The sequence below is a fragment of the Embiotoca jacksoni genome, unplaced genomic scaffold, assembly GCF_022577435.1.
Source record: "Embiotoca jacksoni isolate LCO1_2020_lvr unplaced genomic scaffold, fEmbJac1.0.p SCAF_23, whole genome shotgun sequence".
NCBI lineage: Eukaryota > Metazoa > Chordata > Actinopteri > Embiotocidae > Embiotoca > Embiotoca jacksoni.
The window spans coordinates 3,441,847-3,502,794 of record NW_027185374.1 but is presented as its reverse complement, the minus strand read 5'-3'; the positions used below and the strand labels follow the sequence as shown (position 1 = coordinate 3,502,794).

General features: G+C 39.4%; 1 protein-coding gene across 4 annotated transcripts; it reads right to left on the bottom strand.

Annotated features, from left to right (window-relative positions):
- Positions 1-8,946: 8,946 nt before the first annotated feature.
- On the bottom strand, positions 8,947-36,322 carry LOC138203431 (potassium channel subfamily K member 2-like). 4 transcript variants are annotated; one of them, XR_011178715.1, is made up of 8 exons: positions 35,926-36,322; positions 32,749-33,062; positions 25,822-25,939; positions 21,133-21,293; positions 17,889-18,084; positions 16,934-17,076; positions 12,928-13,678; positions 8,947-12,821 (listed from the first exon to the last, which is right to left on the bottom strand). XR_011178715.1 is itself a non-coding variant. In XM_069158277.1 (8 exons), coding segments are annotated over exons 1-7 (1,278 nt in total). In that variant the 5' UTR covers positions 35,927-36,322; the 3' UTR covers positions 8,947-13,104; positions 13,320-13,333. The 4 variants fall into 4 exon arrangements, 2 of the variants coding, with proteins under 2 accessions (XP_069014378.1, XP_069014377.1); XR_011178714.1 differs by having other exon boundaries at positions 8,947-13,104; positions 13,199-13,678; XM_069158277.1 differs by having other exon boundaries at positions 8,947-13,104; positions 13,320-13,678.
- Between the last annotated feature and the right edge of the window lie 24,626 nt (positions 36,323-60,948).

Here is a 60,948-nt window from a genome sequence, read left to right as displayed (position 1 = left end):
CCATTTGGGTCTGAACTTTCTCTCATTGTTGGATTGCTTGGTATAGCCGAAATCCAGGCATCGGACCTCAACCAGTCAGAAAATTCAATCAGAGTAAACCTTTGGTGGTATTGATGTCGTGAAAACCGCTCCTGTTTCTCCTTTCTCACCAAGAGACCACAGCATACCTACCAAGGACTGAACTCTTATGGAGAAGTCATCCAAGGCTTTGTTATCCTTAATGGTGGAGAGACGTTCCATCTCTTCTATCTCCCATAGGGCATATTGGTATGGACGGCCATACCTGTCATCGAGAGATTCAAAGGCATGTGTGTAAGTTGTCTTAGATTCTGCATGGGCCAAAATAAGCCGATGAGCCACTGGGACCTTGATGTGTTTCAGCAGGATAGCGTACTCGTAGTGCTCAGGTTGGCTGGGGTGTAGAAGAGTACTAAGTGCAAGACGGAGTTCCACATACTGAGCCCTATCCTCCCAGCTTACATCAACTTCTTTTGGTCATAGTTCACCTCTCCTTTGGACGATTGTGACTCTTCCAACTCTTGCTGGTTGAGAGATTATGCCTGTTTCATCTGCATAATGCACACAAAAGAAGAGGGCAAATGGGAGCTGTAAAACTGAGCCAAAACATTAGCGTTTTAAGCTAAAACAACTGGCTAAAATTATAATGTTAAAATACTGGAAGTGCAGTCAGTCAGTAATTCTCTCTGTGTTCACTTCGACAAGCAACTCATTTCAAATTATAAATGCTCTTTTGGTCCATTGTTCACATAAACAATATTGACATGGAAATGTCACTCCTCTTGCAAGTTGCCATAGAGGAAAGACAAAAAAACAAAAATAGACCTTGAAAGCTAAAAATGTGACACTGGATATAGCAGCTCTTCTTCCTCAGTACTCACTTCTCTCCTGTGTTTCACTCTAACTCGTTCCTGTTTACAGAATGAGGACTCGTCAATTCGTGCATGAGATTTCCTTCGAGATTTCCTTCTGTGTTTTTTTTTTCATCAGGGGCCTCTCTCCTGAGTGTTTGAACTGATGTAGCAGATAGAATCGATGACTGTTATTTATTTGACTTTTTCTTCACCTGTTGCTGCAGGCCTGAAATATACTGACTTTGCTGTGATATACAATTTTGGTAGTCCAGCCGATTCCCAATTGAGTATCAGTTGTTACATACATCCTAATCAGTGGTCTCAGTGGTGAAACACTTGGAACTAAATCTGCATTGCTGGCAATAATTTACTTCACTGCACGTAGCTGCTTGTGTATGCACAATATATGGTACATGCAGATACATGCAGAAGCATATTTTGTATGCAGGATCTTAATCCTCAACATGCATTCATTTCCTGACAGCTATCATTGTAGTTGCATAACATCTTAATTGAGGAAGTCCAGAATTGATTTCAGTCTTGAATTTAGTCAAAGATTTTGCTTGTATCTTTTGATCAAATGGCTAATTAAAGCTCTTCAGACATTGATCACAACAACTGGGTTGCCCCTCCTTGTGTTTTTTCTTGACTACCTTCTCTACTTCGCATGTTCTTATCTCTGAGGAAAGGACGGCTCATTCACAACAAGGAGACGAGTGATGGCCATAATTTTCCAGACTAAATTCTGTCATGATTTGAGTTGTGTAACAGATTACATCACAGCTTTCTTCACATCCCTCCTCCCTTTGCCTCCCATCTCACACTGCATGAAATTTGACTTGAAAATTAATCCATCCTGGCAACAGCTGAAACGTCTGCATCCACTTTGTCGTCCTATTGTATCTATAATGCTATTGTTTTGTGTGCTGCTGTTAACAATTATTTCCCATTTCCCCACAAGTTTTACAAGCACACCAAACAAAGTTAGTCAAAGTTCAGTCGTGCATGAATTCTCCATGTAAATGGTTTGGAAGCTGCTTCCTAATTTGGCGTCAGTGATGGGTTTCTCTTGTGCATGAATGTACTGAGGTCCCTTTGGAACAGCTGCACTTACAGGTATCTACAGTGTTTAATTTCCGTTCTTCAGCACACACAAACCGGGTTGTAAATACAGATCCTGAGAAGATGTCACTGCCTTTCTGCCTAAATCTAACCAAACCCTTATTATAGCTCTGTAAACATCATAAACGGTTATTTTTTTAATTAATTTTTTTTTTTAAAATGAGTGGCATATTTCTCCCAATACTTGTCAGTGTAGGGACTAACAAATCCTGTGATTTGTTATTTTAAACAAATGGTCCAGTGGGAGCAATTAACAGGGTGGGATTTATCAATAATCAGCACAGTTTATGCTCTTGATATTTCAGAACCATGACTCTATCTTGCACAAACCTCAGTCAGATAAAGAATCAGTAAGTCGGGCAGAATAGAACAACATATTCAACTAAACGACCGCTCTGCCTCGGTACTCTCTCTGCTACAGGGGATGGAGAGGGAGGATGCATTTTGATCATTTTGGTAACGAGCGATGGCATGCCCCCTCATCCTCCTCCCTAATTGCCAACTGCTAATTACGTATATGGTCATTTAGGTTGAACGGCTAAAAATATGCGTACTACCATCCAGAGCTCACTGATGAATTCACTCTCTCTCATGCGTTCGATCAGTGCACTAACAGAAACATTTAGGGGTAGTTATGTGCTTTAAATAAAATGTACGCTTTAAACAGCTGTTTCTGTTTCACTTCCAGTCTCTGGCAAACCATGTGTCTGCTCCAATAACACACTTCTATACTTAAAATACCTCTGCAAATATGCTTAATTTTTTTTTAGATCAGAAACTAGTGAGTGTTGCATGCAGTGGTAAGCTTCACTAAACATAAAGACGAGAAAAGGGGAAATTGGTAACAGCCCAGCTTTGTCTAAAGTTCAAATACATACCTACCAGTATATCTACAGCTACATTGCATTTCATATGTCTGTGTCATAACCATGTTGTGCAAAACAGCAGCCAGAAAAATGTATACAGGTCTCATCATTGCTGTAAAAAATGCCACAAAAATCAGAAGTCAATGAGAAGTCATTAATTTCTCATTAATCAAATGCCCATCCATTGTCTTTTATTTGGTTTGAGCATGAGGGGAGTTGGAACCTTTCCCACATACAGTACATTATAACCTTCCATGTATTTGGGGTTTGGCTAAAAAGCTCCACTGAGCATCACCTAAGGTCCGTCCTTCCTGTAACTATCCAGATATATAAATCCTCTCCTTCTCTAAAGTTGTGTAGTTTTTACAACTTGTACAACCCACTGACACTGCTGTTAACTTGTATTGAGATTATTGTAAAATGACTTACCTAATTTGTACGGTTTAACTACTATTCTTTATTATTACATTTTAGGCTTTGTTTTTATTAATATGCCCGGTGTTCATTTGTCGAGCTCATTTACATAGAGCAATTTTCCTACAAATATCAATCAAGTTTTTCTGATTGTGAAATTGAAACCAAACAGCTGTAAATACAGAAGAGGCACAATTCTTGGCGACTGAGAAAGTGTTATGCTGCTGTTGCAACAATGTCCAGAATTAAAGTCAGTTTTATCAAAGGGAGTCGGACTATTCATGATTCATGAACTATAACCTTCCCTTCCAAATCTAATAAATTTCACGTTATTTTTTCTCCTCATTGTCAGCGCTGAGGAATGATGTGGTTATAATCCATTAGCGGGAAACTTTCAGGCCAGTGGCAGAAATAGAAGCACGGAGAGATTAAAGGGCGATTCTCAGACAGAGCTTGCAGATGCAACCGAGCAATAATACGACAGAGGATGTCTGATGTGGAAGGCGAAAGGCACTTTAAAAATATGAACAGTGACAATTGCTGTGACTCTACATCGACCTCCACATTAGCCTTAACATGTCTCTGCTTCTGAGACAGACTGAACTACGCTTTAAGAAAAACTAAAGAACAACTTTTAACATCAAGTTGAAATCATTTTGTATTTCTGGCCATCTAAAAAATATTCACTTTCTATTTTTAGCTTTGTTTTTTCCCCACCAAATCTTGAAGGCTACTCTGTTTTTAGACCTGCCAAACATTAGTGATGAGGCTTTATCAGAGCTGTCTACTGAAAAGAAAATGGTTATCTCCTGCAGCTGGAACTGACACTGATAAGAGGCATAAGGGAACCAAAATGTTAAAGTTGTGGTCGTTAAATCTGAAACAAAAGAACTGAGAACTGTTGAAACCGAGAAGAACTTCAAAGCTAGGTGATAATTATCTGTGGGTTTGCTGTTACTGCTGGCAACTTTAGCTCTATGCCCTCCCAATGCATCTGTAATATAAAAACATATGCAGGGCAAAAGTATTGCATCCTTATGATCAACATTTCCAGCTTCTCTGTTTCCTTGGGACAATTGTTTTGGATCCCACCTGCCTCATGATCTATTGAGAATAATTAAATTGTTATCCAACATCTAAATATTTTCTACACACTAAACTATTTTAGGACATAATTAAGACAATCAAATTGGGACCCATGGTAAGAAATTGCCTACATTTCTCAGAAAGTTCTGTCTCAACATGTTCACACAAACTTAAAGGGCACAGAAGCATCTTGACATCTGTGCCGTGCTGTCCAGTCACAGATGTTTCTAACGGAGTAGAAATGTCTCCTGACCTGAGCTTTAATGCTTTTGGCAAAGACTTCCTGCTCCACAGCCCCTCAGGGGTTTTGAGGTGATTTTGAAGTGATGATATACTACAAATATTCAAAACAATTGACTTTTTTTTCGACACACAAGACAGATACAGATGTTTAAAATGATGCGTCTTAAATGTCTGTCTTTTAATTTTGCCTTGCAACACAATTTTTTTATGTATCTAAAAGCATCTCAGCATTTTAAAAAAGCCATGTCACTGGGTTGCTGTCATTACTATTTATCAAGGACACCTCCTCTTACTGTATCTATTCATGCTCCACAGGGAGCGCTGAAGCAGTAAAGGTCAGGATGTCATTTATCTTCCCAGCATGAGAGGATATCCGATCTGCAACAGCCTGGACACAACAGGAAAATGCTGTGCGATTTGAGTGAAAGGTCAAAGTTTAAATAATGCCCCCATAATGCTTAAAGAGCTGCTCTTTGTTGTCAGGTTTACTTTTCCAATTGATTTTATTTTCAAATTCTAAATCTAAATGAAAGATGATGGGATTTTATTATCTTTTATTCTTAGTAAGTTACATAAACTATATCCCCAGTATTTGACTTTCGATTTAATTTAAAGGCCTTATTTTCTGAACCCGCACAGAGCAACAGGTTCCTCTAAACTAAAGGAGGTTATTTGTATGTTCTTGAAAAGGCTTCTTCTTGCTTTCTGATAGTTTAATGGGAAGATGGATATCGAGGAAATGGTTCACCGACTTCTGTCAAAAGAAGTTAAATCTGCTTACCAGCATCTCTTAAAGCTCACTAATTAACAACTTGTTAGTTTACTCTGTTCAAAAGCTGGTATCAAATCACACTGTGACAAGATACAGAAGATTGTGTTAATTAGAAGCAAGAGTGCAGAAGGTCACTGCATCCAGCTGTCCGCTCAGATCTATTTACAGCACGCAATCCCCCCAAAACAGTGTTTATATATATATGTGCACATATTAAACAAACAACAATACATGTTAATTTGTGATCTTTAGATGCGTTGGGTATTTTTTTTTCGGATGGTGAATGTCGGTCTCTTGTCCATCCAGCTCACTATGGTCCAAGCTGAAAAATCTGGAAATCTATTGGATGGATTTGCACGAAATGTTTTAGAGATATTTGTGGTCCCCAGAATCAATCCTACTTGACTTTGGTGATCTCCTGACTTTTCCCTTATGAGGCTGACATTTTGTTTTTTATTAACATGTCTTGACAGCTATCGGATAGATTGCCCGTAATTAAGGACAGAGATCCATGGTGTATTCTCTATGTGCATGTGGCAAACATGCAGCATATCTTAATAATGAAATTTCTCTCTGAAGTTAGAATTTTAACTTGAAATTTCTTTTGGAAGTGAAGTGGTAACCCACCATGAGACGGGTGATACCTGACTGTCAGCAAGTAAACATTCGCAGGAGGGAGGACCTAAATGAACCAGAGACATTAAAGAAAAAGGGGGATGTTTCGCCCCCGGTCAGCAAAAACTGAATGGAGAACAAACAACGAGAGGGCAAAAATGAAAAAAATAGGAACTGAGGGAAGAAAAATAGGAATAAAACCAGTAAAATGCAGGTAACCATGCACACACAAGGACGAACGAGGACAATCTAGCAAAGGAACAGGGAAACCAGGGGAGGGTATGTGCAGGGTTAACTGATAGCGTAAACGGGGGCAGGTAATTAACTGGAATCAGGTGTGGATGATCAAGAAAGCATGAGGACAGGAAGTGAAATGGCAGTACAGATGAGGACTTCAAAATACAAGACAATATGCAAAGACAAAGTGAAATGCAGAATCGTGACGGAGTGATCAAAATGTTGTCTAATCCCTAAATGTTATCTAGACAAGGCAGGTACGGTGCATTGGACACGTTAAGCTTTGACTGACAGTCAGACAAACTGTCTTTTCATAAAAGGAGGGTCCTTTTAGCTGAGGTTGTCAATACAATAGTAGCCAGACACATGGGTGCCACAGTGGGTGTCTTTGGAAGCAATTCTTCAGCAAGCAATACTCTCTATTTTACTTTGTGTGCTTTCATGGTCACAGCTGCTCAGCTCAGAACCCGTTGACAGGTGCAAAGAAATTAAATCTAGAAAAAGAGAAAAACATTGAGGTCAATTATAAAACTGTAAAATTGGACAGTCTGCAAAGGAGCTGTCACATAACATCATTCCTCACACTTACACATTGAGTTCCAGCTCGCTCTGTGTGTGTGTGAGGTAACGTCCTGCTGCTCTCACCATGTACCTCTCCAATCTGAGCCGGTCGTAGTTGGTGGCTGAGTCACCGTTTGTCTCTGATGTCACTGCAGAGAGAATCACTAATGATCCAACCACGGCGGCTCCGTGGGCGCCTTCCTGCACAATAAGAAACACTTCCTCTTTGCTGTTAAGTAGAAAACAAGCAACCTTTGGAGGGGTTTTTAAGTGACTGCAAAGATTTACAGCAACGGTTATAGAAAGTGTAGTCTACTCCCTGCTTTATGATCAGACAACACAATTCTACTCAAAGAAGATTTCTGTATATATCCCTGTACTTGCAACAAAAAACTAAAGTCTGTAGCTTACATTTGTTCAAACTACCAATCCTCAGCCAAGAAAAGGGCTCAAATCTGTTTACTGCATCTGTATGAAGTCAGGCTGAAGTCAACATTCAGATCTGTGAATAATACTCACGCCTGCTTGAAGGGAACAAAGTCGAGAGATGTATCGTCTTGGTGTAATGCAGCATCTGAGGTTGAGCTTATTGTCCTGCCTGTCTGTTGACAGGGTGAATCTGTTCTCATCCCTGGGCGGACAAGGATCCTCGGGTTTAGGCACCAAAATGTTTTACAGTAATTTTCTGAAGATCAGGCACCAAATCTACTTTTACGTACTTCTTTGTAAGTAACATTATCCATGTTACGCAAGTTACTTCACGTATGTCACTTACATTAAATATGTTGCATTTCTTAAAAGAAATCCGTGTTTATTTTTGCTTTTTCATGGACTCAAAACTTCCGTCTCTTAAGTGAAAGTCCTGTGTTTTCCATCCAACCACCTCCAACTTCTTGCTACCCGGGTGGTTTTTGATGCCCTGGGAGTGAGAAGAAGCTGACAGGACAGAGGCTTGAAGGTGACACAATGTCACTCTCTATCTTTAGAGTCATTAAGTAATCTGTCAGTTTGCATTAAGGAAAACTGTCATAGCATCTGATCTGACCGTTCTATCTTCATGTTGCAGATTGCTTTATATATTTCTGTTTAGTACACAAGAGAGCCAAAGACGGACGACAGAAAAGTCGTCTTGATGCACAAACAGAAAAACGGAAATCTTCAATACAAATTTCTGTAATACCAATTAAGTGAAGGTGCCAGAATAGTGACTCACGAGTGGTAGCCTTTTCAGTCCATGCTGTGCTTGTGAGCTATGAAGAACATTTTGTAACTTGTGACTCAGATCAGTTTGACAGCCCTAAATGTTATCAGGCGGTGTCTGTCATTGCGTTCATGGGACTACAGCAGTACTGTGTACCTTGTTTTTGAGCTACACAGAACCACAGTTTGTTTGTCGAGAACAAATGCAGAAGACTTTGTGAAAATTATGGTTATTATGAGTGAATTTGATGAGAGAAACATTCAAAACATTATGTATGAATGCAGTATGAACAGTACAAAAGTCATTAAGAATCTTGCTGTTAAAGCTTTTTTCTATGTATTCTATTTGGATTTGTTTTTGGTTTTTTTTCTAGGATTTCTTTCTTGTTTGGGACAAAGCTAGTGATAATCTACATTTTTCTCATTGTCAACAAACCCCATGAAGACCCAAACCAACAAGGAATTAATCAGACAAACAAATATTGCATGCCTGGCTAAATCGTGATAGACTGTCGATTCTTCTTCTTTGCCACAGCGCTAAAACTAATCCGTTTGCCACATCGTTGAACTGGGTGACCTGTTCCTTCATTACCATGAACATGGACGTTGTTCATTTGTACAGTTTCTTGGGCGTTGTCTGCAAGTAATGCAACATTCACTGTTTGTGTAACCCAGTTGATCGGTGGAATTACTGAGCCTTTTTAAAGTAAAATCTTTTTTCTTTTTTTTTCTTTTTTTATAGCTTTACATCTTCAGTAGGAGTTCACTGAATTCCACAAGCAGCCCGGGGAAGTCTTTTCATGAGAATTGTTGATAGTAAAAAAAAAAAAGTATGATAAAGAAGTATAAATAAAGAATATAATAAAGTCGTACGCCATCATTATCATTGATTTCAATAAGTACAGTTTTGTTCAAGAACAAATGAAAACTCACCTTCAGTGTTGTTGTTTTTTTCCATATAAAATATTTTATTCTAAACTTTCAGAAAAGTGGGTCATGATTTGAAGTGACATACCAACATTAACATTGTATCATACTGGAAACATATGCTATACTTTTATTAAAACCAAAGCAAGGCCGGGGATAATAGACACATCTGATCTAAAAACACTGGAAGTAACATTTTAAGTAGCATGCAACACTTGCTTAAGTCATGAAATGTGCCTGTGGGGACATGACCTCTCATGTATTTATCTTGTCTCTCCATAATCATTCATACGATTTTCATGCATTCATTTTAGGCAAATGACCAAATCTAAACCAAAGTTGTGGTTTGAGAAATAATCATTGATGCCACAGATATATTTTCTGAAACCATGTGATAACACTATTATCTACTTATGATCATTATGATTATATCAGTACATAATCATGTTGTATGGCATGTTTTAAATTTTTTTTTTTAATTTATTTAATCGGTGAGCTTTAAAAAGCTTGTTGATTTCCCAGCATATCCTCTGAGCTGTTTCAACTCCTCCTTTGCACATATTAATCACAACGTTAAAAATTGAATGGGCTTACATTCATAATGAGGCTCATCTCTGCTGTCATAAATTGGTAGATACATTCAACATGCTTGAAGTGAGATTTCGAAGTGAGCCACAGAGTTAATTAAAAACTGTCATCTTGGGAAAAGAAGAAGATGTGAAAATGCTGGTGTGGGTGGAAATGTGACGACTTTCCTCAAACCCTAATGCACAAATGCAGTCACACATTCATTAATGCACATACCCACATAAACTGTCATGTTCATGCACACTGATCCTCGCTCGTGGCCTTACGTGGCCTGACATTTTGCGCGACACTTCATTGACAACATTCCTTGACTTTCTGCAGCACTGACAGGCAATCGCACGGCTGACTGGAAAAAAGGAATATGTTCACTTTCAGTGAGCTTCGTTTTCAGAAGCTACACGAAGGCTGGGAAGGCTTTCCTCAGGCAACTCAGCATTAATGTACTGGTACTCTTTCTCTTAGCGTATTGCAAGTCAATACAACATACAGTTAAGTGTTTGGATGCTATTGATTGCTTTTTTTTAGAAACACAAAAAGACTGGTATTTTTCTAAGCTTCCTGGCCTTTTTATCTGATTTGCTTCACAATATCTTGGTGAGTTGTATTTGATGTGATCACACATGACAGCTCATGACCTTACTGTACACTCTGCAAGAATCAGTGCACTTACTCAGGACAAACTTTCCCCCCCCAAAAAAGCGATTCGGTTCAGAAAAAGAGAGCCAACCTGTAACTTACTGTCATGGAATGTGTTGCACCAATTAATCCGAAATCTTCTTTCAAGGTTGAGGTGTAGTCCTGCTTGCTAATGTCACATTTGAGCAGGACCATTAAAACATAAGAAATATCTGAGCTTGTCGAGGCTTGAGGGAACTGGCTATAATCCCTACGAAACAAAAATTACATCTTTGGAAATTAGTAAATCGCTCAGCCTCGAGTCTTTTAGTAAGTATTACTTTTCATTTTATTCATAAATATATGCATGGAGCGTTGTGTTTCAGAAGTATTTATGCAGTTCTGAATGTGTGTGAAAACATTCGTTATTTGGTCATTTACCCTAACAGCACTGGCATAATGTTTTGAATCTGAGGTATGTTGTCATTTTTGTGATTTAAAATCGCCCCTGTACGTATCAGTAAACAAAGTGTCAAGTCAGATGTGTTGACTGTATCGCATTACTCATTTTTGTCTTTTAAATGGCTAATGAATCAATAAGCTGACATTAGTTTGAAATCATTTAGTTGGCTTTGCAGCAGTAACACCTGGCAGTTACTGTGTGTAAATATTCAGTGACAACTAATCTTTATTTAAGACAAAGTTTGTTTACTGCAAGCTGTTTTAAAGGAGCAGTGCGTAGGATTTAGTGACATCTACTGGCGAAGTTGCAGAATGCAACCAGCTAAAAATTCCTCGCCACACCCTCCTGTTCTGAGTTTGTGAGAAAATCTACTACGGCCGCAAAACTTGTGAAAAACTGGAAAGGCCCTCCAGAAACAGTATTTGGTTTGTCTGTTCTTGGCTACTGTAGAAAGATGGCAGGCTTGTGGAAGAGGACCTGCTCCCTATGTAGCTATGGGGGGCTCATTCTACGGTAATGGAAACAACAATGATCAATTTCTGGTGATTACAAACTGATGAAAACATAATTATTAATATTATATTCCATTTCTGCCAGTAGAGCCCCCCTGAGTCCTGCACACGAGTCCTTTAATTTATTGATTGACCAAACTCCACTTATTAAGCACTTAAGTTATGAATAAGCCCAATTTACAAAAATCTGATGCAAATTGCTCCTGCTCTATAATAAAAGAATGACTGTTGTTGCCCTGAAATGCACTGTAACACACAAAAACAAATGGATCCCAAACTTTAAAAATACTATAAACACAATACTAAACTAATAAATTATGCAGATATTTGGCATAGCACATAACATACAGTCTTGTAAGATGCACTGTATTGTAAATGTGTTTTGTGATGCTACAAACTGTAAATGGCACGATCAAATGTATTGAAAATATTACAACATATTTTGCTAGATAAATGCACAGAATAAAACCATAAAAGATGGACAATCATAATCATTCAACTTAGAGACAGCAAAACTTAAATATCCCTGCGTAATGGCACCAGATAATTAAAAAAGGTTTACTTAAAATGGAAAACTAACATTTATATTTTCTATTATGGATGAAAGTCGGATATAAAATGCGTCTGATGGCATTCCAATTATTTTGTTGTAATCAACACAAACCGGACCCAGAAGCCTTCACTTAAATCAGTTCTTCTATTTCTGTGTGATGCCACTCACACACCTCTAAGGTCATGATAATTCAGTTACTGCAGGGCTGTACAGTAGGTACTGTAAAGGTTTCTGATGGCATACATTCAGTATTGGCAAGACAGAACAGACCCAATCTTTCTGAGTTGAGGAAATGTTCCTCGACTCGCTCGATCGGGAAAAGCAGGAAGGGAGAGAGATGCCTCACAGCTCCAGAGATTTCATTGCTACAGTACCACACATGCCAGGGGCTTATTAGTGAGAAAAAAAAGACTCACCAATCGCTGTTTCAGCTTCATGGAAAACACCACAGTTGGTTCAATTTCAGGATGGGATTTAGAAATAACACAAAAGACTCCTGATCCTTTGATCAGACTGAAGATCCTTCTTCTTCTGTCAGAAAAGGAGGGTCTTTACTTTTTGTATGGGGGAGAGCAGGGTTTGATCAGCAAGCCTGGCACTGTGTGGTTAATGCAACTACTTCAGCACAATGAGATGGGCAATAAATACTTAAATCCTTAGAGAGAGAGGTGACATTTTCCCAGTTGTCATCTTAATCGATTATCTTATCTCAAGAAAAAGTCTCTACACTCACTTGCAAGATTCCTCTTAAAATGCATGAATTGAAAATGTCGTTGTTTTCCGAGGTCCAGCCTAAACATCTGTTTTCACTGCTGTGCTCCAATATACCAAGTATTAGAGGGTGGATTAAGCATTGCTCAACCTTTCATGCATCATCATCCTCACATGTTCAGTGTGGTTGTCAGTAAGGCACAAGTCGGTTATTCCTTAGGACGAAAAACTGAATGTCAGTCATGAAGGAGCTGAAATGTCAATATTCATCTCTTTAGTGAGGGCAGACTGACCGGCAAATACAAGGCATAAAAATTCATACTGTAAGAAGTGTAAACTAAAAGAGAAAGCGACATTCCTTTGTGTTGGTGCAGGACTGCTGCCTCGTCAAGAACCAGCATTCATTGTTGACAAGCGTTTATAGCAGGGAGGATCCTCTTCATCTGATGCAGATTTCAGGGCCTCTGGAAATTCAACAATCACAGATGTGTCTATTGCTTCCCAAATCAAATGAGTTTATTTGTCTGTGTGCTTACGCGGCATATGAGAAGATGTCCAGTGTGTTGTTACCTCAGTTTGGGCTTTCATTTCCTTCCTGCTCATGAGAGAAGTTTAAGCTCAGGCCTCTAATGCAATCAAATATTCCAGTGCTTTTCACTTTTGACTTGGCTCAATCACAGCACAGCTGTCGATCACGTTGGCAGGGACATAATGAAAGTCGGACTCCTTTCATAGAATGATTGCACCCTGTGGGAGAGAGAGAGTTAAACACACACATGAAGGTACACAGCTTGAAGATTGATCTGTCTTTAAGTGATTGGACGATCGGGACACAATCTACCTAATGAATGCGTCCGGGTACCGCATCAAAGATTCTCAGTCAATAAGCACGAAACCATGTTTTCATTTGTAATCTCAGTCCACGAGCAGATCTCTTTTACTCCGTTCCAGAAATATCTTACTTTCATGCTGCGCCTCATTTGAAATTTTCGACGATGGCGATTTCCCGCCGGTCGGCGTAGTCCGGGCTGAGCCCGTTGAGATAGAGGCTGCCGTTCCTGGCCAGGGCCCCCGGGACGGGGCTGATGGAGAGAGTCAGGTTGGAGTAAGACTCTCTGTCCTCACACAGGTTGGCTGACAGCGTCCTCTTGCCAGGGGTCATTTCCTGGTTCATACCCAGCTCAGATGACAGCTTGCGCTTGATGGACGCAGCACGCTGAAACTTGTCGTAGATGTCAACGCTGAGCCGCCTGCGGGTCTCTTTGAACTCGGCTGACACGTTTGCTGTCCACTCGGCTGCGTGTGCACGAAACTCCCCAACCTGCAGAAACCGAATGAAGATTGATGTCCCACAGGTTACCAAACAACCTGTTCCTACAATTTCACCTGCTGCTAGAAAAGTTTGTCTTCGGTGAATGCATATCAGTTGGAAGTAGAGGTGCGGGAAGTGGTTAAAATGGCCTAAAAAAATTTGGAATCTTCAAGGGGCTTTGATTTGTCTAATGACTTTTGATTTTGCATTTTTTATTAAAAGATTTTATCAAGATTTCATGACTGATATGAACCTTTTTTTTTATTGTCATAATAGTTAAGATGCTTTGCATACATCCAAATCTTACTTTCTAGTTTCAGAAAATATATACATGTATACATCCCAAAATTAATTGATATTTGAAATTAAAAACTCAGATTAGGCTCCTTAATTGCTGAGTCTAATCATAACATAATAATGTGAATAAAAGCAGAAACATATTGAACTTCAGAAGTAGATTTGTGCTGATGTCTTCTGAGCTCTGCACAACTATAAGGCAGCGATTGCCATTGAAAGATGTTACACATTTCAAAAGGTGCAGACATATCCTAACTCAACCAATAGTTCTCTGTGGAGATTTTGTTGTCTAAAACATTTGAGTACAGGACCCTCAAACAACAAATAAGAAATGATCTGTGTAACGACGCTGAGTTTGTCTTGTGTGTGTGTGAAGCGTCTCAACAAATACATCCTGTAGTCCATACGGGTTTTATAGGATTTAATAATGAACACAAAAAATGACAAATACTGGAAAGCAAACTCAACTGTCAACACAAAATATCTGAGCCCAAAAACTCGCCCTTTGTGTCACCGTGTCTCTGTGCTGCTGTGCAGTGAACAGGTAAAGGAAATGTGAAATCACACCAGTATGCGAATAAACCCAGAGTGACTGCAGGTTGCACACCTGTCCAACCGACAAACAAACGACACAAACTAATGCTGCCTCCAAATGGAACTCGTGGTTACAAAATGGTAAGTCGTGTGCACCATATGCTTGGCGTTCAAGTGGTTAAGTCGCAATAGCAGTGCTGCTAGGCACCGGCAAAGTGGATGGCGTCTAGAAGCCATGTAGGCTACAAGTTAACAGGGGGTAACGTAATGCAGGAAACAGAGGAAAGAGAGGAGGCCGTTGGAAAGATCAACATTTTCCTTAGACGTAGGCTAGTTATACCGAGTTATGACCACAAACTCTACATGACTAAAATTACAATACATTAGTTTAACATCCAACAAAAAAAAGTACTTTAATGGCCTCTGCCATTACTGTAGGCGTCAGCAAACACGTCACAACTTTTGAACTCGGGGCTTTTAGAAAATTTAGAGTTCCGAGGTCATGAATATCACGAGCATTCATACGGACTCTCCTCATGTACACGGTAAAGACAGTACAACCCCATTTGATCGCAGCATAAACATACACATTTTGGCTCCCACAATCTGTTTGTGGTTGAGCGCTGTGTGATCCAATCACACAGGCTTCAGGAGACCGTACACTGTATCTGATAAGCACAGTGCGTTTGTTTATGCTTCTTGAAAGCTGACAGTGGGGTAGAGAAGTGAGCACATTAAACCTCTTTCTCCAGGCTCTTTATTTATTTATAGGCTCTGAAGTGCACTTGTTTAAAGCATTTGAAACAAAATGTCTGTTGCATGTTTCTCTGTGTGTGCACATTAGAGCACTTTTACTTTCTCTGCCTGCTTATTCTCATCCTTCCCCTCCTCCCACTGAAACATTGTCTTTCTCTGTAATGTAATTCTCTGCAGAGCTCACAGCCTCCACAGCTGTACTCCTAATTATACCGGTGGAAGGATTCCCACTGCAGACGGTCATATAGCACCTTCTCCATGTTACATAGAATTAAGGAATAAGAAAAGCATGCGATTGGTTTATGCAGGAGAGTTCTGTACGTGGATGTGTGGCTCTCTCCAGCCTTTTCACACGTAAATAATGAACCTGCCAGGGCAGCAAAGTATCTTATTACTCAGCACCAGCCACTGCAAACACACCTAATATTTAATCCAAGTCTTGTATGACATGGTATTTACTTCACAGAGCGAGGGCAGGGTGGAGATTCATCACACCGGATTTTATGCCTTGAAAACTCAAATGGAAAATAGAGGTGTTACTCTGTGTCCATGAGGCAAGGTGGATGTGATGCCACCTGTTAACATACTGCAAATGTTTCACCAACTATAAGTATGGTTGGACATAAATCAGCAGCTCAAAGAGGTCTAATGCCCGTAGACTTTCATTACTATTAATGATGTTTGTTTTTTTAACCATGAAAGAAACGGACACATATTATCCAGTAATTAAATTAAGGGGATTTTTAAGGGGATATTTTCCTATAAACGGGCGTAATGCTGACTGCACTGCTACTAGAAAAAGTGGGAGTCATTAGTGTTGTATGATTCATCGCATCAAGACTATGAAGACGGGGAAAAGACACAGGATTCTTTGAGACAAAGAAATGGCAAAAAGCCACGAGACTCCAGTCATGCAGGATCTACAAAAGTTATAGTTCCAGGCTAATTTGATTAATTAAAATAACAATTTCCATTTTTAGATATTGACTGAATAGTGTGACTGTATTGCTAATTCATCTTTTCACTGTCTTGTTGAGGGCTAAATCTGGTTTTACCATTTTTAATCAAAGTATTCTAACTCTTATAATTCTCACTTGGTGGATACTCTACAAATTGATAAGAGCCAAACAGCAAATGTTTGCCCTGAGGATCTATAAAAGAGTGATTTGGAGGCAGAGATGCATGGAATTTTAACCAGACATCCCCTTAACATTTGTGTGAAAAACAAATATGCCAATAAGCTTCTCTGGACAATATTTATTAATATTGCAATTGAGGCAGTGTCAATCACAATCTTGGTTCAATGTGTAAAACTTTAAGAGGTGGTTAAGACTGTCATTATCTTCTTATTGACTAACAGTGACAAATTTTGGGACTTGAGGGACTGACAGTGGTTCTTACTTGAGACATAGTTCAAACACAGCTCTTTTCTTGTCAAGAATATTTGACAATAATGATTTCAGACAGACATTTCTTTCTCTTGGGGGAAAAACAGGGGTTTATCTGGACAGCTGCGTCTTTCTATTTATCAATAAAACAAACACTGACAATGACCTCCAGCAACTGAACATAAAGCTACAATCAGGCGATCGTTGACACTCAAAATCCTTCAAAATCACCTTTCTGTGAAAAACTTTCAAGATTAAACTCCTGAAGAAAGATTTTTGCACCACCTACCTCCTCTTTGGTTTTCTTGGAGATGACCCGGAACCAGTCTCCAATCATACTGAGCACTGCAGCAAAGTACGCCAAGCCCACCAGGATCCAGAACCACACCACGGGTTTGTAGTAGTCGAGGTACTCAAGATTTTCTGACCCACCTGCCGAACAAAGGACACAACAAGGGGGCTTAAAAGTCTGTTAAATCCTCTTGGGATACTCAGCAACCTCTGAGAGGAGGAGCAGAAGAAAGATGGAAGGACTTTAGTGAAAGTTTAGGGTATGAAGGCCTGATGCAGTGAGTTAAATAAAACTGGTCTGTAACTTTAATGGGAAAGTGACACTAATAACAATAAAGTTGCACAAATTGAACATCTAGAAAACAATATTAAGGGACTGATGTGTTTTCCCTGTAAATCCATATATGTGATGATATGAGTACATTTAAATGTCGCATGAGCTCCCATTATAATCTGTACCTTTCGATGAGTTCTTAAAATATCAGCTGGGATGAAGCAGACAGCCCGCTCACTGTGCAGTTAGATAACCACTCATTACAGCAGCAGTTTAAGTAACAGGAGTTCAGGCTGATTAGTTTACTGTAACTACCGGGGTTGGCACAGGTGGCGAAATCTAATCTATAATCATTAGGCCTGCAATGGGAAGTTTAATCTAGCAGTCAAGTGTTTGTGATTTTTCCCATTTGACGGTCTCTTGTTATCTGCCAAGCAGGTCAAATCAACCCAATACCACCTGACACACACACACACACACACACACACACACACACACACACACACACACACACACAACATATGCCCAGTGTCTCCCTTTCTTCCCCCCTCTTGCTTTTTTTTTTTCTCCCTCGTGAACACTTACTGTAAGAAGCACTGTCAGAATACATTGATTCTGAAGTGCCGTAGGACAAAAATAATGAAAGACAGCCTATAAATACAAAAGAACATCAAGTGACCTTTTTCTCCGGCAACAAAGTCTCCAAAGCCGATGGTGGTGAGGGTGATGACGACAAAGTAGATGGACTCTAGCGTGCTCCAGCCTTCGATGTGCTTGAAGATGACGGCTGGCAGGGCCACGAAGATGAGGCACCCGAACAGGATGAAGAGCAGCGTGGAGATGACGCGGATCTTTGTCTGGCTGACTTTCCACTTCTGAAATGTTTAGAACAAGAATACATAATGTTCACAGGGAAAAAAAAAATCCTTTAAATTATATGTGTGGGAAGAACAGGGAAAGAAATTAAACACTCAGAGCAGAGCAGAAACAATGACCGCAAACAATGAGGCTGTATTAAATGGAGTTGATGGTTTTGTGTTACCATTCATTTTGATTTGTGGTGTTCATCTCTTTCACCCAAACAATCAAGAGCCAATAAGTGTTTACTTGTTACAACATACTGCAGTTTATTAATTGTGCCACATCAGCATTAACAAGCTGCCTTCTTCTGACTGTCTGATTTCTCCACAGGCTTTTATGAACATAGTGATGAGTCACTTCCTTCGACCTCCTTCTAGGAATACATTTAATGTTTTCTAACATCTCAAACGTCAAGGCACAAAGTTCCTGTGACATAGCTTTCACTGTCAGATGGTACGCCCACCACGGTCAGGATGAGATGGCACATGACTTGAAATGCCTCGCACGTGCTGTAATATGTTGACTTACTAAATATTTCACGTTCAGTCACTTCTCATATATCCTAATGGATTCATTATAATTATAGCTTACGCCATCAGTTGTAATTATGTGTCTCAATTTGACTATAGACCCGAGTCCCTTTTTTCCGTCAAAGCTACAGTGCACTACAGTATATTCTGCATGCTGCTGTATTCTCTGCTGCCCTTCCACTTGAGGTGACTGCTTCCAGCTGGTTCCCTGTGCATCATGCCCTTTTCCTTTCCAGTTATGTAAGCCCACAGCACCGTGGCTCTGAGGAGAAGTACAAAGCGCAGACAGACCTCAGATGTCTTATCTCCTCCACAAGTTAAAGATATCTACAATCAACCTGACAGACTGAGAACGTAACATTATTGTATTCCAAGGGGACAAATGAAGCTGCGCAGCATGTCAAATGCACAGCAGTGACTTCAGCAGGTGGTATAGTCCATCTATTTCCAATTGTTAGATTGAGCTTCTAACTTCTGTCTTCCTCCCAGACGCACTGGCAGAGACAGCAATGAATCAAAATCATAATTAACCTGCTGCTGCTGAGATTCTGGACTTTGAAAAGTAGCTGCTGTAAGTGCTTTTGTTGTGAAACCAGAGCCTCTTATACTGAAATCAGAGACTTTTCTTCAGGAGGAAAGACATTTACACAAGTAAACCCAATACAAACAACTTTGCAAACGTGCATTAAATAATAACAGCAAGTAGCCATGTGCTGTCAATTACAGATACACTTCTTAATGGATTTCTTCTCTACACCATCCATGGTTGACTTTGTGGGGGGCAGAACCACCCGACAACCAAGTTTTATATCACCAATTTCGCTATGAACGAAAGCGGGGGAATGGGAAAGCGCTTCAGGAAAGTCTGCAGATATGCCAACTCATAGCAAGGGTGCAGAAAGGGGTCACAAGTCCACATGAGAGCCCTCAAGGACTTGAAAGTTTGACAGTGCGACAGCCCTAAGCCCCAAGCTAACTGGGAAACTTTGTGAATGTGGAGATTGGGGCAATGAATTAATCAACCAACACAGAGGCAGGTGTGAAGCAAATGGAGAACTTGACTTTTGCGTTCACCTGCTTGGACTCTGCATTTCCTACATATAATAAAATCCAGGTAGGGTACAAAGCTGACTCCATAAAACTCCATAAAAAACAAGATCTGCCCAACTAAGACTCGTGACAAAAGATTTTGATGAAAACGTAATGATCCACCAACTAGTGTCAGACTGGGAGACGATATGTTGCTACGTGGGTTTATTGCCGAGTGCCTGCAGGTGGGGCAGATTAGAGAACTGGGAACAGGTGAGGTGGGCGTGGAGACTTCACACAGGGAATAAACAATCCAAATAACTGAAAGGGCAGAAAGACCAAAACCATGACATCAATCACAAAAGAGTGCAGTGAAGAGCATGCGTCTCTCTGATCCCTTCTAGCACCAACCCTTGAATAGTGAGTGGTTAGGGGAAGCATATTCAGTTAGTAGTAATCTGCAACCTACACAACATACTGTTTCTTTTAACTAAGCCACAAAATACTTATGGTGCAGGGGTGGAAGCTCATTGGCAGTCCTTGTTCCCGACACATAAAATCCTTTCTCATTTTCACTGAGCAGCTCTCTCAGGTTTAAGTGTGGGCCTTTTGAGTTTCCAGGCAACTTCTAATGACTAACCATCAACCAGACTGTCCTTAATAGTCCATTTATATTCTCCATGTCCTACATGTTAGTGAGGATGTCTATATTGTATGGACAGAGGACAATGTGGGACCTGCAACGTGGTAAATAGGCCTTCCATAATTATATGCCCACCATCTGTGTGCACCGCTGGTTTATTCCACTATCATTAAACATAATGGTAACAGTTCGGTGAGTTCAGTAAAAAAGCCAATAAAAAAAAACAAAAAAACAAAAACTATTTTTGTTGCCGACTTTTGAAATATTTCTCAAACAACCGACATAGTTCAGCTTTTAATATTGAAACAAACTGCATTTTAGATCTCCAGCCAGGAGTCTGTTGACATGGCAACCACACAACAGCATCCGCACACAGTTAAGTACTGGCTGCTGAAGTCTGAGGCGTACTTAGCATTGTAACTACAGAAATATAATTTTACAGCTGTGTCTATACGACCCAGATAATTAAATTGTTCAGTTCAAACAGCTTATTGCACACAGGGAAACGTGTAGGGGGATGTAAATGATTCAGAGAGTGACGCCCATTCCTCTCTGCTTGTATGGTTGTTTTGGCTCGTGGTTCAGGAGCCAGCGGGCAGAGGAGGGAAAGACAACAAGAAACAGCATACACCCGAATAAATCAGGTGTCGTCTCACAGGCATCCTTGTGTTGTTGTTTGCATCCATCGCACACTACACTGCTCAACACACTGATTTCAATACTGACCTTCCAGATTCATGTTTATTCTGATGTAATTCCATAATACATTCAGCTTAAATTAAACTTTTTTTCATGTACGAGTCCCCTTTCTGTCACTGGCAGAGACAAAAACAAGCTCGCGCAAAACAAAAGGAACTCACCACAATCATCTTCTCGACTTTGGCAATGCCTTTCCCAAAAATGGTCCCCAGCTGGTCCCCAACACCAGCCAGTAAAAATCCAAACAGGGGAATCCCCAGCAGAGCGTAGATTATACAAAAGATCCGCCCTCCTTCTGTGTGCGGAGAGATGTTCCCAAAACCTGTTAGAAAGGAGACACGGACACAAAAAAATGAGCATGTTGTCACTTTGGTGGGTGTCATTTTCTTTTATAGCTGTCAAGAGTTGGCACAATTTTATGGGTAAAAATGATAATGTTGTGTTCTATTTTTTAATGAGAGGTGTTGCATTTCCGCTAATTTTACTTTGTCTTTTCCCTGGGAAGGTAAACCTTTTCTTAACTCTATTCACATATGGTCTTTTTGCTGGAAAAAGTATGTGACTAAAAAACAAATGTAAAGTGAATGAAGTGCCATTGTCAAATACTGCCTGGGAAGGCAATCAAATATCTCCACTGTGTCACTTTGTTATGGGCTCCTTAAAACTACATTTAATAGACGAGAAAACTTTATGACAAACCTCGACTGCTATAATCTGACACAGAAGAAAAGCTCAGACGTGTAGAGGTTCTGACTCAGACTAGAGTTTATTATTCAAATCCACCGTTCTCAAGCAACTCTGACATAAATCAAAACTGAAAAGACATACAGCGAGCTGTACACAGGCCTTCATATGAATGCGGACACTCATACATGAACAGAAATCTGAGCCTATGACAGGTTCACTGCCTTTTACCTCATCTTCAAACCCATCATCATGTGCAGCTAGAGAGTCAGATGGTGCTTAATAGAAGTCCACATCCTTTTAAACAAAAACCTCAGAGACCTGCACCTTACATAAACCTGACTCCACACATTCAACAACACACAGTATTAGTTTAATTATTCAACATCTTATAAGGTGTCTGCATAATGAACCACATCCACTTTTCTATATTAATGCAGTCATCTCTCTCAGGAGAGAAGCTGCAGGGTGCCTTCTAATGGCTTACCAGTCTCACATTGGAATAGGGTGACACCGAATGTGAGGAAAAAAATTGCCAATCAAGCCTGGTATTTTCATGATTAGTTCAATCGGAGACAGGAGGCCAGATTAGTTTTTGAGCACCTGTGGGTGACCCTGCAGAACGAACGACAAACAGGAGCTTTTTGATTTAAAGTTGTACTTTATTCATACTCTTTCTGAATTAAGCAGATAAAGTCTTATTCATATTCTCAGTTCATCTTTAAATTCTTTCTCAGCGACCGACATATAAAGCAAGCTAAGCTTAGGAAGGCTTGGTCGAAAGACTTTTTCCATATTCTGGTCTTATTAGATACCTTTCTCCTACAAGACCTTTATTAAAAGGTTAAAGTCCAGTGTTGTTACTTTCCTCGTCCTTTAGTTAGTTAGAGTACAACATTGCTTGCATGGATAAGACTAAAGATTTCGGTGGTAAAAAAAAAAAAGGAGCTGCATTGTGCTTTTGTGGATTCAGAGAAAGCGTGTGACAGGATGCTGAGAGAGGAGATGTGGTATGAAGATGTTATGAGGAGCAGAGGAGTCTGTAAAGAGCGGTGCAGGATGTGTGTGAGGGCAGTGTGGCAGTGGTGAAGTACCACACTCTGAGCCCTCTCTCGTTTTGCAGTAGTGAGGGACAGGTTGACGGACGAGGTCAGGCAGGAGTCTCTTTGGACCAAGACAAACACGGTGATATATAGTGAGAGTAGGGGGCATGTTGAGTACTACGGAGCAGAGGTGGAGAAGTCTAAGGAGTTGAAATAATTGGGGTCAGCTGTTCAAAGTGAGGACAGGTGAAGATGAGAGGTGCACTACAGAGTGAAGAGTGTCTGAGGGGGGAGGGGGGGTTACACAAGCAGCTGTGTTGTGTGGTTTGAGACGGGAGGTGGAACTGGACGTGGCAGATTTGAGGATGCCAAGAATTTTGTTGGACAGGATCAGGAATGAGTATATTGGCTCAGATTAGATGGTCGGGAGACAAAGCGAAAGAGGTGAGAATGAAATAGTTTGGACATATGGGGGAGAGATGCTGGGCATAGCAGGAGAAAATGCTCATGAAGTGATGCTTGGGGTGAGCTTCAGTTAAAGACACGCAGTGTTGGTTTTGTTTTCTTGTTTCATATGCAATCAAACGCTGTCACGGTGGGTCTTAGGTGGGATTACAGTGAGCTGACAAGGAAAACACTATCATGCTGTTGTCACCGTGGTAGATCACAGACAGAAATCCTGATAATTAGACACATACGGATGCTGCTGGATGAATTACACATTCAGATTCAAGAATAAAGATACAAAAAAAATATGTCATGGTATTTAACATCACACAGAATGTGAAAGAGTTAATAGAAAATCAAAACACCTGCACATCCTATAACATCTGTTGCGTTGCGGCATACCTCTCAGATGTAAGGGTTTCCAAAGTTAATACTTTGAAGAGTATAGTTGAAAGCAAGGGTGGTGTGTGTGTGTGTGTGTGTGTGTGTGTGTGTGTGTGTGTGTGTGTGTGTTTGAGAGAGACAGGGGAGATGGCTGGAGGGGGGTATGTTTTGCTTCAATAATGCCCATCCAATTAAAGATCTCCCCATGGACAAATCAATCTGTGGAGGGTGTGTGTAAATTGTGTCTGACATGCCTAAAGAAATGTTTTACATTCTGGACTTTGTTGTGTTTCTTAATAGGCTGCTTACTGAATGGTTTTCTCAAAAGCATATCTAAAATATGATTTGAGTTCATTGCTGCACGAAGGTCACAGAACATTTTGTACCAATCGGAAAAAAATATAATGATTACTAACCGACGGCACAGCAATTATATGCCGTTTCCACGGACAAGCATCAAAGATGAAAGCACACAAAACGCCACCAGAGAGAGAGATTTCTGCAGCAAAGGTAAAGCTCGAGCACACTGCTATGTACCAAAAAGATCTCATTTTATTTCAGACTTTTTCTTGATTTTGCTGCACCTTCATCTTGCAGTTTTTTTTTTTTTTAATGTACTCTAAATTACAGCCATTAAGCTTTATTTTTCTGAGAAAAGACCTCGGTATCCCCAAGTCACGTCTCAGCAAACCGACCATTTATCAAGAGAGAGCGCTACTCGTGAAAAACAGACGAGACGTACTCGATCTTACCCACGAGTAACTGATACAAAAGCGAATATATCGTACAACCAGATGGCAAAATCTACTTATTACCAAGCAATGCCACTGCAACATACCATTTTGACGCTAGGAAATGAGCTTCGAAACAATACTGGAGACATGAAATTAAGGCCAACAGACGGCCAAATAGAGAAGCTGATAATGAATGGCGTAACTATACACAATGCATTCAGTGTAGTTCACTGGGGGTCTGGGAGCTGTCAGGGACCCATAAACAGACTTCAAAGTAACCACTCAACAACAATATAGGAATTTTAAGTCAAAGCCTATTTTATGTATCTTTAACCGTCTTAATTTAAACGTTCCTAAACTACCTTTCAGCGAGAAGCTCCTCAGCAAATGGACAAGAAGTTAGCAGCATAGGATAAACGTGTGTTTGCAGCGAGGCCAAATTATGATTATGTTACGCTGCAGGCTGATGCGTTAAGGTCTGCTTGGACAAGCCAGATAAGACTAGATGCTTGTGTTAACGTATGTTGTTGCCAATTTTTTGCAATTTTTGTTGAGCAGATGTAAAAGCAGAAGCCTGACGCACTGCACCAAAATCTAGAAATCTGGATATGGTGCAGGAGAAGGGTTTGAGTTAGCAAGTACAATTTGATGCCAAAATTTTCATCAAGATCACGCTCTGCCTACACATGATGGCCAATAATCTGAAAAACACCACACACCCACAGAAGTGGTTTGTTACAACTTCAGGATGATGCTGCGTGTTGGAGTTACAGGCTACAGCTTTCCGATATAGAGAAACATGCTATTTTTCATATTTCAGCAGCACACTTGATTTCTGTTCTTGTGTATGATCAGGAGATTACGTGTATTGCTGAGAACAGTAACTAACCCTGACGACACTTCAAAACTTGCAAAAAGGCATAAAATGATTTAGTCACAACAATTCCACTGAAGACAGAGATTAGATGACTGTACTGATACTCAATGCTGGAGCATCAAAGTATGAAACCAGTTGTCTATTCAGCAGTGGTTTTGTCTCAACTGTCCTGAGTCACAACTACACCTGTGGGTACTTGAACCTTGGTGTATTGCTTGCAGATCTAATTATTTCTCAATTCATCGGCCTCATTTCTGCCAAATGAATGGGTGAAAACAAATTTTTGTTTGGTTGATGATAAATGTAACTGCCTCTGTTAAGTGCAAACAAAAGAGCAGATTTGTGGTACAATTCAATATGACCGGTTCATTTTCGCTCTTTTGTGCAATCCTGCTGCAAAGAGGCACAATCTGGAAATGAAGCTGATGCTGGTTTTGATTTAACAGAAGTAATTTTATAACGCAAAGCAATTTCATGCAAATTTCACTGTGCCCATTCCAGCTTTGTGCATACTGAACAATAGCAAATGGACTGAGCCTGCTAAATGGAAATGTTATAACATTCAAACAAAGAATGTTTCTACATTTTAAAAGGAAAAAAAAAAAAAGTCTTTCAAAGCACTACATGCATTTAGTGACAGTCAGAGGCTTTTACAATCGAGAACGAAACTAGTCCTCTCACCGATGGTGGTGATAACGGTCCCCGCAAAGAAGAAGGAGGAACTGAGGTCCCAGAGGCTCGTCTGATTGGATGAATTTCCTGATGGGTTCACACCAGCTCGAACTGCAGAAACCACTTGCTGGAATGGAAAGAAGACATATTTTGCACATCATGTAGTGTCTCTCACTGGGAGTGTGTCACAGGGTGGGCTGAGAAACATAAAAATATGTGGTGTGCATCCCCTTTCTTGGGGAATAGATGACAGCAAGGGTAAACATCCAACCAAAACCAATTAGAAGCAGTGAGGAAAGATGAGGAGCATCTGTCACCTTAATGAAATGCACAAGAGTGACATTTTGAATACCTGTGCTCCTCACAAAAGTGTGATTTTTAGTCACAAACCGCAAAACTTAAAGATCTTCATTAAAGCCCTTAAATAATTCCAAGAAGTTTTTAGTCATTGAGCATGGCCACCTATACACAATATGCATCAAAATACACAGTGGTTTCTACGATTGAATTTCAAGTTTTTTCTAATTGTGTTTACGTGAAATATGCTCACACTCTATTAAGCGTTTTAACACAGTGGGCGTTCCTCACTGCCTTCATAATGCTTACTGGGTAAACAAGCTCAGACAGAGGTGTCACAACCTTTCTTAAAGCTTGATTTTTCATTTCAAAGCTCAGACAAGTTTCTGAACTTTTACCAGAAGAAGGAAAACAATTAACTCTGGCTTATGTCATGATTGTCAGATGCTTAGGTTCAAGCCCAATATACTGTTTGTTGAAGTACAAGAGTTTTGAGTATGTGTTTTGCCTTTCCAAAACCAAAAACACAAGAGCAAAAAGAGTTTTGAAAAAAAAAAAAAAAAAAAAAAAAAATGTCTGCCAGTCCTCATTCTCCAAATCTTGCTTTTTCAAAATGACTTGCGTTTTGCAGGCAACGCAGCTTTTATCCTTCTTTTAGCATGAAATCACCTACATATATCTGAAGTATTGAAGAATACAGACATATAAAAAGTCAGCTGGAGTTTTCAAACAACACTAACAGCTAATGCCAACAACATTTATTCCAGTGGGAAAAACTGGTGGTTGCTGGCCAAAAAAAAAAGCTCTCTTGCATCTACCCCTTCTGCAACATTAATTAAAGACAGATATTTTCCAAATGAACCGATAACCTGATTTTACCATCTTGGCTCTGGCCAATATTGTGCCACGATACTGAAGTGAGGCGAAGGGTTTCTTGGCTCAAGTGGTGTCTCAAGAGCTCAACAGAATCATTACTGAGACAAATGAAAGTGAAAAGCTTTGAGACATCAGGGGAGCAGCAGACACTGCTACAGAGCTGATGCTCATAAATTGCAGAGAAATACTTTAGTGGACTAAAGTGTTATTCCCCAGATATAAGTGGTATTTTCTTTCCAATTCAAGGCTCATTTACAAGATCTAATTCTGGTGTGTTACACCTAAATAATGCAAGACTTGTATCAGTTGGGATTAACAGCTTTTGATGATCTCCATCTTTTGTATTTAAAATCAATGTAACTCCCAGAACAGAGCAGTAATACTCCAGTAATGACGTTCATATGACAGTTTAGGGTCACAGTAATGTCAGGCTATTGTATGCTGTGATTCATCATCATCAAACTGAATGAGCTTTCATTAGCCCACAACTGTTGAGTGTGATAAGGCAGTAAAGATCGAGTATGCGAAAGCTGATGAATGAATGATAAACTGGAAACTAAGGGACAGGCACTAATGTAACAACATGAGAACATGAAACGAGAAGTCAGAAGGTGGACAGTTAAGGGCTAATTGTGTTTAACATCGGTGTATGGTAATCTGAAAATGAAAAGGAGCTTGGTGCTAATAAATTGCAGACACAAAAACAGCTGAAAGCATTGGTTCACTCAAATAACAAAAAAAAAAAATCATATTTCTAAAACACCTTGGCCAGATAGTCCTGGGAAATATGGATGATTTCGCAATCGCAATTTGCCAATATTTAGTGCCAGTGAAGGAAGAGGTATGCCAAGTCTGTCGTTCACTTACATCCTTCAATAAGTGGACATTTTTAGAAATGTTGGGTTTGGATTTAAAAACATAATATTGGACATATGTTTAAGAACCAGAATTTTGTTATGATTAACATTTTTGTGTGATGATAGGGTTGAACTTGTGACATATTGAGACAGACTACAATAATGCTTTATTATTATTATTATTACAAGATAATCAAGTTTTTAACCTTGTTGACATGTCCATCTGGCGTTTTTATATGCTGAAAAACGTGGCATATTTGACAGTAATCACTTATTTATGAGTGAGTGCCTCATCAACATCATTTAGCAAGTTGCCCATTCAGACAGGCTTAGCTCAGCCACTTTGTTTCCCAGCCAAGTGGGCTTATTAATTCACTTCTTTGGCACTCAGTTATATGCAAACATAAGATAAGATGGGATGATGTGAAGACCACACTGGCTGTCACCGAGCTGAGCCAGCCAGTCAGTCAGTCAGTAGAGATTGAATCTTCTCAGCTCTTTGCCATCGCTCCCTTTTTTAATTACTCCCCTTGAGAGTGCAGCTCTCCTCAATCCTCTGCTGACTGGCTTTTGATCAGTGGGAGCGTGATAGGTGTATATGTGTGTTTGTATGCATAATTAAGTGAAAGTGAGTGGGGGACACCTGCGTTGAAGCCGTGCATCAATAAATTATCAGAAGAGAAATAGTTGCCTGAAAGGCTGCTTAACTCATTAAGCTACTCAGTGATGGATGATGTGCAGAGCTGTTTGGTTGGACCGTGGTCAAATAAAACCACCAAAGGGCAAGATTTATGTTTGGTCGACACATACGTGAGAAACAGCCTCACAATTAGCCTTAGATTTAGGTGAAACATTAAAAATTTTAAAAGCCTCCCAGATCCTAATTGCCCAGATTTCCTAAGCTTAAATTCTTGAGTCAATAACTAATTACGTTTATTTTCTTGTCTTTGGTTTGGTACCTCCTGTTCTAGAAAATGTCGATATTTCTAATTGGGTAAGAGAAACATGTTACCTCGGCAGATCAGCATCATTAGGCTTCACCCCTCAGGGACCAAAAAGATCTATAAATATACAAACATTCATGGAAATCCTTCCCAATACTGAGCGACAGGCTGTCAGTCTGACCCTGAGTGGTAGGTTGCTAAAAGGTTTTCCATTAAAAATGCGAATTCTTCTATATATATATATATGGGGGGAAGCAGCAATGAAAATATCAGACTGTCTGTTCAGTGAAGGAGCTTCATTGAATAGTTAAACACTTTTATGTTTTAGGTAACATAAATAAAAGGTTAAATGGAGTGAAAAGAGGGAGTTTTATATTGAGGAATCTGCTGATCTCACATTTCACTGTCAAGAGATAAATAACAGTCGTTCTGGAAAACTGATGAACTCAGGAGAGAAAGCATCATCATCCACTTTAAACATTAGCTCAGCATCTTGAAGACAAATAACTGCCATCTGTTACAAGCCCCTCTTAATATACAAAATAATCTAATTTCCATTTAGTGGGTGGGCGCTGAGTATTATTCAATTACAAATCTATGTCGGCAGGTCAGTTTTAATATTGTCAGAGCCTAGTTGACTGTAAATTGATCTAATTGCCAACCCAGTAGACAACTAGTGAACAAGATTTTAATATGACAACAGCTAGAATCAAATCAAACTTTCTCAGAGACTCGTCCTCTTTCAGCGACCTGCTTCATATTCACCTCAAACATGAGTGAATATCAAATTCATTAATATTTGACTTGCGGCCTTACACACAACTAAATATTACACTGTTGCTTGCACAAGCCCCGCTGCATCTCTAATATCAAAGCCATGATTTATAGATAATACTTTATATCTAGTCAATTCCTTCAGCCTGGCTGATCTGAAAAAAACCCTATTTGGAAATATCCAATTTAGCAAAATGCTTACATTTCTATTCTAAATAAATGGGAACAGGCATTAACTATACTTTAAGATCTTGTACAATATGCAACACGAGAAAAAATAAGTCACATTCTCATTATGCTGTGAATGTTTTAAATTTAAAACTCGAAGGAAAATGTTGTTAAAATGAGAACGCTTGTTTCCACATCAAAAACTACACTTATAGCTGAAGCTGTGCAATGAGGAATAATGCAACATTTTCTTCTTTGTCAGAGTTGGCAAAATCATTCAGTTTAGCTTACCACTGAAAATAAACTATATTTCTAATCAACAGCTATTAAATTGTGTATTTTTAGTCTCATGGCTTTTCATTATTTATATGTCCACACTCATGTGGACACAACTGTATTCTTAAACTTGAGGTTTTCTTGTTTTGAATAGAAAAATATAACGAGACCTGTCTCCCTTTTGTTATAACAATAAAATGATTCTTATGTTTTATGGAAATAATTAAACATCTCTCTTGTTTTTCATGACTTAATCTGAAAAACAATAGCAGTTCTACACTTACAGGAAGGAAGTTGTACAAGTTGTGACTACTTGTTTACTAAAACAAAAAAGACATCTAACTTTTGCTGTTGATTAACAAAAGGAGAAGAAAGTGATGTAAATTTTATGTTATTGCATGAAACTAGACTACTTGCTAGTTCACTAGTCATGTAGAGCATACAAACAATTATTCTCACCATACATTTCATGCACATATCATGTATAATTAAAATGTTTGAAGTCACACTGTGAAAAAATGCATTTATTTAACCCTTTTTTTAAAATTTCATTTCTTACATTAGGCTACTCGTACTTAACAGAGAGATTGAATACTTGAGTAATTTTTTTGTGGCTCCACTTTTTAACTCAGGAAAATTGCAGCAAGGAGTCAAAATTAGAAGAGGTAAACAAATCAGGTATCCCCTGAGATTTAAAGACTGTTCAGCTCTGGCACATTAGATAAGTAATCTTCACTCACAAGTGAAATATGCCACCTAGATTCCCCAAGAGGAAATGCTTTTCATCAACCCTGACAAGTTTTGTTGGTGGTGGGATCAACTAAGCCATAAAGGAAGAGTCAGGAAGTCAGGGGCTCTCTATTATTAGAAGCATGCTCACTCTATACTGATATTTATAGTGCAATTTTATTATTAAAAACAGTTTTGTAATTGAAAATTAATGAGAGTCATTTCATTTATAGTAGTCCGATTTAATTTTTTTCATTTTGAGATTTTCAGGCTTTATTCGTAATAACCTTTCTGATTTTGTTACCAGCATGCAGATTACCAACAAAGCAAAGCCCAAGGGATTAGGGGGGCCCTAAACTAGAAACTTTGCATGAAATGACGGTTATTCATATTTATTGTTGGAAAGTTAGTGCAGTCAAAATTAGAGATATTGTGGTTGTGTTGTGGACCAAACTGAACACCAGCAAGCTTGGCCACAGTGATAGGTCCACATGTGGCCTGGCGTTAGCTACTTTATCTATATCTAGCCAACTGGGCAAGCATTGTAAGTACAATCATTAGACATTAACTTATTGGTGACAGCCTCCTCTGAGGGGTCTTTTTAGTGTAACTCCTTAACAGCAAACTCAGTGATAGTCTGAGACCATACAAATTCAAAAACCAGGGAGAGCAGCTGGGGAATCAACTGTCAATCAACGGCCCTACCAACACCTTCTTAACACAACAATACATTTCAAAATAACACCCTGTGCATTTATTAGAACGTCCATATTTACCATAATGAGACCATAATGACTCATTGGAAAAAAAAAATAAAAAAAGAAGAAGAATGGCGCAGTATTTATAGAGAGAATGAGAATCAGCATCTAGCACCCGTTGATGGCTTCGCACTACTTATGCTTTGGCCTCAAAGTAAAGCCGTGGCTGTTGCCACTTGGTAAAATGGTAGAATAATACATGGAAGCAATTTCTGATGTGACACCACTATTACCTGGACAGCATCATTTGCCCTCTACAATGACTACAAACAATTGTTGAAAAAAAAAAAAAATCAAGTGGCAACCAACAGTGACATCATTCATTGGTTTATGAATGGCCGTTATGAGACCTCAAGTTCAAATTTTGTCTGTTACCATCTTGGTAGTTTGGAGCCTGAAGTGCCCACATTTGGATGAGGTGGAGGGGAGCTGATTTGAAACCCGGCGACACTATGTCCTGCCCACTGATAGCCGTAACCTGACAGCACCACAGGCGTGTCAATTAAACAGACCCCCCCCCCCCCCCCCCCCCAAAAAAAAAAAAAAACCAAAAAAAAAACAACTGCTTTTTGAGGCCTATTTTCTAACTATAATGGAATTACTTTCAGATGGACTGCCAGAAAAATAATAATAACAAGCTACTTTAGCTAGAAAAACTGAAATAACTCGAATTTCTCATGGTTCTCGGTGGTATTGCAGCTTAAGGCACTTTTGCATCTGCTTAATTTTTCAGACCAGGAAGCCAAGTCCACTTTGGATGTAATGCTCTGGCTAAGGTTTAGTTAGGGCAAAGCACAAAACCACGTTGCTCGGGTTTGAAGAAAAATCATGATTGGAGTTCAAATCAATACTCTGTAAAGGTTAGAGACCCAGAATCTTCATATCTTAGCTCATAGCACCAATAGCTGCCATCCATTGTTGAGTAATGCTTTATATTAAAGCCGGCAATGTGTTTTTTAATCCAGGAGGGTGTAAAATGTAAAACCACAGTAGGGGAAATGTGGAAATTTATTGAAAGTGTTATTTCAATACATTTCCACATTTCCCCTACTGTGGTTCCCAGTGGCCGCAGAATGAACATCTGTAAACAAACTAGTTGGGTTAAACCTCAGTGCTCGCAGTCATTGTTTCCACAATGGGTAAACAACATGTCTGCCAAATACCATTTTTAACCTCAATATGTTGTTCTCTCCTTTAATACGTGTGTGCTGTGTTTAAGAAAAAAAAAAAATTCTACGATGCGGAAGCTCCACCTACCTTGACCAGATCCTCCAGCTCAGAGGAGTTCACACAGGCATGCATGGTCAAGAACTCCAGTTTTTCAGCAAGAATGGCCAGTTTCTGGGAGCTTTCATGCGGCTGCTCTAGTGCTTTGAACACTGTCGCCCCAATGATGAGGTAGAGCACCACCAGGAAGAAAATGGCTGATACGGTTTTCCACCTCATGACGGTCATCCGGGTGTCACACTCGTCCTCTGGAGTGTTCAGCACCACTGGTTTTGCCGAAAATGACAGGCGAGGCTTGGAGTTGTGGGCGGCAGACTTTGGGTCAAGAAGGTCAGGTGCGGCCACTGCAGGGATGGAAATGGGTAATGAGGATCAATCACTTTCAAATGGTTACTCATTAGTTGCATAACTAATGTTTTCCTCTGCCTGTCTGTTGCCAGTCAATATATAAATCTATCAATCTATCTGTGCTATTGATGTTACTACCACAGACATAGGCCACAATATGTACCATGTAGGGTTCATACAATTTAAGATTGCGACAAACAATTTATGTTCGTTGTTGTTTTTTCTCATGGAAACAAATGTCTTAAAATGTGTTGTTTGTCAACCCAACAGTCTAAAACTTACATATTCAGTTTAGAATCATATAAAACAAAGACTAGCAGCAAATCCTCCTGTTGCAGAAGCTGGACCCAGTGAATGTTAATTGTTTAATTAATCAAAGTAGTTCCCAATTATCTTTCTGTCACTTAACTAATTGTTTAATCTACCATTTGTTTCCGCTCTATGTAGGAGAATAATTTAAGATAACCATATCAAGAAAGTTGAGCAAGCAACTTTCCATTAAACTTTATCATTAGTGGCCATTCAATTTCATTCTTCAGTCTTCTGCCATTAAGTTGTTGATATTAAACTCATATAAAGTGTTTCAGGACAGCCCTAACCCAAAATACTATTACAGAATATTCTTTATAAAAGCTTTTTATTATTTCCCCATCTTTTAAATATAAATGAATGAAAATGGTTTTCAGCCTTGTACTTCCGACACTTTGAAAATGTAGTTTTTAACCAACTGCTAACAGACCTTTCCGAGTACTGAATTCACTTTTTCAAAACTCTTCAGAACCTTAGCCGCAGTAATTTGCTACACTCTGCTACGTCTAGAAATAGAAAAAAAAAAAATGCATAAACATCTAAATGAGACATAAAGCAATGAGAAACTGTTTTCATGAATGACTTCTCTCAAATACTTGTGTGAGGGACGGAGAGGGTCAAGTGTGCGAGCATAAGGAAGATTGTGTGGGATGATGAGAGGCATTTCATCACATCCCTTCCAGTCACAAAGTGGTTTACATGCCATCCCAGGATAGCGTCACCTTTCCTTCCACCTTCCTCTCCATTCCTTAAGACCATAGAGGAGTTTGTTTCCTCATAGAGGTGAGATGTTTTAGACCAGCATAACCAGCTGCAAGATCTCAATGTCCCTCTTTGACACAATACTTGTTGGATGTCTGCAGAACATGGACAATGACAGATCAGGCATGATAAAGAAAAGTTGGTCTCTGGTGTATTGAGGACGGGACATACGGTGTGGTATTCATGAGAACTGGACTAATGCAAAGCACGGGGTTGTCTTGCACTTATTTACTTCATACAAACTAGTACAAACATTAATCCTCCACAGCAGCCTCCCAAGGCACAGTTAGTTCCCCAATGCATAGGACTTCTGTGAGGAAGAACACAAGACCAGGTACAGCCTGAAATTTGTTGTCATGATCTCTGGCAAAAAGATAAGCTTCTGGTCTAGATCTACCCATCTTCCAGTCATGGGGCAATGTTCAACATGATGGTTTCCCTTCTGGGATTAGAAGGTTTTGGAAGTTATCCTGATGGTAAGAAGGCAGTGACGGTGGAGAAGCCAGGTGTTTGAGGATGGAGGTCATTGGCAACAGATCTCCTTTTCTACAGGATACATACTAGCGGCTGGTGAACCTGATTGTGTATCCAGATATAGAGACCTTGGAAAAGTCTGGTTTTGCAGCTTGTGCCTTGCAGTCTGACCTTCTCCAATCCACTGGTTTAAGTTCTTGCAAGAGGAAAGCACATTGGCTCAGATGATAAAACTAATTCTACCTCCTTCCATCTCCCACAGATCTTTCCAAGTCAGTTTGTGGTTTTCCAGATTTTCCCATGTTGTCCATTGGCCCTGCTTGGCCTGTGAGGCTGCTTTTGCACTTGTAATGTCTCCACTTGCCATTGTTTTTGTGGTAGAGAATCTATATTTTATGCCAAGGTTTTGACTAATCTAAATCTCTATTGGATCTCTCAATTTCTTTCTTTATCTTTCCATAAGAAACCAGTGGAGCAGTCCCCCTCCAATGAATTGCAATAATTTTGCAAAAACGTTAGGTCTATATCTGGACTGTGCGTGTTTCTAAAACCTCGTCTGAGCTGACTCTAATAAGGCGACTCTGAATGAAGGTTCCTTTGAGTTGAGTCAAAGTAGAAAATAAATGTTAAGTTTGAACATTCAGTATGATGGAAACATAAATAAAGGATCATAGCCTAATTAATATAACACCGAAACAAAATTCGTATGTGTACAAACAATATAGGAACAATAGAAGCACATCTCCTACAGGACTATAATACTAATTTTTGTCTATTGCTTTTGGGTACCACAATACAATTGCCTCCAGCTACTCAATAAAAGCTCATTAAAAATTAAACACTCTTTGTCACAATCCCGTTTCCCAAACAGCTTGCTACAATAAATAGAATTACATAATAACCCCCCCGAGGTCTTACTGGACAGTATTTTACAGTAAACAACTTATGGAGAGGATTGCTCACTCAACAGTAAACTCATAATATAATCAAAATATAAATAATTTTTCACAAGTTTTGTGGAAATAGCCTGTCGTTTGCAGTTTGCACAGTTACACATCTGTGGTAAGCAATTTGTGTTTACTTCATTTAAAATAAAATGTCACATATACAGAACGACCATCATAAAGATTGAAATATGACGGATTTCGTGCAATAGAATTAAAACGATGCCATAATTCACTATTAAATTGATCAATGTGGAATTACACCTCCATTCTCTGAAGAGCAAACTTAACAGTAAAAATAAATACAAGTCATGTAGAATATGTGTAATCATCATCATCTTGAATTTCAACTTGTTGTCTGCGTACTTACTTCTCTACCATCTCTTCTCTCTTTGTTTCCTCATGGAAGGATCTTTTTCTCCAAGGAAGCGCAAATACAATTAGAGTCGCTTTTTGCCTCCGGTGCTCCCACCCAGCGACGTGTCCGTTCTCCACATGGCTTCAACGAGCTGCGCCTCCTTCTACTTCACAGTCTCCGGAGAAAATACATCCAGAACATAGCGTTCCTACCAAAAAAAAAAAAAAAAAAAAAAAAAAAACGCGCTAAGACGGAGCGTAAAAGGAACGAGGGGAACAAATCGATTCCATGAAATCCATCCTGGTGTTTGGAGACATTGTGCCCTGCTGCGGGGGCTTTTCACGGAAGGACACGGGAGTTTGGACTGTAAGGGTCAGGAGAGGCACTTCATCAGTGTGTCACGTTGGATGCGCCGCGCTGCACTCCCACTGTGTTGCAGAGTGCGGACCCAGTGCGCTCTGTTTGGGAGAGGGAGGGGGAGAGGGGGAGAGAGAGAGAGGGGGAAGCTGCTTTCTGCTATATCTCACATAACAAAGGAAGACCACAGCATTTACGGTGCCTCCTTCCAGTGGAGATGTGGATTGAGCAAAAAAAAAAATGTCTGTCAGTCAAGATATCCCTATTTGTGCATGGTTATGAAAGACGACCACTCTAGTTCATTCCCAGCAGCACATTTCAACTAGTCACACCAGAAAGCTGCACTGTAGGCCAAATGCTTCTCCTTTGAAGACTGAGATCTGACAGAAACTGAATGAACACTCAACACTCGAGTTGCCATTTTAACCTCATTTAATTCACTCAAAGCACCCTGTAGAGGAAATGTTGTCATAATCAGGGGCTTGCCTACCTTTGCCACAGTTTTTTGTCTCAAGGACACTTTTATGCTGTTTGTAGGAGAAACATGAGGCAAGCTTTGTCCTTGCTGGACCAGTGCTTTAAACTGGTGACATCTGGACCCACATGCCACCTCCAGGCAACAGCCAGCTTATCAGTAAGCGGAAGCAGACCTCAGGTTGAAGCGATACATGCTCTAAAGCACTGTTTTAAGTGTATTAATTCAATTCATTTGAATTATTGAGACTGTGTGAAAGGTTTATGTCCCTGATGTTAATTGTTATTCACCTTGACATGCAGATATGACCTCTACATGACTAAACAAAGGCTAGCATAGATTTGAATGGTAATTTGGTTCTCATCTTCGTCTGTCCTTGCTAAGGTGTCTGTGTGCGAGAGAAAGAAAGAGCACGTGTGCAGATGTGTCCACACTATTGATCTCATTTGCATGATCTACTCTAGTAATTGAATTGAGGGAATTGTGCAACTGTGCTCTTTTTTTTCTGCGCTCCGACACGCACTGCATTTTACTGCTGCATGATTCATTCATTAAGAAGGTGTCTTTGGAGACAAAAACCGATGGCTTTAACAATTGTTTGATTTTCTCTTGTTTCTTCTGTTTGTTTCTATCTGTCACTCTCACCCTGAGTCTGGGTGGGTACACACACATGCAGAACACCATCTTTGAAGCTCTAAAAATAATTATCATATATCCAGGTCCTAAAGATAACCGAAAGAATAATAAGCCCCATTTTTGATGACATCTCAATTTTGCAGTAGCTGAGTTTGCAAAAGGACACAATGCCTCTTCTGCAAAAAACAACAAAGTGGAAAAATATAGTCTATATTTCACCTATTAAATCGCTTTCACTGGACTAGGTTCATATTTCAACAACCTCTTGTTCTGTCGTAAATTGTCTGCAACAAGAAACTTTTGCTCTGTAGCTTCATCCTTTCCTTTTGCTCTCATTGTTTTCTTTTCCTGACCCTTCCATCATTTCTCCTTCCCATAATGATTTTGAATCAGTGCAGTATCCAAAGTGCACTCACATGACTGAAGAATGGCAGATGGGATTTTGTATGAGATTCTGGGTTCATCTTCTTTGGGCTGAATCCATCAAACACGTGTATCTTCACTGTCAACATCAACCAAGAGAGTTCTACTCATCGTTCAAGAAATTGGCAACCTATTCCTTCTTAAGAGATGATGACGTTTAATTTCTTAATATCTTATTTTTAATGTATATTTACGCCTCTGTACAGCACTTTGAATTATCTGAATGGTGGTATGTACTGGAAATAAACCTGCGTCAGGTTACTTGTCACCTGTTTGATGCAATAGTTATATAACAGCCCTGAATCAGTCAGTTTGAAGTCTTTGCTTTACTTGTTTCCAGATTCTCTTTGTAGATTCATATTGTAAAAACAGCAGGCAATGAGAGGCTGCACAGCTTTGTTGCATCCTCAGTTCTGGTCTTTTATTTTTGCGGTTTCTGTCTCACATCCAATCATATCGCTGCTCCACACTGAAGAGGTCGAGTGGATCACATTTATTTGTCCAATTTGAACTTGGGTTCTTTGAGTGAAATTAAAGGGTTTTGATTAATAATCTAATCTGTCTTTGCTCATGTTGTTATGGTAATGCTTATGCTATGAGTGTAGCAAAGGATGCTATATCCACAAATCTTTTAATTTAAGACTTTTTCCTGTGTTTGCTCACAAATGACTTGTAGGTCCAAGATTCATATCAACATTTCTTCTCAGTAGATCAATGTCTTCGGCAGCAGCATCTACTAAGGTAACATAGAAAACCCTGCTCGACTCTTTCAATTCACCCTGTTTAATGTCCTTCTTCATAAAAACTTACTAGACATGTATACTTGTTTCCATGGCAGTATATTATCGGTGCTGTGGTCGACAGATCTAGACAAGAAAAATGGAAATGTATCTGAGCAGCAGAAAACGATACTAAATCAGGCACAGATAGGCTTTGAGTGTGCTAATTATTCAGTTGTCAAAAAACGTTGTAAGCAGCTATTAATCCACCGAGGCAAATTTTTCTTTCTGCCTAATGTCCTCAGGTCAGTGAACAGGTCAACCTGCAGCGCAGAATTCATTAGCGCTCAAGGAGGATTCATATAATAGGGCTCCTGCTGATGAAATGTACTTCAAAAAGGCTTTTTACCATTAATGCTGCCGTGATTTGTAAACATAACTAAAACACAACAGCAATGTTTGTGCTGGGGGACATTGATAGTCTGTACATCTTTCTGACTCTGCTTTTAGGGCTGTTTTAACCCTCCCGTTGTCCTCGGGCCAAAATGACCCGCAGCTGTGTTCAACCAAGTTCTATTTTATTTCTATATTTTTTGGGATCACTGGTGATCATTCTTTAAAGAAACGCTCACAGCCTCCTTGTCACCAATGACCCCCAAAAAATTGGAAAATAAAATAGAACTTGGTTGAACACAGCTTGACCCAAGGACAACAGGAGGGTTAACTTTAGTTGTAGGCTATTTTAAAAAAAAACCCAGTAATTAGAGCAGGTAAAGTCCAGAGGTCATACACAGTAAAGTTGTCGGCGTTGTATGAAGAAGGCATAAGACAAATATCAGATAACAGCCAAAAGGTCATACACAAGGAATAAAAAAAAAACAAAGTACAAAGAATTGTGGGCACTCTTAACTGCAAGGAAAAACATCTTTCAGCTGGGTGATCGATATATGCACACTTGATTGATAGGATAACAGTACAGAGGTGAAGAAATTGGCAGGAAACTTAACAATGGTGTGTAGGAAGCAAAAGCACAAATCAAACTATTGGTCGATAACTTACAAAATGAAACGGGAAGTTAAACCAAGAGTCAAAAAGAGATGTCAACTTAAGTGACCTGCATTCATCTGTTTTTGTGCTTGAGAGTATTTTTAACCTTCTAAACACTGCCGAGTAAATAAAGCTGCTGAAAATGAATAATGTGAAATTCTTTTTCAAGTGTTTTCTTTTTCTTTTACTATAAGAGTAGTTTCCAGCTCTTGAGATCTATTCAGGTATTTTTTTTTTTTGTACACAAAAATGAAACGCAGCTCGAGTCATCTCTCGTTTGTCTCATTAAGAGTCTCCTCATACACGATAACTTCATGCATCACTTGTCTCAATTTGCTGACTGTTTCTCTGTAATTACACCTGTAGCTCCTTTCTACAGGATTACATGTAGCAGGAACATATGTAATTTATTACACAACAGTAAATATGCCAGCGATCTTATTATTGGTGACATCGTTGCATTAATGGGCCATATTACCACAGTAATCTCTTCTCGTGCCACCGCAGAATTATATCGGTAGTGATCCATTTTAGAGTTCACTCCTGACCAGTTTTAAGTTTCTTACCAGGAATTTTAAATTAATTAGGATTTTATTTATAAACGTTGTGGATTTAATTTGATCCAAGACCACATTCTTTTTTTTATATAGTTATATTATATATATTTTTTTAAACTTCAGACATGTCATACATCCTATTACTGTTGATAATTTGAATGTGCTGTGCTCATTTTTATAGCGTGTACCATTCTGTGAATGTTTTTCTCAGTGGGTTATGATACAAAAAGTGCAAAAGATATTCTGTATCATAGGAACAGATAGTTGAAGATCTGTTTCTAAATACTGTTCTCCACTCAATTCCCTACAATGTTTGTAGATGCAAGGTCAGACAAAAGTACAGCACAATTCCTGGTCAAAATCTGACAGCAATGAAAAAGCACAGGAAGCAGATGATCAACAACATCAGCAAAAAAAAAAAAAAAAAAGCTTAAAGTTGCATTTGATTAAATCTCTACATAGGTTTTTACTCTCATCTGCAAGCTTGCATTGTAAAAACCCAGAGGGTTTATGTTGGCCAAATCTATTTCATCTCTTCCCCAATCCTGCTGAATCTACCTGAATCATTTCGACTGGGGCTGCAGTTTCCTCCTCCTGCAGAGATGTATCAGTTTATCAGTTGCAGAGGCCTTTAGTTAATGTAAAATTATTGCTTTTAGCTTGATGTTTCATCAATAAATTAAGTTTACATCTGTGACATCATTGAAATTCCACACAGATTGTGACTGTGTGTCATTAAACATGATATAAAGTAAATGTTACTGTGATGAAAAGCTGGACGTTCGTGGTATACGTTCACTGAAAGTACCGTGAATCTCCTAAATAAGTGTTCAATATATTGCTATGGAGACAAAGTAAATGCATAAATACATCATCCTCCAGCTTCAGTGGACCTATGAGTTCAGTCAATTGCAGACCAATTGAGACTGACTGGGGTGACTCATACACAGAAAACACTCATGTGGAAATAGTTGTTATAATCCGATGTTGGTCTCAAGCTTCTCCTTCATTAACACTGCGCTGCATGTTCATTGTCAGGTCTGGCTGTTCTCATCACTGCCTCTTGATGACAGAGCGGTATTTCTGCTTTCACAGTTGAATGGAGTCTTTCATCTACTTTCTAGTCAACTGAGCCCTGCAAAACTTGATCATCATGAACAACGAAGCTCATGCATGTGCATGTACAAACAAAACGTACTGGGCCTATTTAATGAACACGCATGTATGAAGTCACTGTGGAACCTGCAGTGCCTTGAAGTATAAAAGTCAGGAGAGCAGGGGAGGAAAAAGTGAAGTGTGAAAAAGGTTTGGGCAGCAACAATAATTACCCGACTGTCTTGAATAGGTATGCCATCAATGGCTCCTTTTGCATGTCATAAAAATGTTAATGAGATGGTAACCTATTGAAAAAACAGACTTGGATTAAAAAAAAAATTATGGCCAGGCCTTAACTGATGAAACTGATTAAGATTTAATGCTTTGCTCAAAAGACTTAACTGTAATAAATAAATAAATAAAAACAGGTAGAATTTTAGGTAACGTTTGAACTCTTGGACATTTCTGGACCTACTTGATTTACAGTAGATGAGGCTGAATCCATTTTAGAATAAGTTCTGAAACAGTATGCTGTAGAAGTTGGTAAAAATATGGAGTCTGAACTGAAATGCGAGGCTTTGAATGAGAAGGAAAAAAGCAACTGTCTTCTCTGGGTTTGTATTTGGACCCAAAAATTTAAGGATAATTTTGAGGAAGATTTAAACTTTTTTCTAACAGTCTGGACACTTCTTTTGTACAAAAGTTCAAAACTACTCCCACACAAAAGTCTCTTGCATAACTGATGAGAGACAGAGGCTGCTGAAACATCAACATTTTCCTCAAATGTATTATTAAATCAAAAACAAAAACTCTATACCACTAAAATTACAATTTATTGTCTTACCATCCAACAAAAAATAAACTTCAGTGGCCTCCGCAATTTCAATTCAACTTTATTTATATAGCACCAAATCACAACACAGGTTATTTCATGGCACTTAACACATTAACGTCCTTACAGCAAGACGTTACAATATTATACAGAGAAACCCAACAATTCAACAATTCCAACATAAGCTAGGAGGGGAAAAAATGACAGGTTTGATGGATGTCCTATACGTATTTCATCCCCCTTGCATAAATAATTAAAACAATATTCTTTTGAATGTAACCTCCTGAATGCTAGTCAAGCAGTTGGCACGTGTCATGATGCAGTAGCCAATCTCAGCCATATGATATAAAAGGCAACCAGGGGTTTGTACAAAGGAATTGCAATTAAATTACATGTAAAGGCCATTTTATGAATGATTGTAAACTCAATTATGTACATTCAAAGACCCCAATGCAATTCATTCATTAACACCAAAACATCAGTGACGTTTCAAGCACATTGCTCTTCATCAGTGTATTTCCATAATTACTTCTTATAGTAGTTTTTTTTTTATTGTCTAGAACATGCTTGAGGTCTTCCTTGACAGTTGACCCTGCTCCGCTCCTTTGGTTGCGTTACAGCTCAGACTTGAAGAGAAAAACACACTTTCTGTCCGTGTTCTTCAACACCCGCTGAAATGTCAATGTCACCCATTCCTCAATGCCCTGTCACATGGCTATACCTCAGCAGCGGAGGGCTAATTAAGATTCATGTGGGGGCTGACAAAGGTATTGCTGACCGAGCTAAAACACACACACGCACTCATACACACACACAAGCTGGTGAGAGGTGATAACCGTTCGTTGGCCCATGCAGAATGCAGTGATACCTATCCATGAGAGTGCACATCAGGTAAAGAAAAACAAGGTCATAAAGCACATATATTGATGTTCTTCTCATTGGCCCTCTCAAGTGTAACAAATCAGAAACTTTAATTTAATCTGCTGACAGGGAAGAGGGCTTATTACAAGAGAAAGCACAAATGGGGCCATAAACTACGGATTTGAACTTGTCTCTGTATGACTTGTCCGTAGATCATCTGATTGGTTTTTTTCATTAGCTGGTGTTACACGCTACTATGGTTGTGGTTAAATCCAAGCGTGCCTGCAAGCCACAACAGGTGATAAACCCAAATGTTTATTGGTAGTCAAAAGGAGAAAAGCAGTGGAAATAGGGAATGTGCGAACGTCTACATGACGCACAATTGTTCTTCAGTAAATAATGGAGAGTTTCAGGGTTCCAGATCAATACTTCTGTAACACAACAAAATGTGGAAAAAGTGAAGAGCTGTGAATACTTTCCGGATGCGCTGTATTTCAACGTTCAGCACGATGCTGCTATTTGGTCTCTTCAGGGGAATCGTCTGACAACAAGAGGCTAAAAAAATAGTTTTATTAAGGTGTAGTGAACCTATATCAGATGATGAAGTTATAAGAATAGTACTTTCTCAGAATTTAAAGTGTTGCACATATATCTCAGAGTTAAAGAATGAACCTTTTTCCTCCTGAAATGACAAAAAAAAAGGCCCTTTAACAATAATATCATGATGGCTGCTCTACTAATCCATCCAATTTTTGACAATGACTCTGCTCCTTTCAGCCTTTTCTTCCTCCTGCAGGATCCAAGACTATTATGGGATCAGCCATGAAGTGCATAAGGAACTTTCCTCTGGGGGTTGTTTGTTTGGCAGGGAAGTAATGTGTTATTTGTCAGCCATGACAAACAACACAAGATGAGCCGTTTAAATAATAGGACGGTGTGAGGTGAAATAATGGAAACTAATTATAAAACTGACAAGAATCACAACTTCCTCTTGTGGTTTGAATTTTAACAGTGGCATTAGATTGATTCATTAATAAGAAAGTGTCTTTGGAAAAGGGATGGTTACAATAATTGTTTTATAATTTCTGTTACAACTTCCCCACCATCTGTCATTCTCTTTCTGTCTGTTTGTACGCACACATTTTTACAGTTTCTGCAATGTGTTTGTAGTACAATCGCCTCGTCTCTGTCTTTACAGACAAATGCCAGTCAGAGACAATGACGGACTAATCAATACACGACAGAGCTGAACTGAGCGAATCTATACTAGTGAATTGGGCTCTCATATTTAACTGCCAGACACGACCACTGAACGACACCATCAAACCACAAAAGATATTTTTATTCCCATTTTTAACAAACAGTATATTTCTGTAGCCACAGATACCAACGTTCGGTTAAAAAAATACTCATGTTCTTAGACATCTGGGACGCCTTTTGAGGGGAAGACTGCTGAAGCATGCATGATCGGGGTTTTGCACCTTGTATAATACGCTACTGCCCAAGGATATTATTATGTGGTGTGGCTTTGATAAGAAAGCCCCCGCCGAGGTCCTCCCTCTCGTCCTATCACATTGACTTGGTGGTTACTGATTTCCCTTTGGAGCCTTCAACTCACAGCAGCCCAACAGTCTCGTTATCTGTTGAATAACATGTCGGTGGCAGATACTATACTTGGAAGGCGGCTCTCGTATGCATATGGATGCTTTTGCCCCATCGAGATCATACAAACTTGCGATTTGGCTCTTTCTCTAAAAACATCACATTGCATGATACAACTCTATGTATTCTCTCTGTAAAACTAAACTGCTTTTTTTTTTTTTTTTCTGGCACTTGCAGCCCCTCTTATATGATAGAGTGCTTTATATTCCCAATTTGTGCTGCAGCAAAGATCAGATGTTTTTATTGCTGCTTTTTAAACCCCTCTACTCAGCGTGCTGCACATCAGCCAGATGAACAGTGTGGGTGGTAGATCACAGTCACACACACACACACACACACAAAATGAGTAGGAATTGTGAAATTTAGATGTGTTCGCAGCTCATCTCCAGGTGTCTCTGTTGCCATCCACATGATAAATCAGGTGCCATGTGGGTGGAAATTAAACCGGCAGCTGACAGATATCAACTAACCAGATTTTAATCCGTGTTCTCCCGTTTACCTGGCAGTCTGTATAAATGAATCAACAATTACCACCTCTCTGACGCCGTTACCACAGTGACACGGAATACCTTGTTGTCATCACCTCACGAAATTAAAAGCTGCTGACATTGTGTATTTTTGTAATCGTCACGAACAAGCTGAGAAAATCTGCTGCTGAAACTGGTTAGTGATTTTGTGCAGTGTTAATGTCACTGAAATGTTCACGTAACGTTTTAGTACACGTTATTGGCGGTCAACACTGGGCAACCAAATCTGCTCACAGATGGAAAATAATTTGTACAGGGAAGGTGCATTTTAATTTGAAGTCTTTCAAAAGCTGCAGCAGTGTGAGCTGATTCATAAATAGTAGTAGTGTCAGCTGATGAGTGACCAAATCTATAACAGCATTACTGTAATAAGGAAAGAAAAAAAAAAACTCCGCCTGTGATGGAAAGAAAAAAGATTGTTTCTTCCTGTCTGCAAGTGACTCCGGAAAGTTTCTCATCAAGTGGCTCCGAAAGGCTTCTTTTGTTTTACTCTTATTTGCAAGTGAGTCCTGGAAAGTTCCTTTTGTTTTACTTTCCGCATCTAATTGATGACTCCCCTGTGTTATCTTGTGACCTGCAACCAACTCAGTATTACCATACAAAAGCAGATACAAAGGGAATGGGGGTGACACTGTCAACTGTTTGTCACACTGTATAAAAGCTGCTGTACGGAGGAGTGACGTTGAGCAATGCTGGGCATCCTTCTTTGAGTGTACATGTATTTGCTCCTTCTTGCAAGAATAAATGTCCGATATGTTTGATTTTGAATCCAGCCTCTGAGTAATTTTTCTAACAGCCTGTCAAGCCAAAATCTTTGTAAAATTCCCCAAAAAACATTTCACAAAAAATATTCTTCTCCTGCAGGTACACGTGTACACGTTCTTGGGCCATTCAAATGGTGGATGCAGATAGTTCCAATTTCTTTTCAAGATTAAAATGGACAATTCATCCGCCACTACACTTTCTTAAACGGGATCAAATATTTGTGCATTCTTGTCCTATTTACTGTCGTCTGTATGGGTGTAAACTATTTCAAAGGATCTATGATGCCGCATTTGGCAGCCTCACAGTCTACAATACCATGATGCTGAGGCAGAGCTTTTGCTTTTTGGCTGCAAATACGGCATCTCTCTTTCTGACAGCACAAACAGGATTGTGAGGTGTAAAAATATCAAAGCTAAGGTGCGATGCTGAAGTTTCACAACAGCTTTTAGGTTACATAACACTCAATAAAGAATATACTTGACTTGCACTATATGCTTTCAAATTTGATGCCGATTCAAAGTGCAAGGGAAATCGAGCGTTTGGACCCTAACTCACTGACCTGTACTCACACCAGCATTAGGGCAACATATGGTCAACTCAACCAACCCAAGAAGAAGGAAAGAACCTATCTGCTTCTCTTGAATGAGGCTTTTCACCTTTTAACAAGTGTGCTAAGGAAGAAGATCGAGTAGTGCCTGTATTCATAGGAGGATATTCTTCTCACTGATAATGATCAGCTTGAGGAATTGAGACGCTGAGAACCGAAGCGTTAAAAGTTTGCTCAAAAGCAAAACCAGAGACTCGGCGCTGAGCAGAGCAGCCTCGACGAGATAACATCATCCACCCGAGGCAACAAACAACAGAAAAATATACAGTTTTTCTGACAAATCTCTGTTTGCAGTGATTATGGACAGCTTGCCCCCACAACGTCTTCACGCTGCTGTGAAACATAAGTGGTGTGGGCTTTTCAGTCTTTTCAAGAGTAGCTGTCAACCTGTGGAGCGGTGAAAAAGCCAGATGGCTACACCAGCAGTTACTTCAGGGCCAGATGAACTCAGGGCTGCATCTTCTTCACACCTGAAGTGCTGCATGATGAAGCGTAGAGCAAGACATTTTTGAGCAATGAGACTCAGATGTTGTTTTCAGCCCAGCAACCAAAGTAATTTTCCAGGGAAGAAGTCTGATCTGTAATTGCAGACACTGATGGTGTCTCCGGCTGCATTAGATGAGCCAGAGAATAACGTGAGGTTAAACAACAATGAGGTGCAGTAATGTGAGGGAGCCCCAAGGCTTCTGGCTCTCTGGTAAGAGACTTAGCATTTTAATTTGCATACATATCTCCTGTACCTGTCAGCAGTCAATACATTTAAGTTACCATAAAATCAGCTTCAAAAGGAATGTCGTTAGTTTATGAATTATTTTCAATAGACACACCTTTCAGAAATAATTAAGCTGGATCTGAATCCCATTTTAATCCATTGAGTACTGCCAGCAGAGTTTTATATACGAACAGAAAACCATGATGTTTTTTGCTTTCTCCTGGACTCAAAAAACGGTCTGCTAGATGAAAGTCCTGTGCTTGTCCGATCCAACCGCCCTCCCTGTGGACAACCCTGGTTGTCATGGCAATAACACCAAAGGGCATTAGGCCGATAGCTTTGGCATGAATTTGAATTCAATATGATCTTTTAGATGAAAATAAGAATAAACAAATTAAATACTAGCCATTTTTTCAGTTTTGCATCTATTGCTACATGTAATACTATCAATGTACAATAGAATTATAGTTTTAAATCAAGGTGTTCTACATCAGTGTCTCTGTCAGAACAAATATTGGCCATGTCATTTTGAAATTTGTCGGAAGCCTTCTGCGATATTTTATTATTAAAAAAAATAATAGGTTGGCTTTTTAAATACACAATATTTAATGATGCAAGATGGATTGTATCCTTGTGTACTGAGGTTACCATTTAGCTCGACTCTTCAGCTGCACACGTCTCATGTAAAATTCAACGCCCATCAACCTTCATCTGTGCTGTGACAATCCAGATCCCTGGCCTTATAGGCTCCCCTGTCATGAGCATGCATTTTGAATTTGTCGACCTTGAATACCCTGGATTGTGCGATGTAAAATTAATATACTTGTATCAATAATTCACACATTTATTGAACTTCTCTCTCAGGATTATTTGTGAACTGCTGAAAGATCCAAGTTTAAAGCAGTGAAAGAAAAAACACAGCTTCCTATCTTTTTCTGTTCTCCAATTTGTGCTTTTGGTGATGTACTGGCATGCAGCAGCCTATAATTGTACAAACTCATCTGTGAAACAGATACAGTAAAAAAAAAGAAAAGAGTCAGATAAGTCTCATAAAATGAGATGCATTTGTTTTTTGAAAAAGAAAGTGTCAGTATCAGTGATTACAACACATACTGTGATGAACATGCACATCCTGTAAAAAAAAAAAGGTTAAAAAAAGCACGCAACATTTCACATGTCTGCGTTATATAATTCTCTTTTTAGTGTAAAAGAGAAACCCTCTCACATCAACAGTAAAAAGAAAGACACTGACCTATAGGGAGTTTTTAAAATGTGCTATCCTTCATTAGAATCAGACTCAGGGCTTTAAAATGATTCTTATAATCTGTAATATGAACATCTATCATGCTGGAAAATACATAACTGATGAGGGACTGACCCTGGATGCTCCTGTATTTATTGAATGACCCATGAATTTGGATTAATTAAATTGCCCTCTCATATGGCTGAAATATAATGTGTGATTTAATTCAAGAATGACATTGTCATTATCTTTGTCTGATGCCTGTCAGCAGTAGCATAGGTCTAATGCCTTCAGATGAGGAGTAGGACTAGGAAAATGAGCATTAACGAATTATGGGAATCCTCGTCTCTTCACTGACCTTTGATCTGTCACATTCTGACTGCAGGCTAGACATCCAATACTGTGACTGCTGTGGAACATGTTCCTGCCTAAATGTTACGTTTTTCCTTATGTCTAAGCGTTGCACCATTCCCTATTGGCTCATTAACACAAGGTTGGATCAAAAAGGTTCAAGACTGCTCCTGTTGCGCGCCACTGTGACGTGCACGGAGCGTGAGGAAGCTATAACTACGGTGGCACCGAGGTGCAAAATACAGCAACAAAAAAACAACAACACAACCACAAAAATGAGCAGCCCTGAAGCGCAAATCATGAAAACAAAAAGAAAAAAAAACACAACAACATTAAGGAGCAGTCCCGAAGTGCAACTTGCAGCCCCAAAATTATGGAGGTAGCGTCATCAGCCGGTCCGTCAGCTTTAGCTCCATTTCCGGAGGATTTCCGGCAGTAGCACCGAGATGGGAAAGCGGCTGTTGCACGGTATAGCAATCACTGCTATGTACCGATCCCGAGTGGTATGCCACTCCTTTACCACCGATGGATGTGCCGAAAGCAAATATTAAAGCTGGCCGTAGTTAACAGAGTTAATGTTAGCCTAGCCGCCATAGCCAGTCGGACCAATTAATAATAGAAATTCAGTCACCGAAAAGGCTAAAACTTGTCTTGACTTTGGCACGTTGGATTCATTAGTGAGCACGATCCCGCATCACATCAAATAAAATTCCATGGCACGGCACCGTGACGTGCAAGGAAGAGGGGAAAGGCATAACCCTAACGAGTAACTGGTTCAGATTTCATCGCTTGATCATTACCAGTTCTTGAGATCCACACTTTTTGTGAGCAGTAACCCAAATGCGTCGGTGATGTTTTACGCAGCGGAAACTTAAGCAGTGGGCGCACATCGAAGTTTGTGACAAATTATTTGGGAACAGACAGAAGCAGCAGGGAGTCATATCCGGTGAGTGAGGGTGGTGGGGAGCTACGATTGTGTCGTTGTAGGCCCGAAACGTGCCCGTTTGTGAGCAGGTGTGTTTGTTACGTTGGAGAACCACGGTGCCATTGTGCCACAGTTCTGGTCACTTTCATCAAATGTTTCCCCTCAGATCATCACAGTGAAACCGAGTTGACAGTCTGATCCTGGGGGGCAAATTCACAGTGCACAACCCTGCAAATGCCAAAGAAAACCCACCCGGTTGCGCACCTGACCTGACACACCTTTTTTGGTTTTCGACAGTGATGTTTCGCCCCTCGGAAATGCAAATGCCACTCGAAACACCTTGCCCGAGTCGTTGCATAATTGGCGTAGGCTTTCTGAAGCACTTGGGTCTGTTTGCCAGTTTCAAGCGTTTAACACAAAATCTGACGTGCGCTCTCTGCTCATGTCTACAGAGAAATCACAGACGTACCTGGACTACTGCTCACAAAATCATGTGCAATGATGATGATCAAGAGACATAGCCTGGAGTGATAACTCAAAGGTTCTAGCTTCCCTCTGCTCTGTGCGCAACAGGAGCAGTCTCTGAACTTTTTGATCTCCTCTCTTACATCTATGGTTCAGACAACTGGAAAAAAAACACAAAAAACACGCATAACCTGCTTGATTTGTATTTGTTGTACTATTGACTTTCTAGAAGGGGACTTGAAGTGTCTTTTAAATATTGTCACTTTCCTTTTTTATTATGAAATTCATTATGAAACCTTGTACACAGCAGATCAGTTGCTAACGACAATGAGGATGATCAAATTGTTTCAGACATTACTATAATGGTAATCTTTTGTTCCAGTTTTCCTGTTACCATTACTTCACAGGTAGGTTTAAGTTCTTACGCAGACCATGAAACGAGTACCAGACATTTTCCCGTATGATTGCAGTTTATTGAAGATTTGTAGTTGAACAGCATGCAAATTAACATACCATGAATCTGTCGTGTTGCGTGGTTCTGCTCTGGCGAATCGTCCGATATGCGGTCTGGTGAGAACTGTGTGCTCTTCCCGTACCTGTGCCCACTCTTTCCTGTTTCCGGTGCCCTTTCTATACAAAACCCACACACCCCTGTGTATTCAATTACTGTCACCATGTGTCCAAAAAATAAACATTGCAAAACATTGAACAAAATAACATGCCAACAATAACAGAAATAGCTCCTACAATTACAAAGACTGTATTTAACAATGAATGAGGATACCCTGTGAAAACTGTACAATAGCCCTTATTGTCAGAAGCAGCAGCATCGTTTAATTACACATTACGAGGCTGCGGAGTACCCAGACGCACACGCACACACAAACGCATCCCTGTTGTCATTAGCATTATGCAAATAAGAAATGAAGAAAGCAAGTCAGGTCGGCAGAGAGCGATAAGCTAAAAAGCCAGAGTGGGAGGATAGAGTTATGCTTGGACATGCAGTCTCGAGGATTATAGCTGTTCTTTACTCAGTCAGTCTCGAAATGAGATTACAGCCACAGAACCTGGTTTTCCATCTGGTATGATGCAAACATACGTTCTTGGTCTTTCTTTTTTTTTTTTCACGTTCATCAGAACAGAAAGGGGACTTTCTCCCCTCCACAAATGACCATTGCACGTGTTGTTTCCATGGTTACCTGAATGAATGTCAGGCAAAATGTAATCTGTCGCTGCGTACGGCATTTATGAATTTATAGCACATCCTCTTCACTGAAATGTTTTTCAGCTTATATCTATTATCTCAATTAACCTGACAAGATTTATGAATCACTTTACTGTGTCACACTGTTGACCAAGGCTTCTTATTTATTGAAAATCTCATTTTTTTATGTTGCCTTATGAAAAGAAAGACTAAACAGAACTACACTGAACTGGTCTGAACTACTGGCCTGTCATATGGTGTTGCTTTTGCAGCCTTCATTTCTGAGTATACTGCATTACAAACACGCAAGAGTCGTTTTATAAGTTCATTGTTTGTTACTTTCGTGCCAGGCTGCACACAAGTCGCAAGAGTGTTTTATTGTCCAAACAGTAGTAAGGTAGCATTATTTATATTGGTCTAATTGCCTTAGTAGCATTACACATGTATCCATACTTATATTACAATGACTTCTAACAATAAACAACCATCAAGTGCAAATGTTACAGTCAAACGTATAGAGCAAGAGTTGAAAAATACTGTCAATATCTGCGTACGTCAAAAGTGCCACCATAACCTATTCAATTGCTGCGGTTCCAGCTGTAACATGGAGGATAAATTCTGGAAAAATGGTAGATAAATGAAATAAAAGGCATCACTCCCCCATGAAATGACAAATTTTACTGTCGAAATTTAATCCATTAAGTTCAATAACATTATATAGAGGAGCCACATGATTGAATTGTTTCATCCCCATTCAAGTTCGGACAGACTTGCATGGGTTGCTGTGGTAACGACGTACACGTAGCTACGCTGGTGAGGCAGTGGGAGCAACGCAACACCTGACAATTTGTTTCGGCATCTGTCCGTGGACTTTTGTTCTTGTTGTCCTACATGGCGCCCAAATCTACACTCTCCGATAGCGCTGTGCTGGTGGTAGCAAAGATTCTGCTCACTCTGTCTCTCTGGAAATGACGTCATTATTGTGTGACACAATGCGAGTGAAGCAAGAAATCCGATCTGAGCCACCAAGAGCGTCCGAACGCATCCGTCGAAAGCTGATTGGATTCGCAAATCAAACCACCTCCAAATGTGTTTGGATCTGATTTGCAAAAATCACATTTCATGGGGTTTTCTGCAGTCTAATCATTAAAAAAAAAAAAAAAAAAATCAATCTCGATACAATCTGAAAATGACAAAAAACGGATTTGGGCTGGCAGTCTGAACTAGACCAAACTGACAGACCTTTTAATACTGACAATCCAAAAAACACACATTTAGAGAGAACTGGAGGTAATTAGGAGAAATAGAGAGGCAGAAGAGAGCCATCACATAGCAAACAAACATTTATATCTAAAAGTCCTGAACTACAGCTTTAGTCAAAGTAAAAGGAAAGTTTGCAGCCGGTGCTACATCGCACATGTTCCCTCTCTTCCCTGTCTAATGTTATCTATTCTGTATTGGTTTAGTAGAAATATTTGTAGTGGCATATTCCTTTCATTATCTGATTATTGAAATGAAAAGATTGAGGACGGCGCATAAACAAGAGCGTCAAAGATGAGCTAAGATGCAGCTGTCAGCGGTGATGAGTTGTGATATTGCTTCTCAAGTGACTGGTGAGTCACTGTCACTGCATGCCATCAAACAAACTAAAAGTTGTGTTATTGCTTTTGACACTTAAGATCTAATAAAGAGTGTAAAGCACTATAAACTTAATTATTATTAATCATAAGGGAGCCACAATAAAAAAAAAAAAAAGTAAAAAAAAAAAAAAAAAAGAAGGAGCCATTTAATTGAAATAAATTAGTAATGTCAGCACTAAAGCAGCAAACTTGCCTGTTTGTTTTCCCGACATAAATTATATTCCTTCGACTATGTGTCCCTCCACGAATATACCCCTGGTCATTACATTGTTGATGAATTATTTGTTTTCATCTCAGGACATTTGCTCACTCCTGTTTATGTATCAGTGTTGTGATATTGTGACAGCTCGCCTGCTGCTCTGTTCTAGAGAGACCAGTCGGGGGCTAATCAGCAGCGTTGGACACACCTGTGAGCATCATGCATGTAAACCTGCAGCAGCTGCCGGCCTGTGGGAGAGCTCCTGTAGCTATTGTGCCGGTTTGTTTTGTTGTACTAACAGTACAACATCAGAGCAACAGATCTTCACTTCCTACTAGCTTTACTGATTCCTCACAACTGTTTGCATGTGTTTATTTTTATTACCGCTGTTAAAAAAAAAAAAAATGCCTTTGTTTTTTTCAGTATAACCACGTGTCTCAGAGCCAAGCCGAGACAATATTCCATTTCACCATTAATCTTTCATACAGCACTTTATTTTCGTTGTATGCTCCAATCACACTATCTGTTGGAAGTATTGAGATCAGACTACATTCACGACAGACTCATCCAGCGATTCATTATCACCGTTATCATAATTTATGTTTTTCTATTCATAATCCTGATAAAAAAAAAAAACGGATATATTTTAGGTGGGATTTGTGCAATGAGCTTAAAGTACTCATACACTCCCTCTAACAACATCCTGTTCAAAAACAGTGTTATATTCAAACAGAGTTCTCTAAAGCCTGGTGAACTGTTACAAATTATGTCAACTGTGATGTGAGTAACAAGAAAAGACACTTCCAATCCATTTTGGCAGAGCTACAACAGGATCAGATACAAACTTGACACTGAGATATCAGGTAATAATGTTTTCTCGCTGTGTTGATTGCCTGTATTGATGCATACATGTGTAACATTACATGGGCTTTAAACTATTGCTGCATACTTGCTTTGAACTGAAAAAAAAATTCAAGAGGGCAGAAGCAGAAATTACTGCCAAAACAACAAATGTACTTTGGCAGAGAAGTTTATGCAATACTGGAAGAAAAGAATTCGAATCAGGTGCACATTCATTGTTGGTGCTTTTTTTTTTTTTTTTTTTTTTCTTCCAGTGACCACAATAACCTCAACCCTCCAATTTTATTACTGCTTTTAGCTTCGGCTGTCTCGATGTTGTGGTGAAAAGCACACCTACACAAAACTGCACAGACTCGGTGCTACAGTGTTTTCAGCTTGGACCCGTACAGAACAAAAGCAACTGTTTGTGGGTGGGAGGCCAGTGAGGGATCATGTTGTTGCATTGTCAACCTTTACTGGTTGGTCAGGGAACCTGCGTGAAGAGAGTTGAACTGCATGAACCCATGAAAAGGGGACAGAAAATGTATTCTTTCTTTTTTCACTACAACATTTTATTTTCACGGTGACTTCACAGTTTCTCGTGCATTTGAACTGCTTTAAATCCCACTGCACACACGCACACTGATCACTCTGAATCTTGTTTGGGTCTCCTTGTAAGTGATACGAGATTTTCCACTTACCACGTCATGCTAATTAGCAGGTTATTCATTGCTTTGCTTAGTGCCTGCAGAGAATTGATTGTCGACAATGCAGCTGCTGTAATTCAGGGTGAAAACCCATGAAGTGTGATCGAGCACATTCAGTGTGTGATTAAGCGATTTCATTCACAATACATACAATTACTTGACAGTTGATTGCATAAATCTCTTCGAGTGTGAGTCATTGCCACGGCCATAGCTCAACATAAAGTGGACGAGTCACAAAGAGAAGCCGGCTGATTTCATTAAAGGACTCAAATAAACGCATTGAGGTCAGTGTGACGTCAGAGACAGATGTCTGCATGTGAAGGAGTGAGAAACGGAGCGCACACGTACCGGTGGCTAATGCAGGTTTCATGCTCCAAAAATACAACATTTTTGAAATGTCATGAGTTTGTTTGTGAACACATTTCCCAAACCCCTCATAAACAAACAAACAAATCTGAACAATACCAACACAACTTAATTGCACGTCTCCATGTAAATTCCCTACATCAATTCATTAATCTAACAACAATCCAGCATTTGCTTTTAACAAGCTTCCTGAGCATACATTTCCCCATTAAAAAGCACTCAAATATGTTCCGAGACTGAAACCAAGAACAAAATTACCCACAAGAGTTTCAGAACAAAGTCATGCAGTGAGCAGAGGGCCTCAGAGTTAAAGACTGTGGTTGTCTTGTGAGCAGTGAAGTCAGTACTCCTGTCCTTAAACCCTCCTTCCCCCTCGCCATCAGTGAATCTGTGTGTGTGCTGTGACGGAGGCGGCCTTATCTTCCCTCTCCAATCAGTAGAAAAACGAGCAGTCAACAAAAGAGTCAGTATGGATAATGCAATTGACGGAAAAACCGCAGTCCCGATTTACATCATGAGCGGGGAGAGAGGACGCGAAGAGACTCCACGCTCATAAAATATTAATCCAGCACTTCATTCTGCCCGAGAGTAGCTGCGTACTGGGAAGGAGGATGTCACGTACAATATTTGTTGCTGTGTGGAGGTTGGTTTAATTTTAAGTGAGCAGTGGAGGCCTCCAAAATATTCCCTCCAAGCATTTCATTTTATTTTAATGTTTTACTAACTCAACCACTGTTGTCAACACCTTGATGCCTCAGACCTCGTAAATAACATTCGTGAAAATTGTTATCCGTCTCTGTGACCTAGGTCGCGCAAACTGTGTAAACTGTAACGTTGAACTGCCCGCAGCAGAAACTGTGCTTTTATATGCGTCATGCTCTTTTCTTGTCGGTCGATCTTTGAGTCTGCCCATGCTGCAGCTGGCCAGAGGGTACGTGGACACAAGGGCATCAAGTGGAGACAAAAACAACTATTTACTCAATCAGTAGCCTTCAGCATAATCTAGATGAAATGCTAAACATAACCCATTTCTTAAAATGAAAGGACAAAGTGTGGTTGTTTAGCACCAGTCTGTGCTGTGTCGTGGGATGACAACATCAGTCTGGGGCTTGTTTGGTCATTCCACTAATCCAGACTGATGTAGAACATCGAATGGGTTGCAGGTACAACAAATATTTGTCCAGACATTCATGTTCCTCATTTGATGAATACTACTAAAGTCTGGGATCCTCTGAATTTTCCAGACACAGATTCATTGGTTAATTTTGAAATCACTGGAGCAGCTTTAACCAATCACGACGCGCCAAAGCCAGCCGAAATGACACCATCGCTGCCACTACATTAAGAGGAAAAACTCTCGACTTCAACGTCATCGCACGTGACCACAGACACTGTACACTGACTGGTCCTCCCTTCAGAGTGGCTGGATGTTAATGTGAACAGGCTTTTCAGACTATAATCACAGTGAAAACTGAAACTGTTAGCAATAGTCTGGCAGAGAAAAGCTAACCATGAGGTTGACTTGTGTTAAGTAAAACACCTAAACAACTATTTGATGTATTGCGTTGATATTCAATTCAAACATTTATGCCCCCCTCCTTCCTCCCCTCAAGAAGAATTGTGATCATTTTAGTGATATGTTTTTCATCTAGCTCCATGATCACTTTAGTTTATGGTCAAATAGAAAATGAATGATATTATTATAATGATATAATTATTTCCTTCTTCATTTGCCACAAACTCTTTTCATTTTTCAGATGTGCGAAACATCTCAAAACTTGAATTATGACAGTAATTATCTGAATTGAAATTCCACTGTCAGAGCAGGGACTTTTATATATTCAAGAATGCTATTTTATCAGCAGTAAATGCGGTCTGACAAAAGATTATTTTTGTGATCCGAATCGATGACTTACATTCAGTTATTCGTCTCTCTCGCTTTTCAAAATAGTCAAAGGAATATTGGTTTTAAATCCATTGATAACACTGTTTACCTAGAGGACCTTTTTTTTTTTTTTTTTCTTTCCATGAGATTTTGTTCAGTCCTCTTGTTATATGATGAGTGGTCTGGCTTTGCCTAGTACCTCACCAATAGATTGTATCCAATCATTCCTGAAGGCTTTGTCGCCACATAGTGTGCCCCGTGTTTTCCTATACTGTGCACTCGGTGGGTTGAAGGGAAGCTTTTTCTGCAATAAGGCATGATAATGTTAGTGAGACTGTTTCTATAAATGCAGAGTAAAAATGACACAAACACAACCTGGTGCACTACTGCATGTGTGAAGTGCTTTTTTCTGTAGTGTGAAGTGGTCAAGCTGGTTGAGTCCTCAGGAGACACATAAATCAACGAGGAAGAGATGAGGGGGAGGAGAGTTGAAGCAGGATGGATTTTATGTCAACTTGACATAAAACACAACCGATTATCCTTGACCCCTGGATGACACACACATATGTTAGTATTTATTTAGTAATAAAATACACACTTCAAAAGTAATTTTTAATATCAATAGCCAACTTAATTTGATATTGCTCTCATCTCGCAGTGTAAGAAGATGAAATCTGAGGCTGTTATGGTCATAGACTTTACCTGTCAGTGTTATTCTGACAGAGAACCATGAACCACAAAGAACCATGGGGACCATTAATTATTTAAGGTGTAAGGTATTATATTTTCATTAGCTGTCAAAATGATGTACACGCTAACATTTCATGTAGAGCATTTTTGCACACTTGATAGCATCCTACATTTATCATTCACTGCATTGTCATGTCAAGTAACAGTTTAAATACATTTTTAACATTATAAAACAGTTGAAAAAGCCTTTTACGAGCTTGAACCTTCATTCTTTACAACAGTTTGCGGTCGTCTTCTTTTCTACTTGCCCACTGCATCCTTCTACAAGGCATCGATTCAATATGTGTCACGTCACTCTATGCTCATGCATATTCTGTAAGACTAAAACAATACAGGGTCACCAGTGAGGGAAGGTAAAATATGCTCAGTGTGGATGTCTAGGCTCTGACTTTATCACCCCCTACAAGGACACATCAAACTCAGCACAGCAGGGAGTCAACCTCCTTGGTATGCGGTAGACTTAGAGCCTCCAGGTGGATGTTCATGTGGAGGTTATGCTCATGAAATTCTATTTGAACAGCAGTGGTAGCAACAGTAAGCAACTGAATTGCTCAGTGAGTGATATGGCATGCATCAAAATATGGAAAAAGCACTGACACATGCAGGGAACAACCAAAATGGAAAGGGAGAAGATTATGCCAATTGAGCAGTGGACTGAGGTTTACAGCTCACTCATGCCTTCCTTTCATTTCTGGCGGTTGGCAAACAGCTCTTAGGTGCATTACTGCCCCCTTCTGGCGATAGTAACACATTACTACCAGGACCCGTTGAAAACGAGGGAAATTATTAATGTATTTTTTAATGACCTATCCGTAATATGCATCTTGCTGACAGGGCAGGCATCAATGAATTAAGAAAACAACTTCTCTGTCAAAAGTACATTTGTTGTCTGAGAAGAAATTACAGCTACTGTGCTTTGCATTCAGTGTCCTACCTTTGCAAAGCAGGAATGCAGAAATAGTGTGTAGCCTATGTAATGCTACATATGTATGCATCTTGGTGGGCAGGCAACAATACAGCAAGGAAAACTATTACCCAACAACCTCGGTGTCAAATTAGTTCCTGACCTTGTGTTAGAAAAATTACTCAGAGACTAGGTTCAAAATCAAACCTATCGGACATTTATTCTTGCAAGAAGGAGCAAATACATGTACACTCAAAGAAGGATGCCCAGCATTGCTCAACGTCACTCCTCCGTAGGGCAGCTTTTATACAGTGTGACAAACAGTTGACAGTCACCCCCATTCCCTTTGTATCTGCTTTCGTATGGTAATACTGAGTTGGTTGTGGGTCACAAGATAAGGACACAAGGGAGTCATAAGAACTTTCCAGGAGTCACTTGCAAATAAGAAGAAACTATTTTTAAGAAAATGTGTCTGAACAATCTTGTTGATCTGTTTTCAGACAATCAATATTGCAGTCACTGCAGACACTGGAGGTCTATTTCTCACTGTGGAAAATGGTCCCAGTAATTCACTCAGAAAGTAATGTATGGCTCAAAGAAGTAATAAGGTGCATTGTATGCGAGTTTAGACAGTTCCTTGGCTTAATTTTCTCTCAACCACATACACATACATACACACATAAATGAGTGTCTTTTTGATGGAGTCTGCAGTATTGAACCTATTTACATGAACTCTGCCAAATCCTTAGGCCACATCAGTGTGGAGCAACAGCTGCTTTTCCCCCGGTAACACATATTTCTCCCAGAATGATGACCCTTAGTTGATTGGTCTCCATCTACGATGGAGGCAGTTAATCGGTCATCAAAAGGTTGTGTATTGTCAGTCAGCGAAACAGAGCTGGATAAATCAATTCAAACTCAGTTTCCTGCTTTTTAAAGCCTTTTCACGTTGCTCTGCACACACATCATGTTCCCCACACAAATAGAGAAATAAATCTCCCCATCATCCACCTCCATCATGAACAATCACCACCTGCCCCACATCCTGTCAAACTGTCACCACTCACTAGCTCGATGTCACCATGCCAGAAACAGACACTAACATGATGACAAAACCTGCCTTTTTTTTTTTTTTTTTTTTTAACATGATGAATAATTAAGCAAGAGGAAGTAAGCTATGTTTCATTATGGTGTTTCTGGCATGAAGTCATTTAAGAAGCCAATTAAGGTCAAAAATTATGATTTTTGTTGTTGTTGTTGTTGTCGTCTTTAGATAGTTGCTGTTTTAGCTGACTTTATAGCATGTCACAGATGAACATAATAAAGTCTTTAAATTGGGTAAAACTGATAGTTTTTAAGATATAAACAGTACGAGAACTATTACCTGAATCTGCAGCAATGCACGTATCTATATGATGACCTAAGGCTTGATGGTGAGTTTCAGCTCATTGTTTATCCGTATCTTTACTATTTAAGTACTCTTTGTTTTTGGCCACATCAAGCAGTTATTTTCAACTAAAACTTAAAATGTCACAAAACTGGTGATGAGTGGATCATTTGTGAGCTGAAGAGCTCGATATTTTTCCTCAGTAGTCGGCAGAGACCAAAAACAGAGCCAACAGAGTAAATATTCAACAGGTGGCCAGAAACAAAGCTTCAAATGAAAGGTACTGCATAAATAAGCAATTGTTGTTGATATTGATATGTTGTATTCATAACTTATACAAATATTCAAGAGTAAGTTTAAAGCAACTGACTCGAAACAATCTTGGAAATTAACGTCAAATTGTGTGGTGATCCTCTTTATTGTTACATTTGGCTATTGTTTTAGTTTTTAAAAGTTATAAAGCCTACTGAATGGAGTTGAAACTTTTTCTTCCACTGTGATTTCTAAACATTCAATCTTTAAAACAACACCGCCAGCAGTTATCAATCCTTCCTGGGGCCAAGGTAAGATGCTTTTTTTTATGTTGTTGGACATCAGTCTGTTGCTGCTGAGAAAGTACTCAAAGAAAAAAAATGATTACCGAACACTATGCCCTGTAACAAAATATCCGTATTCACCACTGAAAAGCAGTGAATATATGGATTGCATTATTTATAATGAATGACTGTTGTATGGGGTAAAATTGATGGTTTCTTTCCCAGCATGACTCATACTTTGTAAATTAATAATTTTTTTTATACAATAACAAAATCTGTGTTCATACTTTTCCCTCTTTCCTTCCAACTGAGAATTAACTCTTGAAATGACAGTATATTAATAGAAAAATATTACTCA

Excerpts from the sequence above, each read along its gene's own strand:
- LOC138203431 (XM_069158276.1), bottom strand. Across the intron at positions 25,940-32,748 it reads AGCTGGAGGATCTGGTCAAG|CAAGTGGTTTCTGCAGTTCG; the intron begins GTAGGTGGAGCT and ends TTTCCATTCCAG. Across the intron at positions 18,085-21,132 it reads AAGTCGAGAAGATGATTGTG|AAGTGGAAAGTCAGCCAGAC; the intron begins GTGAGTTCCTTT and ends TAAACATTTCAG.